Source organism: Ambystoma mexicanum, chromosome 3p (assembly GCF_040938575.1).
Source record: "Ambystoma mexicanum isolate Mex_15411 chromosome 3p, UKY_AmexF1_1, whole genome shotgun sequence".
NCBI lineage: Eukaryota > Metazoa > Chordata > Amphibia > Caudata > Ambystomatidae > Ambystoma > Ambystoma mexicanum.
The window spans coordinates 540,509,888-540,581,976 of record NC_090925.1 but is presented as its reverse complement, the minus strand read 5'-3'; positions in this window follow the sequence as shown (position 1 = coordinate 540,581,976).

The window sequence follows — 72,089 nt, the reverse complement described above, 5'->3', positions numbered from 1 at the left end:
GTTAAGATCTCGCCCAACTCCACCATTGCCTTCCATCTTGTGTACCGCCCTCCAGGTCCATCCACCGACTTCCAAGAGGCCCTTATCCACACGCTATCAGACAACTTCAAAAAAATGTCCAAGTAGTGCTACTGGGTGACATCAATGTTGGCCTAAATGACACCAACGATGCTAACACATCCGCTCTACAAAAGCACTTACCACGCTAGGGTTTATCCAAGCCGTCTCCAAACCAACCCATACTAAAGGACGCACGCTTGATTGGGTTGCTCATCACAACTATCCCATTCTCATCTGTGACATCTCCCCTGTCCCCTGGTTCGACCACTTCTGCATTAACTTAGACATCGCCACCCCCTCTGGGCCCACTAAGCCCACCATCACTCTACCCGCCGCACTCTCTAGAAGCTCACGGAAGCTAACTAAAGAAAATCTTCTACCTCACCTCCTGGTACTGGCCCTCTAGCCCCCGCTCTCTAATGATCCTGTGCTCCTAGCGAGTGCTTTTAATCAGGTCATAACTCTTGCAGTAGACACCATCACTCCTCTCACCCTTAAAAAAGCTAAGAGAGCCAAACAATCAATGCATGGTTTTCTTGCCACCTGGAAAAGAATCCCCAATGAAGCCTCCAAAGCAGCCTTCAAGGCCATTGCCAGAGACAATAAAGCAGCCATTACCCAGGCCAAAGCTGCATCGTTCAACACTAGGATTAACAACGCTAACTCCGGAGACGAAGGAAATCTTTGCAATCTTCAGGGAACTGCAGACTCCCTCAGCCCCACCATCCACCCTCATTAAGGATGAGTCATGGTGCAACAAAATTCAAGCTGCCACGCTCGACAAACTGGACACCTTGCACACCAAAATCTTAACTCACCAAAAAGCTCTATTCTCTCTACTAGCTTCCTGTCCCACGGAACCCCCCGCAGCTACTGCTACTAGGCAAGTACTGACATTTTAATTCTCTGACATGAGCGAAGATGAAGTAATTGCCCTCATTAAGTCGATCAAGCCGTCTAACTGTAAAGGGGATGCCTGCCCGGCACACATCATCAATGGATGTGCCCCAGCACTCGCCCCTTTCCTCACTGCCTTCATTAATTTGTCCTTCAAGTCGGCCCATGTCCCGACTGCACTCAAGGAAGCCTGGTTCCGACCACTCCTAAAAAAAACTTACCTTGACCCACTGGTCCCAGGGAACTACAAACCCATCACCACTGTCTCCTTCCTTGGACAAAGCAGCCTACCTGCAAGTTCAAAAATCTCTTGAGGATAACCACCATCTTGGACTATGCCAGTCTGGCTTCCGGCCACAGCATGGCACCGAAACTGCACTGCTTGACCTAAAAAATCAAATGGATGACGTGAGAGACGCAGGCAAACCTGCGCTCCTCCTTCTCTTAGACCTGTCAGCAGCCTTTGATCTGGCAGATCATAAAACCCTATGCCACCATCTCTCCGCCACAGCCAACTTCTCTCCAAAGGCCTGTGAGTGGATAACCTCTTTCCTTAAGGAAAGAGTGATGAAGGTTTTTTCGGACTCCTCTAGTGCCAAACCCAGTCCAATCAAATGTGGGGTCCCACAGTGTTTCTGCATAGCCCCTACTCTCTATAACCTCTTTACCAGGCCCCTGTTCAGAATCCTGAACGCTGTGGGCATCTCATATACTAACTATGCAGATTATACCCAGGTGCTCATCCTACTGTCGGGTGACTATCCAACTAATATGAACTCCCTCAACTTCATCTACTCCACAATTCAATCCTGGATGGCAGAAAACTGGTTATGTCTCAACAGCGAGAAAACTGAACTTCTGCTAATTGGCTCTCCCTCCACCCTGGGTAAAATGGTCAAGCAGTATTGTTCATTCACCATTGACAACATTTCCATCACAGTGTCTCAAGTAATCAAGACATTGGGCGTGTATCTCAAACCTAGCCTTATCATGGATAAGCAGGTCAATGCCATTGCCTCCTCCGCAGCCTATCACTCTAAACTGATGAATGCAGTTAGGCCCCTCCTCTCCCAACAGAACTGCATTACCATCGCTAGGGCCATCATTGGTTGAAGGTTGGACTACTGCAATGCCCTCTTTGTTGGGACCTCCCAGAAGAATCTGGCTAACCCAACTAGCTCAGAACAATGCCTTAAGTGCTGCAACATGCATCTCACATATGGATCACATTTCTGGGGTCAGGAGGCAGGTACACTGGCTACCTGTTAAGGAAAGGATTCTTTTCAAAACACTTGCCCTCACACATAAATGTCTTCACGGCCTGGCACCCCTGTACTTAACACAAAGGATCATCAAACAGACTTCTTCTAGACCCTCCAGGTTTGCATATGCTAATCGTATTACTGTTACTTCCACACGCAGAGTGCGTGCTGGGGGTTCCAGTTTCCCAACCATGGCCGCAACATTCTGGAACACCCTCCCAGCCCAGATCAGGACCATCGATTCTCATGCAGCGTTCCACAAGGCCATTAAAACTAGGCTGTTTGTCTGAATGGGCCTGTCCCACCACGTTTATGCATTGTATATGTAACCTTCCATTTCGCCACCTACTGTATTATGTAATGTAACTTCTGAGCATGTAACCAACCACATTGTAACCAAGCAAATTGTATTAACATTTGTCCATGGGCCGCACTCCTGTAACCCTCAAGCAACCTCCCTTTCATTTCCTTATAGCGTCTCGATCCCTGTGGGCTGTAGTGCGCTCTACAAATCCAAAAATAAATAAATAAACATAAATCAGTGAGCTGACATTGCAAGGAATAACCCTTATTACAATAGCAAGGATCGACCGATTACAAAAGTCTTGTAATGGATCAATCTGCTGTGGCAAATTTACCATACGAGGTCAGATCCCACCGTAATCTAATCTTAAGGAATCATTTGGAAGGACCACCTTGAAGAATAATCTTGGAGCCATCTTGAAGAGGATTTCAATGAAGACTTGTTGGGGTAAAGATTTCTAAAATTCCCCATCCATTGGGGTTGAAGATAAGGAATTCCAAGGAGCAAGCTCTCTGCTATAGTGGAGCGTTTGAAGTGACCTGCTGGAGGGAAGCCTGACTGATAATGGAATACTGGTACCCAGGACTCTGCCTGCTGAAAAGGCAGCCCTACAATTGTTCCTGGCAACCATCCTGGCTGGGAATGGTGAGGAAAGACTCATCTTTTCCCACGGACACAAGTTAGGAGACCCACAGAAACCCAATAAGCAAAAGAAATTGCCAGTGCACATATCTACCATTCCAAGCCTCTTAAATCTACTGTGAGTGCTCTTAAGGCCTTCTAGCCACTGCAAGACCCAGAGGAGATGCCTTTGACACTCTCTGAACTTTGAGCAGTTTTATGCGTGTACGAGCCACCTGTTCCAAGCTTCTTCAAGCCACAAACTGATTCTGCTTGTGGAACCACACTGAGTTGTTTGATGCAGTCGAGCCAGTCTGCTGCAGAAGCAGCATGTCCTCGTTCCTCACGTAATGACCACATAGCCTCTCTTTCCCAAGCTACATAGTGCCATGAGCTATTACCACTTATTGAACTGTGCCATGTTGCTGGATCCCGTGAAACCAGCTTACCAACTCAAACACAACTCAAAGCACCAGAGAGCACCCAGAATCACAAGTAGATGCTGTTAAGACCATTAACAAAGATAAGAAAGAAAATATAGATGATTGTGCCTCCCTATTCTTGGAAATGTTTGATTTCTCAACAAGACTGTTTACCTGCATAAGGCTGTTCTTCAATAACCAGTGTGCCTTTTTCTCCCAAAATCTTTATTCACTATGTATCTCATTACCAGGGCGGTTATTGGTGTTGTCAACTGTTTGTCCATGATTTTAGTTTAAAGTTTAATTACAATCTTATTTTTACAGAATCTTGATTGGATAATTGCTAAATCTTTTGGTACATAACATACTTTTGTTGATTTGGGTGCTTCTATGCTAGTCGACGGAGGTATACCATCCATGCTTTTCCTGGTTCACCTATTTTTAGTGGCATCACTGATGTTCTAGTAGCAGTTGAACGGTAGAAACCACTGCTCATTTCTGTACTCGAGTAGGGCAGCAGTAATTATGTCACACAGGCAATGGGGGAATGCTGTGTAGAGTTCATCAAGGCACGTGTCTACCACCAAGGAGAGGCAGAGCAGGAGGATTGCTGATGCTACTGCTGCTGTGACACTACTCGTGGAGAGGGTGTGTGAGCTGGCAGAACCCAGGGCTGCATCCAATGAAGCTGTAATTAAAGCAATCCTACCAAGCACCTGTACATCCTTGTGGCATTCGGCCAGCTCTCTATCCACCACTCAGACAGAGGGACCTGTGCTATTGGCAGAAACTGTCGATATGCTGGAACGCGGCAAGCACAGACAAAAACAGGGCCTGACACTGGTCATGGGGCAGTGGTGGTGGGAGCACGTTGGTTCTGGGGTTGAGAGAGGTGGGAGGGCATGCATGTTGGCGATGAGTGTGGCGGGAGGGCAAAGAAGTTGGGCTTAAGGGCGGTGGGAGGGCATTGTTGTGCCTTTGTGTATTAAACACTATAACTTCATAACAAATGATTCCAGTAGTCATATAGTATATGTAATAGATGTGATTTTAATGAAGAGAATTGGTACAGGGAAAGGTACATACATCTGCAATTACAAATGGTTCTCAATTATCTCCTCATAAATGATGTATCCTTCACTTGCATTATCATGTCCACCACAAGGTGGCCTGTGGTCCCAGCATCACCACTATCATCACAGCCTGTGAGTGAATTTTCTCCATCTGTAGGCATAAGGACTTTCCTCTGAATGCATATGTCGCTCAGCATTGCACAGTCTCCCACAATATTACCCACTTTCTTGTGTGTGTACATGAGGGACCCACCTGTCCGGTGGAAGCATCTAAATCGACTCTTCCTTGAGCAAATGAAATGTTCTCTAAATACACACTCTGGTTCGGGTGTGTACCTCATTGTAGGCCACCTCCTGTGGATTCCCAGGGTTCTTGATCAGTGCCATGAGCAACAGTAGCTGTAGCTGCGGGTAACCAGAGTGACCCACAACAGGAACATGTAGTATTAGATCGAAGGAATGTTGGTTGTTAGGGTGCTCATCAATGTAGGTGGTGTGCTTGTGGACTAGGGGGTAATGATGTTGATATGTCTGCTCACGCCCTATAACACCTGAGGTGTCTGTGGCTTAGAATGCGTAACAGCAAAACGGTATGTGTCATCCTACTGCATGTAATATGGTTGCACTACGGTTTCCACGTCACTTCTACACCTGCAACATGTCTTATACTCAATGGCGAATTGCTGTCCCGTGCCAGGTATTCTGTGCTATTTGTGCAGTGCATTGGTGGGGAGTCTTGCAAATGTGCACCTTTCATGTTATCAGAGAGACAGGCAGACTGTTTCATATGGGGTGACTACTGTTTTTCATCCCCGAGTCACCAACTGTGATGTTGAGTTAATTCATTTTATGCCACTGGGGTGTGGGTGGTGGGGGGGCATGGTCTATTTGGGCATAATCTAGTAGGCATTATGGCACATGTAGTTCTATGAAGCATTTTGTACGAATGGGCCTACTAAGGGCAATAGTTTTGCCAACAATCAGGAAGGTGGAATGGTGCAGATCTTGTGATGTCGAGTTGTGTCAGGCATGTGCAACTTTCTGCCTGTTTTGTTGGCATTTGAACAGTATTTCATCTTGTAATATTGTGGATTTCTCCTCTGAGGAAATAGCTATGGAGGAATTTCCGGTTTATGCTAATTCCTCCAATGCTAATTTCTCAAGAAGAATTAGCACTAGAGGAATTAAGGCCTCTTTATTCTTCCCTGTAATTTGATAGCATGGGGAAAGTGGAGGCTACTTCCTTTACCACCACTTTCTTTCATTACCTCTGAACTCGTAATGAGGCCCAGTATTATAGACATAATCACCACCATTGCCATTATCAAAATCAAATTTTGAAAGACAGAACAAATCTAATTAACCCCTCTAACCACTCCTCCCTGACCAATCAGGGGAACAGCCCCTCCTCCAAAGTGACTGCTTGAACCCTACACAGACTAGCACCAAATGATCACAGACAGCTAGAAAACTATGTGTACTTTGCAAGCACCCCAGTGCTTCAATGTTCTCTTTAGCCAGAATTAAAAAGGCTCCTGCTGCTCCCAACTTCTCTCTATCATATCTCCAACAGGGAGAGATGATATCTCAGCACTGGATAGGTCTAGAGTGACAGCAGATTCAAGCAGAAGATCCGGCAAGCCCATTTATATAATTTGCATGATGGCTTGGAGTGGGCATCTGCAAGACCACACAGAGGTGGCTCCCTGTGACACTCATGTCACATAGTTCTTCGCTCTCTGCCGGAACATCCGATGAACTCTGGGCTTGTTGAACTCTCGACTTTGGGAACTCTGGACTCTTGGAACTATGAACCCCAAATGCTGGATCCTAGACATCTCCAGTTGTGCATCTATTCTTTGCTTTCTAATAATACTTTCAATAGTTATGGTATTCTATTAATGGCCCTATGTGCGAGATACTCTTCTCATACCTTATTTTATGTATACTTTGACTTAACAGTTTAATTTCAATTTAATGTTTATTGTCATATGCTTGCATCACATGTTATCTTTTACATGGTATAATTGTATGTGTATTAATTTTTTACAATTGAACTGCTGTATTGTATTTTAATTGCAGGCATACTGAAAAGCAGGGGCAAAGCCAGCCATAAAATGTTGGCGCAGTTGGAAGACTGTATTGAAAGCTGGTAGTGAGTGGCGCCATTGAACCCTTTGCGCTGTTCACTACCCCCTTCGTCTGATCAGAGGAAGCTAAAAACATCTTTTTTAAAATAGCAGGTGTATATATAAAACGCACTTTCAACACCAAAGGGGCATCCTGGTGCTGACAACAGATGCTTATTGTTACCCAACTTAAAAACAATCATTTTATCAACCTTGGAAGGATGAAGGGCTGAATGGAATTGCCAGGATTTGAACCTGTGACCATGAGGTCAAACACAGGTACAAGATGATGCATTAGTCCACTGAGCCACAGACCCAGCTGAAGTGCCTCTGACACTTTCCTTTTTTTCAATTAGATGCCTCTTTCACCACAAATCCTCAGAGGCTATGTCGTTTCACAAAGATGCTAATCGCTGGAGCAGGTAAGCCTTTGCCTTCATCACCGAGGGTTTATTGGTATGGCTTGGACAGGCGTTTGTCCTGTGCCTGTTTTCTCTGCTGCTGCTCACATCATGTAAATGATTGTTTAAAGGTAAATAATTACACCATTCTCCGAGGTGAGAAATGTGCCAGTCTCTTGCTGATGCACCCTTTGCTGTCGGAGCCACGGGCTTGATGTCACAGAAGAGTGATACCTTCTGCCTCAGAGTGGGAGGGCTGGAGCCCTCCTAGCCAAGGGCTGCCGTCACCCTTGCTTAACAGTTCTGCAATAACCGGCAAAAAAACAGATAGTGATGTATGCAACACAGTAGATACAGCAAGCTGAAAGAAAATGCCCCAAACATGCAGTTGGAAAGTGAACGATATATTAATATTCACCTGATGGATATGTGAAAAGAGAACCCCAACTAAGAGGAAATGGTGTTCATGGAACTATCTTCATCACATAACAAAATGTCTTAGAGCAGAGCAAATTATCCGTGAGGATACTGAATTTGAGGAACAAATGAATCCAATGTCCCCAAACTCAGATGTGCCTTAACAGCAATTAGATAATCGTGTGCGCAGTAAACTGCTTTATAAGTAAACAGAAAGTACGGGCAGCGTCTTGCACAAAGGTGGGACTATATGTTCTTCTGGGAATAGTGTAATTGATCAGGGCTTCACATCATGTCCACTTGTGCCAGAAGCTGATCTCAAGGCAAGTGACCTTAGAACTTGCAGCAGTGAAGTGACGATGTAGTAGAGCCAGTGAGAGCATTGAATGGACTTGTGCTAGTCATCAGGGCCTGTGTTAAAATGCTTGATGGTCTCGTGGCCATAGACAGTGTGGGACTTGGGACTTCTCTTTGCAGGAATGTCTTCATGGCATCACACACAATTTGTGCATCCCCACACATGCATCAACAGCTCTCACTGCAGTACACTGCAAAGAATACCCATATCTTCCCCGCTCACTCTCATGTTTGGATGCTTTAGACATGGTGCTTAATGTGGATTGTTGCCCCAAACTCACCAACCATCGCTCGTAAAGTTGTTTCTTCAAAGGCATTGCTGCATGCTCTTGTGCTTAGTGCCAAATCTTGAAGTAAATGGGTTGTAATATGTTTTGGAAATAATGGATCTCTTAGCACACAGCTTTCAAGCAGGTGCTATTGTGTCACACACCAGAACAACATGATATAATATGATATTTGATTTGTATCATGCTCATACCCAAGTGTTTCAGAGAGCAACATACCAGTACAACTGCCTCTGATCACCTCCACAGCTCCCATTAAACAATAAATCACAGAGGTTGTGACAAAACTAAGCGTGTGCCATATCTAGAGTGGTCTCTGCTGTTGTGTATTTGAATGTAATGTTTCTTAAAAGTCCTGGAAAAATCAAGTGGGAACAAAATCTAAAGAGCTCTATGCCTCTGGGTACTCTCCTCAAAGATCCCAACCTAGCCATCCCTCAATACACAGACGATACTCAATTGTACATGAGAATAAATAGCGCACAGAACATCATTCCTCTCTGCGATTACCTGTCCATCATCCAATCTTGATGTCGACTGCCTACCTCAAACTAGACCCATCCAATACTGAATTTGTCCTCATCGGTTCTCCGGCTAAAACACAACTTGTCGAACAACGGCTCAATGATTTCCGCCTAGAAGGATTTGATCTAAAACTCTCGGACTCAGCAAATTCCTTATGCTTCACCACTGACAGCATCCTGTCCTTCTAGAAACACATAGCAAAGAAGGCCCAAATAGCCTGGCTTCCAATCTCTACCCGTCAAAAAATCAAACCCTTCATCCTGCCACAGGACTTCCAGACTGTAGTGCAAACCTTTGTGGTCTCGCTCATAGATGGGGGAAATGCTCACCTGACAGGGCTTCCAGCTGCTCTCTTGGCTCCCCTAAAAGCAGCCCACAAGACTGCAGCACATATTATTATTATTACATGGAAGTTTGACCGAATCACCCGAACCTACGCAACTAGATTGGCTTCCTCTCGAGGCCAGGAACTACTCAAGACTGCATGTATTATCTGCAAAGCAGTCATGAGTAGCACACCAGCGTACCTGGCAGCTAAGCTCCACATATCTGATGGCACCCGCTCCTTGCGCAGGAAATTGACCAACCTGTTTGAATCACAACTCGTTCACAAAGAAAGGACCCACAAACAATCCTTTCTCTTGTCATGCACCCACCCTCTGGAACTCTGTCTCAGTGTCAGCTCAGAATGCACCCACAATTCTCCAATTTCGCAAATCTCTCAAAACATGGCTCTTTCAACAGCACCTGACCAAGGACTAATTCCAATAGATGAACATACCGACACACAGACCTCACAGTACTGTAAAAAAAGATGCCAGCCCAAATGCTGGCTACCAACACTCTGTACAGCACTCTGCTGCTATCTAGCTAGATCTGTGCTTCATATCGAAATTGGCCTGATTCGAGAGAATGATTTGTAGGATCCAAGATGCTGAACACAGATTTCTTGACATATGGGGATATTTTCTTCACCATATATCATCAGGTAATATTGAATAATAAAAATAAACATATTTATCATCTATCTCCATCTAATGTGTAGAATCCACTACATTCAGTATCCAACCTCCTCCCAACTTGCCTAGGAGCAGACTTTGAACTGGAAAAAAATAACAGTCATTTAATGTCGATATGTGATGTGCTTGTTTGTGTGTTTATCATGTTTAGTAAGTTTGAATTATTAATCACTGAGCAAACACAATCTAAATGTAGACATACTAGACTAGGTCTCATTTTAAGTGTAATCAATTTGTTTTAACAAGGCTCTGATTTAATGTTCCAGACATACCTTTGATATCAACCAATTAGACCAAGGAATTTTCAACTAACACAAATTGGCTCTTTTGCTTAAGTAGTCCTGATTTGGCTTTTCATGTGTTAATCTTTTGCTCAGAATATGAAAATATTCTGAAATCTACATTAGTTACAGTCTAGGAAGTGGCCAATTTTATATCATGGTGCCTTGCTTCTTTACATCAGTTATGGGCTGTGTATGTAAAGGATACTCGTGCACCGAACCATTTTTTGCAGAAAGCCTTGTCAATAAGAAAAGTGGTCTTTAAAACTGTTTTAATCTTCTATTCCTGTCGACTATCTATTCATTGATTGTTATTATGATCATTATTTTTATTATTATTTTTTTTTAAATTAATTGCACAGTGCCTTTCTTCAAATTGTGCTATGTGCATTGTTTGTGCTACTATGAACGTTTATGTGTACAAATAGGACAATTTAAGTAATCACATCCTCTCGCACTGTTAATCCTAACTTCAATAAACGCAATTACATTAGAAACATCAGAAGGCATATTGAATCAAAGCCTCAAAGGGTCAAAACACATTTATTAATTCAACGAGTGTGAGCTATACAATACATTTAATAGATTAATAAATAACCAATGTCATCCCATGACATTCAATCAGACTGAAAACTAAACCTGTAATTCAAAAATAAAAATCATCTACACTGATTACATCATAAAAGACATAAGGTGAAGAAAAAATGATTGATCCCATTCACACCTTACCCGAAATCTGAAATGTAACTGATACACAAAAACATAACAGGCACATGCAGTGCACAAAATAGGCACTATTTCAACCCAAACTTATTTCTTCAACCAATAGGCCACCCTCCTGCTTAGGTGGTACCCTCTTTTCCCTACATGTACATGTGTCAGTCCACTACGCCTCTTATTGTTGGACCTTCTTCAGGAGAGTTGTTTTAAAATGCATTCTAGTGATTTTTGAAATACAAGTAGTATCTACATAATGTAATCAAAATCCACCACTTAGTTACTAAACGAATGTTTTAATGTGTTGCAAGTACGACACATAATGAAATGTAAAAACGTACTAAAAAGAATGCCTTGTGCTCTACACTCGTATATTACACTGCTTTCTTTATGATGCCAGAATATCTGAAAAAATGTAAAAATCATTGTGAATAGTCTTAATCAAATAATTCTCTCGTCCATCTAATATATTTATCCAATCATTAGTGCAATCAAATTATCTGGCAGTCGAACAAAAATCAGAAACAACTACCCTAAGAAGGTATTTTCCAGTCATCTTTGGGCTCGAATTGAGCTAAACAAAATACAGGTGTTATATTAGTACACACCTCGTTTGTAGGAAAACTAAACGGTTTGCGACACGAACCGAGGAGAATATTAATCTATTCATTTTTAAAGGATGTGTGTCCTGGATATCGCTAATGTGTTCCAAAAGAGGAGCAGATAAGAGCTCATTGACACTCAAAAAAGCCACACAAAACGGCTTTCGCTTACGTGTGGCACTGGGATGTACGTGATTAGGTCATTGCCTATCACCTGTCATTACATCACTCCTCCTGGCTAACTATGCCATGCAACAACCTCACCAACACTTGATTTCATCTGCACATATGTCACATAAAGATGTCAACACAACAAACCCTTTTAGAATGCTAATTAAAAAGCAGGATCTATCACACACAGAAACGAAGGGTCATCACCTTCAAATAACAAACCCAGCTCGTGCATAATGCAATAAAGATGATCCATTCTATGCCTCAAATCTCCCCAGATTTCCAAGACAGGTACACAAAATCATCGAATTTGTATATTGGAAAATGTAGAGAGATGTTACTCTTTTGCACTAAGAACCCATTTTTCATCCTAAAGTAATCACAGGAAATGGTGATACCTCCCACATCATCTGAAAAGATCAAAAATTATTCATGCACACATGTGCCAATCGATATTTTCATATAAATCAACCATGTGGCTTTGTGTCAGAAAAATTAATCCATGTTCATATTCAGCCAATTTCTTTTTCATTTCAAATTCTGCACTACCCTTGATTCGTCGTAATATCATCCACTGGAAGTCATCAATGTTGTGACCCGCCTCATAGAAGTGTTTCACCATGGGGGCCTTTTCAACCTTGTTTTTTACACAGCATTTATGTTTCATCATTCTTGTTTTGCAGGCTCTTCTCCTTTTCCCTACATATTTTTTATGGCACAGACAGTTTGTGTGGCTCTTCCTTTTCCACATAGTGGTGAACCGTAGAACAAGCTCAAGTGTCTTTTTGGTGTTTTTACACACACCACACTTCCCACAAGGCTAATATCCTATCACAGGTTGCATGCCAGATTGTTCTAGTACAATCTGATCTTTCTTTGATTGTACCCAAATGTCGTTGCTTATGATTGCATTTTTAATGGTGGTACTTTTTTTTATATGCAAATAGAGGAAACTCCAGTTTAACATTGGGTTTTTTAAAACTCTTCTAATTCTTGTTAATGGTCTTCTTGATTGTGTATGATAGATTAGTAAAGGTATTCAAAAACATTAGCTTGTTACTTTAATCTTGATTGGCTTTATTTTTTAACAAGGCTTCCCTCTTGTAATTAAATACTCTTTTGGCAGAACGTTTAAGAATTTTGGATCAGTTTGTGAAGAAGGCCCTTGCCCTCCTCGCTGTATGCTTCCTTAATAATGCAATTCTTTTTGAATCTTGAAAATTTTCCAAAGGGAAGTTTATCCTTTACATGTGTCGCATGAGGGCTCTGGTAGTGCAACAATGCATTCCTGTTGGTAGGTTTGTGGAATAGTTTAACGTGTAGGGCACCATCCCATTCGTATATGGTATGGTCCAAATAATTGATTTGCACATTGCTCCCTGATTGTGCGAATCTCAAATGATGATATTTGGAATTGATCCAATCTGAAAAGGATGATGTAGAATCTCTTGTTCCTTTCCAAATTATAATAATGTTGTTGAGATATCTCAGCCATTTTATAATGTTGTCTCTAAAAGGATTAGATTCTGAAAAAATATTGTCGCTCTCAAACATATCAGCAAATAAATTTGCTAGGCTTGGTATTGTGATCATACCCGTGGCTGTAGCCCATAGCTCTCAACCATTTGTCTCGCAAAGGCGGGTGAAATCACCCGATTATGTTTTTGGCGGGTGAGACGCCCATTGGAATGAATGGGAGTGCAGGAGGCTTGGCGGGTGAGTCAGCCCTTTGCAAGGCGGGTGACACCCGCCAAAAGCGTGTGAGTTGAGACCTATGGTAGCCTCACATTGTTACTATATTTCACCCATAAACTGGAAGTAGTTATGTTTTAGGGCTAGCTCGATACACCATTATTAATGTATTAAATGTATTTTATAGATATATTTTCGTAAGAAATGTTAGCATTCATTTGCATTAATAAATGTGTTTTGACCCATTCAGGTCATTGATTCAAGATATCTTCTCATGTTTCTAATGTAATTTCTGTTATGAATTTGTACATGAAATTCCGGGCTAAAGCAGGACTCACTGACTGGAAACACTATGTGTAGTCTCGGACACCAACCAGAAGACACCGGGCCAGACTGATCATGCAAGCAGCACATTTCACCTCGTAGTAAGGAAACGGAGTATGAAATGGACCTTTGCCCACGGTGTGATAAATGCTTGATCCTGCACTGAGAATAATGGGTATTACTTAAACTCTGTGCAATATCATGTAAATGCTAAATTCGAACAGCCAATCAACTACCATCAAAAAAAGGATAACACAAGTGTCTATGGCCTGCAAACTCTCTTTAGCAAACTTCTAACATATTTATTTTTTTCATAGACATCAAGATACATCACGGAAAAAAAGGAATTTCAGTTTTTTTCTTTTTTCAGATCATTTAGAAGCCGTTTATTATAGACAGAATTTCGCAATATTAGAAAGCATTTTATGAGCTATCTTATGACATCCATTTGCCTGGCTACTGTACTCCAAGTGAACTAGGTTGGTAAAATGATTTTATTTTTCCAAGGGAGCTACAAGCTGAAATACCTTAAATGTGATCCTATGCTGTGATAATATAATACTTTTGCAAATGTGCCCTACCTTAACCTGGTGTAGACAGATGTATGTGTTAGTATCATGCAGACTACTGCCCCAGTTCAAAGCACTAAATACCTTATAATTGGTAGCTTTCTAAAATGTGTGTCCAAAGAGAATGCATGTGCTCTGCCAAGTTAATTCTCAAATGTATTACAATACATGAGCCTCTTTTAGTTATCTCTAAACTTTATAGAGTGTTACACTTCTTGGTCCTCACACCAAAAGATCACATTTTGCCCCCTCTCAAGTCCCTGCCTTTGTTTCCCATTGAAGACAAGGGCAGACTCAAGAATCTCTACACAGCAGTTGTAGCCTGCTTGCCAACGAGACCAAAAGATATCACTAACCATCAAAACCACTATAATCTCAAAAGAAGCCTCAGGACACAACAGGAAACTTGCCAAAACACCAGGAGAGCAAAAGTAAACATGCATTGGCAAGGCCAATAGGTCTGGCTTGTTATGGATGTTGGAATGGATGCATTTGATTGTGTGCATGGAGGATGGTTGAGTTGATGAGCGGACTTGTTTAGATGGATGCTGTATTGTCATTATGTGGATGAATGTGATGGGCTGGATGTTTGTCTGGATTGTGTTGGACATGACTGTGCCATCAGGTTTTGCATGGGTTGACCATGTTCCACAGGCGTGTGCCCGGGACAAGCTGCAAAGTTGGTGTGTGGGGGTGGGCAAGGCATGCAAGGTTGGTCTGGGAGAGTCAAGGGGACAGGTATTTACAAGGCTTATGTGTGTGGGATGATGAGATGATGAGTGTGTGTGGGAGAGCAGGGTTTGTGTGGCAGGAAATGCAACAGTGCACAAGCGAATTTGACAACATTTTAATTATGTCTGTGGCCAGTAATGTATGCCAGCATTGCATCCGTAAAACACTTTCAGGGTGCTGCATCTACAATATATGCCATCATGGCCATTTAAAATCCTTTTGCATGATGCCTGAGCTGACATATATTCCAGTATCAGCACTTTGAATCCGTTCATTGTGGTTGGTTGGTACACACAATGCATGCCAGACATAGATACCATGTCAATACCAATAAACAGGAGTAGTTTATAGTTTACAACATTTTCATAATGCATATGCACAGTAAAATATGCCAGCATTGTCATTTTAAAACACTTCATGATGCTGAAATCACACTATAGATCAGGATTCCCTAACCAGAGTACAATTGTTATATTTGTCAATTAGTTGTGGATCATCCCAGAGTATCTAACAGAATAATAGTACAGAGTTTGTGCGATACATCCACCGAAGTCCCTACCTTTAACCCCAGCAGAGCCTGTCCCATTTACTTTCTGAGCAATGGTTGTTCACTGCCCTGGGCTCTCCCATATGCTCTGTGGTATGAATGCCCACCGGTCCTTCAACTGAAATCTGAGTGGGACTGAAACTTCCCTTTAATGCAAACTGTCTTTGCCTCGAGTCACATGCTCCTTTTTAACCACTGCGCGAGATATCCCATTCTGTCTAGTGAGGTCCCTTCCAGGTGCTCATTGGGACCAGAAAGCCACTCTGCATTGGCCCCATAGCGGGACCAGCAGTGCCATTATCCTTGTCAACATTTCTACTACCACACCTGGCTTTCCCCATGCCATTAATAGATGATGGGATGGGTGAACGTGCATCGGGAGCATCTTTAAATCTGATCTCTTTTAGATAGTTCTTGCTACAGGTCTCAGGCTGTATGTGTTGTAATTACTCTGCATTCCCTCCGACTTTTCAAATCTTTAGTGATGGCCCCCGGATATTGAAATGCTGTTGTATCTTAACATCCCAATTTTAAATATATTCCTTGGCTGTATGTTATTCGTTGCGAAGAAACATGTTGGCTAGTTGCTGAACTGCAGTGGACATTACAATAAAAAATGCATCTATTGGCTCTGTGCTATCCAATGCGAAGACATCTGCTGGCTGATTGATGAACTGCAGTCTTCAATATCGATGTAATCAATCCTTGCAGCTTCTCCTTTTCTGCTTGAGTCAACTGCCACGGATACAACTGTTAGGCGGGTGTAGCCCTTGAAAAATACTGCTTGAATTGAACTTTTTGGATTGGGGATCTGAGTTATTTTATTGTTTAATCAAATACAAATGCGACATATAATTGAAAATCAGCAATGCACAAGCATCAATGACACAAAACGTGCTCCTAAAATCATCAATCAAGTTCCTCTTGCAGAGTAATAGTGAAGACAAGCAGCAGGGAAATAACAAGAGCCCTCTGAAGCACAATTCAGTAAATCCCTCACCACCTTAAACTGCTCCCGTGTGCCTTACAAAATGGCCGCTGTAAAACAGACCTTTGAGCTGGATGCATTGGTTAAACATCACCGAGCATCAGGCTACACCAGGACCCCTCCCTTTATGCATCGTCAATAGCACTCCATGGCATCAAGGAATGCTCGCCCCAGCAAGATTTAAAAAGAGGAGGCACTCAACCCAAGGGCAGCGGATTTGGAAAATGCACGCAACTGCTGAGACAACAGGAACATTTCCTCAAATTCAGAAAAGCACTGAAAACTCTTAAACAAGCAAGTGTTTCTGTAAACGGATGCATCCCCTTGCATCGATGTGTCTGACCCCTAACTTCCTAAACTCGAATCTAAACTCACTCTAACATCTCTGACCTTCTAACGTTAGCCTCCTATTGATTGTCATGTTGTATCGCTTTTCTCTTGCCATTAACCCCTCAGAAATCAGTACACTGCTGTTGTGATTCTATCTATTCGTTCGCCACCTGGATTGTCCTCTTACTTGCTGCCCAACTAAAGCAATACTCACTTTGTGCTGAGTATTTCAAACAACAAATAAACACAAAGCATAACTAGGTCAGTGCAAGTGGACAAGTGTTGCTTGTTGTGACGGATGAATTCTCATCCTGATGAACGTTGGCAGGGAAAAAGCCCCTCTGTGCTATCTCACACAGGCGCCCAATCTAATGAGGGCATTTGAGGATTTCCCACATAGATCTGGAACCAGACCCAGGAACTCAGAACCATAGTCCCTGTACTGGGTTCCTTCACAGAGTGGGGAATCCTCATGGCAGTTCTCATAATCAGTTTCTCGTGATCCCACAAACTGGCTTCATTTTTTATTTCTGCATATTTTGCCCACTTTTTCATAGCCAAGTAAAACTGTGTGCAATCTTTAGGGATCCATTGGCAATAATGGCCCCCAGGTGTGTCATGGAGGCTGCTTTTGCAGCTGCCCTCCATCGTGAAAACATGCATTGAGCCATAATCCTGTATGTTTTATTGCATCCAAGAGGTGAAAGGCATGTTTACCCAGGGGTGCCTGTCCCTGTGCCTCTCACAACACGCATGTGGTGACTCCATGCTATAGCTCTGCCCTCTGCACAGACAGATCAGAATGATTGTGAAACAACATGATCATGCAAGTGTGCTACATGAAGGCTGATTTACCCTCATTTCACGGTTCTCCGAGAATCAAAGCGTATGGCTTTAGCACTGCACAGGTGCAAGTGCTTGAGGGTCCTGTTTGATCTTAATCTGAGGGTGAGTCAGAAGCATTTAGTACTTCCACTGGTGGCACTGCATGCACTCCAACCTATGTATGCTTGGGGTTTATAAAGCACAGACCTAGCTCAGAGGGCAGAGGTTACAATTAGGGTGCCGGGGTAGCAGAGGAGCTGGAATGGGTAGAGGGAGCAGGGTAAGGGGGCCTCCAGAGTGGGAGAAAGGGTTGGCAGGCGCAATCAGGGATTGGCAAGATGTTCTTTGGAGGCTAGAATCTTTAGGAACTTCCTGAAGTGTAAGATGGAGGTTGGTCAGTCGGTTCTATGTTCATTCATCAGCCTTTTTTTTCGTGGCATTTTTTGTGGACAATGTTTTTGCCGAAAAAGTATCTTCTATTTTTTTTTATTGAGCGTTCTCCCAATCCCCCCCCCTATTATTTATATGGTAGGCCATATACACCACCCCACCCTACTCCTTATATGCCCTCACCCACCCCCGCATATTTGTCAAAGATTTTTTCAGCAAAATATGTCGGCAAAAAGTGCCTCGAAAAAAACATGGGCAATGAATAAACATCGTACCGGTCAGTCTTATCTGCGTTGGTAACCTGGCCAGATACAGGATGCATAGCGGGAAAAGGCCTGTTTTAGATGTTTCCCACTTGCAGCTCTATATTTCCAGCCTGGCAGTGTTGCAATAGGAAAAACCCATTGGTGAACATGACACGTGTGGAAACTTGGTGGACTACATCAACTCTACATGCCTCGCTCAGCACACTGAACACTGAAATTCTAAATCCACTGGTAGCACTCCCACGGATCTGATCAACCTCACACAACTTGCGATCAAGTACACAGACACCTACAAACAACCAAGCACTTCTGCCTTGCCCTACATCCAGTACACTGGCTCCCAATAAAACACTGGCACAAGTTCAATGCCCTATGCATCATGCACAGATCAAACCCTTACAAGGGCCAGACTCCCTACAAGATACTGTAACCAAAGACTAACCAAATAGTTACCTCGGGACTACCTCTCCTACTCTAAAAATGAAAGAAACCCATTGGGGCTCATTTTCCACATGGCATGGAAGAAAATCAACACATAAAATGTCTGCATAAACATTTTATGCTTGGATTTTTTCTCCATGCCATATTTTCATTCATTTATATTGTGGGGAGGAGGGACAGAAAGTAAATCACGATTCCACATTGCCCTTCCTCTCCACTATACAAATACACCAGCATTCATTTTCCTGCTTGTGAAAATGCTATGGATTCCTTTGGAATCGGTCTGCTTTTTACACCAGCAAAAGGCAGGCAGATTCCATAGAAATCCATTGTAAATGTTACCTGCCATGCGTACATGTTTGTTTGCTCATTTTGCATGGCAGAGTGCAAAAGGGTGGCATACATGTATGTACACAATACCTTTACTTTGAACTTTTGAACTCTGTCGTGAAAATATTGAAAATTAAACAGAGAGGACCTGTCTACGTCAAAGTGCAAAGTTACTGACCCCCTCAGTGTAATCTACGGGGCAAACTCGAAAATTAGCCCCATTGAGTTAAAGATGATTACCTATCCAAGCTTCAGAACTCAGGAACAACCTGTGCCTCCATTTCCTGGTCATGCAAGACTACTGAGCCTTCAGGAAAACACGAATGCCCTCTGGCAAACAAACCATCAGTGCAGGAATTACACCCATTACAGCAATAGGAAAAACCCACTGGTGAACATAACACGTATGGGAACTTGGTGGACCACATCACCTATATACATCTCGCTCACCACATTGAACACCCTCGTACTAAATCCACCACTTGCACACCCACGGGTCTGACCAACCTCAGTACTCACAAGCAAATGCACAGACATCACAGGTGCCTCAAAACCCCAGAAAACACTCACTTGTCACCTCAGCATCAAACCTGACCAACGAAACAATGCTTGCAGCTAATTATCCCATCCACCAGGTGTATTCACACTTTACACTAACAACATAGAACATTTAAAGACTTGCAGATTGACTGACGCCCACCCACTCTTCCCGTGTGCCTGTCTAACAAGGCTCACATCGACATGCATTGAAAACCTCCACAGCATACGCCGCAAATATCATGTGATTCAAGCAAAGGACTCTTCCCGTCCCCTGGCGCCACTGCACATCGGCAATTCATGGCAGTGACAGACTCTTCAGTATATTTTTTAGTTTTTTATTTTGCATTTATATAGCGCTATGAACCCTCAGGTATATGAGGGCTGCTTCTTTCCCACGGTGTGTGGAGCTCATTTAGGAATTGTACGAGCGGACCGGAAAAAAAAGTCCGACCGTACAAAATGTCTGAAAAAAGCTACCACCAAAGGTTCGAACACCAAAGTCTTGGCAATAGACACCCAACTATTGGTATAGGTCTGTACTTCACAAGTTGGTAGAGTGACTGTGCAGCCAGACGTATCTCACGAGGGGTCAATGTGAGCTGTAGACATGGCACACAGAGGTTCACAAATCCAAGTAGTCAAATAACACTTATACTCAAGGTTTTCTAGTAAACTTTTTTAGAAAGGGCTAACACACACACACACACACACACACACACACACACACACACACACACACACACACACACACACACACACACACACACACACACACACACACACACACACACACACACACACACACACACACACACACACACACACACACACACACACACACACACACACACACACACACACACACACACACACACACACACACACACACACACACACACACACACACACACACACACACACACACACACACACACACACACACACACACACACACACACACACACACACACACACACACACACACACACACACACACACACACACACCCCCCCCCCCCCCCCCCCCCCTCCAATGCAGTGTAGATTAACACAGCAATACAAGTAACTTATGCATCACCTATGAGGGACGGTTAAACACAGAGTCAATGGTTCAGAAGAGTCTGCAGGGATCCAGGACAGCCAATGCCAATTGAACAAAGTCTAGGGGAGCTGAGGCACTTCTTGCAGATAGCACAAAAGTATTGCACAATGTTATATAGAGAGTTGGTAGACAAGCTGCAAGGCTTGTGAAAGCAAAGCTGCAAGCAACTCTTAAGAAAAAGCAGCTACTGTAAGTCTTCAGTGAGACAGAAAAGCTACAGACCAAAAAGGTAAGTACCCCTTTAGTCAAGACAGTACCTTAGGTTGGAAGAAGAGATCCAGCTGGCTTCTGTTCAGGTTGCAGTCCTGCAGTTCATGGGTTCCTGGGCCTCAGTCGTGAAGACAAGAGGGAGGACGTCTGGAGGACTCCTGCACTGCAGTTTGAAGGTCGCAGCGGCAATGGGCTCTTTCCAAATCAGCAGCACTTTGCGGTTTCAGCTACCAGTCAATCACACCACTGTGGTACTCGGACACTAGATGGGCTCCCCTTGCTTCTGGGGTGCATTGCTCTGTTAGGGTGTCTCAGGCTTGGGTCGTACTGTTCAGGATGGTCCTCTGGAGCTTTCTAAAGGTTTGGTCCACTTAAAGACAATGCACTTGTTTCTGGAGATTCTGACCCCTGGCACTCGGTTTCAGTAGCAGCAAGGAAGTAAAGCCAGCAGAGAAAGGGTTTCCAGGCAAGTTCATCTTGAGGTCAATTGGTCTTACCAACCCAAGGGGAGAAGCTGTCCATTCCGGGCTTCTCTAGTTGCTGCGAACATTGGATCTTAAGCGCTGCAGCAGGGCTTCACCGGGCAAGCCAACGGTCCAGGAGGGTGCCGCAAGCTTCTCTTCCAGTTTCTTTCTTTGGTTCCTTCATCCAGTGGTCGACTCTGCCTTCTGTCTGCGAGACCTCACCTTTTATGCAGGTTACTCCCATTCATTCGCAGCTAGCTGTCACTCACACAGCAGGGTAGCGGTCCAAAAAGGACAGCCAGCTGGGCAATCACCTTTGGGTGCATTCAGGTAAGCAAGCAGATTAAGGAAAGGGAGTTTTGGGAACCTCCCTTGCTTCCTGCCCTGCCAGACACGCTGAAGCCAGAGGTGGGTTTCAGCACTGAAGCCTGCCAAAGTCAAAATTAACAAAGTGACCAAACCTAGTTTGGTGTGCAAGGTAAAACCAAAGAAAGACCTCACAAGCAAGAAATGGCGTAAAAAGAATACCAGGGCCATTTTGACAAAATGGGCACCCATGGGTGCAATACTGCAGCTGAGGATTCAGCCTGCGGTAAAAACACACAATTGTAGGAAAATTAAACCACTGCCACCAGCCATTAATTGTAGTGAGGGTACCATAAAAAATGTTACATGAGAAAGTAGGAAATGGGAATACTAAGTAACCCCACAGTACTTCCACATGAGATGGGGTGTAGTGGACCTGAATAGGAAGAACAGGTAAGTAAAGTCACTTTACTACTCTTGGGAACAGTAGTTTACCAAAGAGAAGGTACGTAAACCTTATGAGAAATACAAAAGACTTCTCTGTGATGCTGCACTGAGGGTGCTGTGTGTCACCACACCAAAGGTAGATGCCTAAGGAGTTTGTCATACTCCAAAAATAAAAAGAAACACTGAGTCCAAATCAGATAAAAATGCATGAGAGACTGAGAAAAGGGTCTCACTCGCTCTAGGATAAAAATAAAAGGTCCGAAAGTCCAGCAAAAGAGCTGGGGGTCTCTAAGGGTGAAGGGAGTGAGCACAGAAATGAGAATTCTCCCTAAAAGTTTATCACCTGAGTTCCACTTTAGGCAGCTAGAAAACACGGTGCGCCAAGGCAGGCAGCATTTTAGTATGTGCTGTTGGCCTAGATACCATAACATTACGATTGGATGCGACAAGAAATAAAGAGCGATGCAGATGGCATTAGAAGAGCACCCCTTTATAAGGCACTGCGTTTCATAGTTCTTGCAACCTGTCTTGGAAGCAGAATGTAAGCGACCCACCCAGAAGAATGAGGAGGAACGAAAACAACCAGTGAACATTCATATTCAAGGATGCACGAATATCTAAAAAGATCAAAAGCCCAAATAATCTTCCTATTGCTCTCTATATCTTCTGGAAATGCACGTCTCCTTCTCTGTAACAGTAGGGGAAATCACAACACTCTATTGCACAAGCAGACGCTTCCCAGGGTCATTTGCGAGACAAGGACATGTCTGGCTATCTCGGATAAAGTGCTGTGTAGTACACAGGGCGAAATGCCTTCTGTGCTTGTAACCCACATTAATAAACGATGTTCCTCAGCCACGTGTTGACATATCCCTGATATAATAAAAAGAACATGAGATTGCAGCAATGACCTTGCGCGAGCCTAGCCCAGCCTTAAGATAAGGAATCTATTCATTCATGTTGCCAAGTAGAGCAGAACGTTTTTGGCCATCACAGCATTGCTTTACAAGCCTGGTTCATTGGAAATCCCCCAGGGTAGAAGGGGACAGCAGGTTAATGCATCACGCCCCTACACTGTGCATCGTGATAGCACACGGCAATGATTCAACCAACACCAGACCCCAATCAGAAATGTTCACTGAACGCAACGCAGAACCAGCAGAACCCATTCATTTCAAATCGGTGAATGTGCAAGATTTCGTTTTAAACATTTGAATGTTTACCACACAGTGCAGGCTTTACAATTAAGCATTAGCACGTTTGGGGGCGGGATTGGGATTACTAGACCCTGATAGTAGTATTACACCCTGTAATTAATTATTTATAAGCATTTCATACCTAGAGGTTTCTAAGCATGGACCATGGATCGAACCTGTGTTGCTTCGCTTCGTCTTGCTTCTAAGGCTAGCGCATTGCCCCTGAGCTATTTGTGTTTGTATTTGTTTATTATTTATATCGTGCACCGAACCCTGAGGTAACTGGGCGTTGGGCGTTGGAAAAATTTAGGAGTTACATACATGGAAAAACATAAGAGTTACATACATGGAGAAAAGCAAAAGCTTAATAACAGTTAGCTATCCTCCCTAGATGCCCCCAAAACCCGATTTAACAGCCTGGAAAGAAGCAGTGATGATTAAGGAGGTTTGCTGTGCACCTAATGGGCGAGAATTACACCCCTAAGTGGGTTCTGAGGCTTACGGAACTGACAGAAGGGAAACAGCCAGAACCTTATACTCCAAAAAACATTTTCGATGAGTGTGTGGCATCGCCTCAGAGTGGCGGGGGAATCGGTGTCAGTGTGCATGCAAGGACCCAGATGCGAGCTTCCAGAGGATGCACCCACACCCATGGGGGGACAGAGGTGCAGCCAGCATTGTGGTCTGCCCCTCTGGCTCCCAGTCAGCTCCACTACTCCCAGAGTGAGACCGGAAGGGGAGGAATGAGGACAGGTTAACAACCGGCATGCTGGGTTTATAATTCCCAGCCACCACGTGCAAAGTCTCTTTTTGGGCTTGGCAGCAGCGACGACCACAGGTCGCCAGAAGAACAAAGTGTGCACAAATATAGGCGGTTGGACTAGCTATACAAGAAATTACATCACAGGGCGGTTCACAACTTTTCTACTGCGCAGGTTCAACTAAAAGCACAGATGAGGCAAGAAAAATCAGGGGTAAAATTGAATGGAAGAGATAAGGATAGCAGGTTTAACTGGAAAGTACCATAGGGCAGCATACATCGCAAAAGATATTGGGCCTCATTACACGGATGGCGGTAAGGATTTACCGGTACCGGTAAAATACCGGTACCGCTAAATCCTTACCGCCTTACTACGAGGTCCCTTTGCGGGTTGGGGGATTTAACGCCTGCTTTTTGCAGGAGTTAAAAACCAACCCGCAAAGGGACCCAGGGAGCTAATTACGGTACCGCAATTTGCGGTACCGTAATTAGCGCCTTCCCCATTCCCATTATGCCCTATGGGGCAAAAATGGGAATGGGGAAGGGCAATGGTGGAAGGGGGAATTACCGCCCCGCCAACCTTGGAATGGGGCGGTAATTCCCCTTTCCGCCAAGGCGGTGCCGGTATTTTACCGGCATGAACCATGGCGTTAATAGCGCCATGGTTCTCCGCCATCCGTGTAATGAGGCCCAATTGTTTCTCAGGGGTCAAAATTCACAGGAGTTATGAACTATTAAGCTCCATCTTGCATTCAGGAGAGACTGGCCTCATCAGGAGATAGGCGGTATCCCGGAGCTAATTGCTCCGGGATACCGCCCAACGCTATTAGCGTTACCACAACTCAGTCGGCGCAATTTGCGCTGGATCCTGAGTTGCGGTGTGGCTGTAAATCCCCATTCCCATTGGGTCCACTGGAGCAATTAGCACTGTGCTAATAGTGCTGAAAAATGGGCAGAAAGGCGGGATTTTTACCATCAACAAAAAGCTGGAGGTAAAACTGGCACTTTCTGCCCAACTCGAGATTAGGCGGAGAGGTAAATGCAGCAGAAATAGTGTTACCGCCGCATTTTCCTACTTCGTGATGAGACCTTGCTAGCAACGCCACCAAGAATGAGAGTTGAGCCTGGGAAAATGGTGCCATAATATTAATAAAGAATAAATGGTTTATCTGAGTGAGGGTACAACATCCTTTCATCACGGGATGTTTTTTGAGGGGTCTTTGTACCGCGAATTTGTTTTCGAAAAAATATCCTGCGACGAAATGACATGGAACCCTGAGTGAGATATGTTTCCACTGCTTGTTTCACTGACAGTGGACCTAGCGGTGACTCACAGCACAATTGTGGATGGATCAGCATTCATCTTTCAACGGGTGGTTCACTACTTTGCTACTGCAGCGGAGCAGGGAGTAGTAGCAAAGAATAGTTGAAGTGCTCGAGGCGGTGAAAGGTTGCAGGATGAAGACTCCAGCCCACAGGAGGCAATACCAGTCAATCAAAAATATGTGATAGGTTCAAGATGGGCCTCACCATTGCCTTTTCGGAGCCAAGGGGGTCAGCTAGCTGCTGGCAAAGTACAACAAGTTCTCAGGAAGACCAGCATTGTGTCACGGCTAAGGAGAAGTCGACAATAATAAAGTAAGGTAGTGCTAGAAATATAAAGGCACAGAAAGGTATGGAAGAACAAACATGGCCAAATAACCTGTTCTATGGGAAGGTGCCCACTCGGGAGGGTCTACAACCACTTTTTCGCTCACTGTCCTTATCACAGAGGAGAAATATTCATTTGCATATCAGTCTTTGTACCACCCACAAGGGTAGTCCGGCACTGAAATGCTAGGCAATTCTCCTCTGAACAAGAGTACCAACAGCAACCCCAGACATGTATTTCGGCCTAGTCAGCCTCATCGGTGAGGTGATAGATTGGATGTTTCAGAAATAGGAGAGGGGATAGTAACACCACAGAGCTGTTGCAGCACCAAAGTGACATCTAGGTGAGTGCGAAGGGCCACATACATAGGACAGGTGTCCCTCTTTTCCCCCATTTTTACAATGTTCTACGGATGAAGATATTAGCATTACTACTTCTGAAATGGGTCCCAGAATGAAAGTGGCCCTCAGACAGCTTTGTATGTTCAAACTAAGGTGCTGAGAGACTAGTAAAAAATATAAAGAAAAAGAGGGTGTAGTTGAGGCAAACCCAGCATGAAACTATCTTCCAGATAGCCAACACAAAAGGTGCTTTTGTGGGAAACCCCAGCCTCCTATACCCTAGGAATACACTGGGAGGCCTCAGTAGCTATAGTTATGAAAGAGCTTACAGTTGCAGAGTATGCAAGGGATGAGTGCCAGTGAAGTGCCCGGAGAGACTTGTCTAGAATATAATACAGCGCTCGCCACTTTCAACCTGGCAGAGCTGCGGTGCACACGATTCCTGGGGAGTCTTTTTTGGGGTCTGTTGTGACTTTTTTTTTACTGGGTTTGAGTGCCCCCTTGGCCCTTGTGTTCCCTCTTCCCCCTTGCTGAGTTCCCCTTGGTTCCCCTCCCTTCATCCTGCCTCTCAACCCTCACACCCACCCCTGATTGGCTACCAGTGATTTCCTGGGCTCCAGAGGCCCGCGGGACACACCGCTCGCCACTTTCCACCTGGCAGAGCTGCTGTGCACACGATTCCAGGTGAGTCTTTTTTAGGGCCTGTTGTGACCTGTTTACTGTGTTTTAGTGCCCCCTTGGTCCTCGTGTTCCCTCTTCCCCCTTGCTCTGTTGCCCTTGGTCCCCCTCCCTTCCTCCCGCCTCCCAATACTCCCACCCACCCCTGATTGGCCACTCCATTGGACTTACTGACCTTCCCAGGGCAGCCCCTGCCCGGCAGCCCCCGTGGCTATGGGCCCATGGCAAAGGGCAGCTCCCTTTTAGGCGGCTCCCGGTTGTGTCTGCAGGTGTCCACAGGGGATGCCAGTCACCCTCCCTCAGGATTCCCTGCTTACCCCCCCTCCACCTGCAGGTGCGTTTTTCACACTGTAGTTTATAATTTACACTGTATCAGTATTTAAAATTGCATTGTGAAACCTAGGCCTTTCTCCCTCTATTCACGATTCTCAAACTTAGGTGTGTTTTTCACACTGTAGTTTATAATTTGCACTGGATCAGTATTTGAAATTGCATTGTGAAACATAGGCCTTTCTCCCTTTATTCAGGATTCTCAAACTTAGGTGTGTTTTTCACACTGTAGTTTATAATTTGCACTGTATCAGTATTTAAAATTGCATTGTGATCCCTAGGCCTTTCTCCCTCTATTCAGGATTCTCAAACTTAGGTGTGTTTTTCACACTGTAGTTTATAATTTGCACTGTATCAGTATTTAAAATTGCATTGTGATACCAAAGCCTTTTTCCCTCTATTCAGGATTCTCAAACTTAGGTGTGTTTTTCACATTGTAGTTTATAATGTGCACTGTATCAGTATTTAAAATTGCATTGTGAAACCTAGGCCTTTCTCCCTCTATTCAGGATTCTCAAATTTAGGGTGTTTTTCTTCTGTCTTAAAACGTGCATTTGGATAGTTCTTAATCCTGAGTGTCGTCGTATTGTCCTATTGCTCAACCATCTTTCTTCTCGCTGTCTCATCTGCTTGCACCCTGCCCGGTGTCCTTCCCTAGTGTTCCCCCCTCCCCTCTCCCTTCCACCTCTTTCCTCTCCCCTCCTACTCTATGGTGCTCTCTGTCTCTCCTATCTTTTCTAACTGCTTTTCCTTTGACTAACCTTCCCTCCTCACTAAATCTGGTAGGAAGAAGTTTGAAAAGGACATCCTGGTCTCCAGCCCAGGCCTCCCTATCACTGACACCTATACCAGTGCTTCCTCTAAGGAAACGCTCACCGACATCTTCTTTGTCTTTCCCTCGCCAGACCTATGGACCCTACATATGGTCTTTTTGCTCTCTCCTTTCTCTTCTTCTCCCATTAATGGCGGCACCCGATGGGATGCCCTCCTGGCCTTCTTCCATTCCTCTAAGGTCATCATTAATGTTTATTGGAATGGGACCGTCCTGGTCCTAGGCCCTCAGGCCAACCTTCACCTCTTTGATAGACGCTTCTCGCGCCTCATCAATTTCCTTTCTTCTCCTGCTGTCCCCTCTCCCCCTTCCACGGCCTCCTCGCCTCCCCATGCTGCCTCCTAGGCTACCTCGCCCTCTCATTCCCTATTGGCCCCCCTTCGGCCTCCTTCCCCACCTCCGCAGGGCGTACCTCTTATCTGTACCCCTGCCCGGAAGTACTTAAAGGATGGCAAATGTCTCCACATCGCCAGTCTTAACTCTCGTTCAGCTGTCAAACACTTCTCCGACATCTGCCGCCTTCTAGAAGAACTTGACCTCAATGTCCTCGGTCTCACCGAGACATGGTTCACGGCCGGCTATGTCACAAGCTTTGACATGCTCCTCCCTGAGGGTTACAAGATCCTCTCCGTGCCCAGGTCCATACGCTCCGGAGGGGGTGTAGCCCTGATCTTCCCTGAGTGGATTCCTGCCTCTGTCATTCCTACGCAGGCCCACTCCTCTTTTGAATACCTTATCTGCAGGTGCTCTCTCTCTCATAGCCATTCCCTTACTGTGGCTACTATCTATCGGCCTCTTGGTCAGATTTCCTCCTTCCTCTCTGAGTGGGCGGACCTCTCCTCCTCACTCCTGGCCTCAACCACTCATCTTCTCCTTCTTGGAGACTTCAACATCCACCTGGATGCCTCCTGTCCTCCCTCTGGACTCTTTTGCGACCTCTGCGACTCTCTCTCACTCACTATTCTCCCCTCTGGCCCAACTCACTCTGCAGGGCACACTCTGGATGTTCTGATCTCCTCAGACCTTCCCCTTTCTTTCACTCTCACCACTCCTCTCTCCTGGAGTGATCACGTTCTCCTTTCCTCCCATCTCACACTCTCTACCCCACACGGCAAGCCACTTCCATCACTGCCAACCACCTTCTCGGTCATCTGACCCATGACGCGCATATCAGTTGAGGCTTTCGCCACCACTTTCTCACCCCCTGCTCCCTTTGGCTGACTCTCACCCTGACACAGCCCTCTACACACTCCACACTGCTGTATCTGGTACTCTTGATATCTTTGCCCCTGTCATGAGACTCCGCCTGAAGCCCAAAGCCAAGTGCAACTCCTGGTATGACTCAGACCTCGTCAACCTTAAACGGAAGTGCAGGGTGGCCGAGAGGAAATGGTGTGCTTCTTGTACAACCTCTGACAAACTGGCCTGCCGCCTGCTCCAAAGGCAATACCGGCTCTCTGTCCTCACCAAGAAGAGAGCTCATATCCAAGCCCGCGTCTCGGCGGCATCTAACAACTCGACTGAACTCTTTAAAATCTGCAAGGAACTGGCCAATCCTGCCACAGTCTATATCTCTCCTGTCCCTTCCTAGGCCTTCTGCATGGCACTGGCTTCTCCCTTCATCTCTAAAACTCAGAACATCCTCTCCTCACTCTCCTCCTCTCCCCTCCCTCCCTCTACTCCGTGATCTTCCTCGGGCCCTCCTTTAGCCACCTCTCCTCCCTACTTCTCTGCCTTTCCCCTGTTCTCCGCTGACAAGGTTTTTAGACAAGTCAGATCTATGAAAGTCCTGTCAAAACAGGTTTACCCCTGTTCCTCCAAAACCATCAAGGACCACATTGACACTCTGGTCCCCCGCCCTGGCTGACTTCTGCAACCACTCCTCTGCCACTGGAGTCTTCCCATACCCCCTGAAGCCCTCCCTTGTGCACCCTCTTCCTAAGAAACCCTCTGCCGATCCCTCCTGCCCGGCTAACTATCGTCCAATCTCCATCACTCCCTTCCTGGGTAAGCTCCTGGAGAAACGGGCCATCTCCCAGCTTAATCTCCACACTGAATATGTTGGTTATCTTCATGACCATCAGTCTGGCTTCAGAGCTGCCAGAAGCATGGAAACTGCTCTCAAGAACATCAGTGAAGACTTGCTCTCCAACCTTGACTCTAATACCCCCTGTGTCCTCATCTTACTTGATCTCTCTTCTGCCTTTGACACTGTCAACCATGCCATTCTGCTAAATTGTCTCCATGATAACCTGGGCATCACCGGTCAGGCTCTGGCGTGGCTGACTTCCTTCCTCTATGACCGACTCTCTGAGGTCCAACTTGGGTCCTTCTTCTTTGCTATCTTTTTCTCTGCCTGTGGTATCCCCAAGGGGTCAAACCTCTCTCCCTGGCTGTTCAACCAATACCTGGCACTCCTTGCCCACCGCATTGCCGCTTTCTGCCCCAACTTTCAGTGCTATGCGGATGACACTCAACTAATTTTCAGGCTACTTTCGGCCACCTCTTCTCCATCCCTCATCTCTGACTGTCTGTCTGCTATCCAGGAGTGGTGTGCCGTCAATGACCTCTGCCTTAATGCCAGTACGAATGAGATTCTCCTCATCGGCTCACCCACTTCCTCCTTTCCTGTAGCTCTCTGGCTGGCCTCTTTTGGCTCTCTTCCTGCTCCCACCTGCAAGGCTAAAACCTCAGGGTCATCTTCGACTCCACACTCTCGTTCTCTCGTCACATCTCTGACGTCTCTAAGAAGTCACACTCCCAGCTGCACCTCCTCAGAGTTATTCTTCCTTTCCTCTCCTTCCCCCAGAAGCTCACTGTCCCGGGAGCTCTGGTTCTCTCTACGTTGGACTATTGCAACAGCATCTTTCTAAATCTGCCTGCTTCTACTCTCCGCCCTCTGCAACTCATCCAGAACAGGACTGCGAGACTTGTCCTTGGCCTCAAGCCCAGGCATCGTATCTCTCCAGGACTGAAATCTCTGCACTGGTTCCCAGTGGCTGCGAGGATTAAGTTCAAAACCCTCTGCTTCGTCCAAAAGGCCTTCTGGGGCCTAGGGCCTCAATACCTTCAACTCTCTCTTCCTAAATATCTTCCTTCTCGTGCTCTTCACTCATCCGCCTCCAACTCCCTCAAGGTCAGTCGATTCTCCAAGCAACGAGTTGGTGGTAGATCTCTCTCATCGGCTGGGGCCTCCCTCTGGAACAGCCTCTCTGCCTCCCTGAAACTTGAGGAGAATCATCTTTGGTTCCGGAAGCACCTAAAAAACTTCCTCTTTGCTTCTGTTTACCTTCCCCCTATCCCCTGCTGAATTCCTGGCAGATACTGAGACAGCACTGGTTACCTGGCCACCCTTCTGTTCTCAGACCCAAGCCCTGCCTGTTGCACGCCTGCACTGCCTCCCTGGCAACCCATGCACCTGGGGACTGTTTTCTGTATCCCTACAGTCCCCCCCCACCAGCACCTATGTCTGCACTCACCCTGCACTTGCCACCAGATAGCCATTTTTATTCATCTTGTTATTTTATTATCTCATGTACTGCACCTTCCCCTACCCCTCCCCCTTGCACTTTTTTCCCTTTCCCCCTTCCCTTGCACTTGCGCGATCTGAATGACACCTGGCCTAGTAAGATTGCTGTCTGTTTTCCCTCTGTTCCCCCTCCCTGCCTCATCGCCCCTTGAAACACATGTGTATAGGCGCGTTATAAATGCCATATCATATCATATCATACATAGGGAAATGGCAGGGTGTCAGAAGGAGGTGGTACGTGAGGGGCACCCATGGCAAAGGATAGAGAAACAGAGAAGGAGGAAAAAAATACCATATTGACCAGGAAATTACAGAGGGAAGGACTTTTTGGTTAGGTTAGGTTTGCTGGATTCTGAAGTCCTGCTGAGAATAATTTTGCTTGCAGTGGGCCTTCTAGGTTCAAAGTTCTGTAGTCTATGGGTCCCTGGTTCTGGTCTCTGTCTGGATGGGATGTCGGCCGCCAAAATGCTCCACAGAAATGGAAAATGAATGTCTCTACCTGTCCCAGCAGTCTCTTTTTATGTGTTTTGGAAGTGGGTGTGTGCGTGGCATAACTGAGCCTGCCCCTCTCTACTTGTCATTGCCCCAATTTTCTCCCCTCTCCCATGATTGGGGAGCTGGGTTGGGTGTCATCTTTATGGCTTACAGAAAGACACTCCCCTTGTCAATGTGCACACAAATCTATTTCTGATCCAAATACATATTCCCCAGATACACAATTAGTTGAAATTACATGTATATATTATATATTCCTTATGGTCCATGCTTGTCTGCCTCTGATCTTCCTGGGGGCTTGCATTAAAAAATGACAACATTTTGCGCTTTTTGGTCGGTTTACCAATATCGGACATTTACCAAAAATTACACAAATGTGCGCAAGGAGTATGGACATTAATTGATGAAGTGTCAGATTTCTAACATGCCGACATTTGGAGTAAGACCCTATTTTCCGCTAGCAACCCCCCAGAATACACCACAGGGTCCTAACACCTCTTAAAACATGCACAGAAAAATCACAAGAATAATGATATTACTTATATAATTCTGACAAGTCCGTACTATGAATTATCCATCTTTTTTCTGGCCCAGAAGGGTGTGGTTTAGGTTCCAAAGCACGTGGGGGAATCTTCTGTCTGTCCCCGCCGCCAGCTTAGGTGGCTCCCAGAGGCACTTCTCCTCCCACTTCTCCCAAGAGGAAGCTATTTTATGACCCCCCCCAATATAACATTTGCCTGAGCCCAGGACACTGCATTGTTCTGTGTCTCTGCCCTCTGCAGGTGCCCCTCCCCTAATCTAATCAGAGAGGTGTCATCTCCTTTTGGTGGAGAAGCAGGAGGCAGCCAGGCCTGGGAATGCAGTTTGATCAAGTTTCAACTCCTGTCGGGGGTTGTTGTCAGGCAGAATTCAGCTAAATGTCACTTTAGTTCCCAGTTTAAATCAAACTTACAATTTTTACATATACATTAAATAATTACTTCCTTCAAGTCATTTCAGAATATAGTTTTACATTGTGTCCACCTCTTAGCAAGTCTTTCCTTGGCCTGGTTTGGGTTCATCTGTTCAGTTTTACACAAAAGTCTGGTGGTTTTAAAACGCCGGCTTTCTGATAGTGGTGAGTACCGGTATTGCATCCATTTTTGAGTTGTCTTGAATTTGACAGGAGATTTTTGCTATTGTTTTGATAGGCATCCTTACATTTGAGTGGTTATGTGGAACCCCCCCACAAGAAGGTTGAATCTTTAGAGTGGTCTTGTGCCCATGATTTCAGCAAATTTTTGACATCAGTAAAATGGATTTTTTGAACAAAGGTCTCCGGTATTAGCTATCTTGCAATGTTTGGAATGGACATTTGGAGATTGCACTCAAAGAAACAGAGTTGATTTAAAAGTGCTTTTGCTCTGACAGGTGCTGCTATTTTCCCTTTGGCACCACCTTTCACCCCTGGCGCTTTTGGTATGCGCACAACTGCGCGGTTCTCCTGGACTCTGGGATGGAATGATGGGCGGCGACAGCTCATCCCCACATCTACCCAGTCTATTGATTCAGCATGGGTCAAAACCCTTCACATAGGCGAGACTTGGGTGTGTGCCTTATTGAATTCCCTTACACCATGAATAATGGGGCAAAAATGTTGCAATGCCCAAACAGTTGTCATAAGTGCCTTTTCAAATTCATTAAACTTAGTTTCAACTTGTGACAATGTTTTGCTGACATATGCAATAGTCTTGTTATAAGATTGATGCTTCTGATATCAAGCCACTGGCATGCATAAATCTGTAAGTGCTAATGCTATAAAAAAATCTTGATTCTTGTTTGGAGAAGCGAAACATGGGGATCTTGCCAAATGTTGTTATTGTCCCCATTTCCAGGGCCACCTTGTCTCGGCAGCTTAGTCAATGGTTGTGTGATTTCTGCATAATCTTCAATACATTTTGTATGGTAACTTGTCATCCTGAATGAACTATTAAAACCTTTCAGATTGATGAGATCTGTCAAGCTTTGAATAGCTTCTACCTTTTTCTGTTGTGGGTTCAATCCCTGTTCTGTGATTTCAAGTTGCATGACATAGTTCTGCACCACTGTGCCTTATGTAATGATATTTTTATCCCAGCCTTTTGTAACTGACTGAGTACATGTCTTATTTCATTGAAATGGCCTTTTATGTCATCATTCTTAATCAGGATATCATCCACTTTTCATACAGTTCCTCTCTCGACTACATATGGAATTGCCTTATTCAGAAAGATTCCAAACTCTCTCCCGCTATTGATATAGCCAAAGGGAATTTGTTACCATACATATTGTTTTCCTTGGAAAGTGAACGAGAATAGGTTGTGTATATCCCTTGCTAATGATATGCACCAATACCCAGCTGTCAAATCCAACGTGGTAAAATATTTTGATCCCTGTATGGGTGCAAGGCCTAGGTCAATGAACGGAAGGGGCCACTTTTACACAGGTACCCACTTATTACGCTCTCTCAAAATCTGCACATAATCGTCACTGACAATTTGAGGTACTGTTAATAGGTCTAATTATCCCTCTTGACTCTATATTTTGAATGATTTCAGGCAATGATTCCAAACATTCTAAAGGTAGCCTATATTGTTGCACAAAAACAGGTTCCTTGCCATAACCTTCCAGCAATGTCACGACATGCAGATCGGTTTGCCCACAATTATTTGCATCCCTGGGAAATACATCCTTGAATTCTAAAAATATTTTCCTTAATCGGCCCGGCCCCTCTCTGAGTCATTTGTACATGTATCTGCAGCCTGAATTTGGTCCTCTATCATTGTAGAACATTCCATCTCAATTTGCTGTTTTTCTTCCGGCTCATTGTCATTCAACTGAGAATCCCAGGATGACAAATCACATCTTTTGGTTCATAAGGATTTACTGACTGTACCCCTTTGGGATTATTTTATGCGGGCAGGATCTCCATATCCACCTTCCATGCCCCACCCCCACTGTTTCCTAAAAATCAATACAAAATGTACCCTAACGCACCCCCCCAAAAGAATTGCCACAGACAATGCAGCAAAATGTCCATTTCATGTGGTGAAACGTCTGTAACCAAGTCGGCGAAACCTGTTGAATAAACAAAATCTTTGCATGAGCTGGTTGAATACAATAGCTGAGGCGAGCATTCCTTTTTTCTTTAAAATGTATTAGCCCATTTTAAGTGAAGGGTCAACATTTTGGGGGTGTGCTGGGAATATAAAATAGTTTGCAGGGTTATGCTGATTACTTTTAGCACGGAATTAGTGTCAGGGTGATTTCCAGTACAGAGGAGTAAGTTGTGCTGGGGTGGCTTGAATGAGCAATTTGGTGAAATAGGTGACACATGCAAGCTCTTGAATGTCTTGTTAAATGCCTAAAAATAGCTTGAACCCAAACCCAGATTAGTGCTAATCTAGCTAGAATGGAGCATATGGCTCCTGATTCTAGAGGAGCTAGATCAATGTGCCAAACCAGCCTTTGAATTCAAAGGTACTTCAGAAGAAGCACTAGCCAACATTATGAACACATGTGTAGAAATTCTCCCCTCTAAAATAATTCTTAATAATAGAGAACTGTTTCTCCCCTTTCTCATTCGCCTTATCGATGCTAGTTTTACGGATGTTTGTGTAAGAAAGTATCTGTGACACCCTTGCTGAAAATAAACTGGTCTGGACCAAAAAGATGACTCCAACTTCAGACCCATTTATAATGCCCCTTTTTTACTAGATATTTCAGGAATTTTTGGAAACATCTGGTGCCTTACATTCAAGACAGCCAGGCTTTAGAGCTTGTTATGGCACCAATATTAAATATGAAATCTGAAATGCTTTAAATCATGGACAAGGGCAAGGCAAGGCTGCAGGTGCTGTTAGATCTATCAGCAGCCCCCGACCTTGTTGACCATGATAAATTGCTGTGCAGGTTGATGAATGCAGGTAGCCACTCGGCCAAGGCCTTGGCCTGGATCAAGTCATTTTTGACAGGGCGTTTTTCCAGGATAGTATGGGGCACTGCGTGTTCACTTGAAGAACCTCTGAAATGTGGCATTCCCCATGGTGCCTGCTTGTCCCCCTCCCTCTTCAATGCATATTGCTGCCCACTCTGCGACCTCCTGAACAGGCTGCATGTGCATTTTACCAAGTATGCAGATGACACCCAGCTTGTCTTTGAGTTGACGGCAAGTGTACTGAGGATGTGGAGCATATTAACAAAATGTATGCCACTATACAGCAGTGGATGGCTAACAATAGGTTGTGCCTCAATGCTACTGAAACCGAGATTATGCTGTTCGCTTCACCACAGCGAGATCCAAAGTGGATACTCAATGCATCATTTTCTCTATTGAGAACCATCTTATTAAGACTGTGGGTGAGGTCAACACACTGAGCGTCACCTTTGAATCTTCCTTGAGCTCAGATGAAAGCATTGAAAGTGTTGCTAATAAGGCCCAATATGCACTCCGGCTTCTAAGGCTGGTGAAACCTTATGTTTCAGAGGCCAATTGTGCCACTCTTGTTCTTGCTTTAATCATACCAAGGATAGACTACTGTAACTCCTTGATGTTGTGGGCCAGAAAAAATAGCCTTAGGCACCTCCAAGCCTTACAAAACGATGCAGTTTGCATCGTCAAAAACATACCCAGACACAAACCTATTTCTTCCCACAGATGGAGCCTCCATTGGCTTCCTGTAGAAGCTCAGGTTCATTTTAAGGCCTTGACAATAGTACAGAAATGCCTATATGGCCAAGCCCCAGGCTACCTAAAGATTGTGTCAAGGTTCCTTGCTCGGCTAGATTCACCAGATCTAGTCATGGGGTCTGTGTATCTGTCCCCAGGAGTAAGCATGCTAGAGGCACGGGTAGATCTTTTTCCGCCCAAGCTGCGACTCCATGGAACAAACTTCCCAAACGTTTGTGTGCCGAATACAACCTACCGAAATTCAGGAAAGGATTGAAAACGATTGTTTTTGAGTAAACTCGCCACCTCTATCTGCCCCATCCCACCCACTGTTTCCCTGTCTCTTCTTTCTCTCTTTGTTTTTCTAAACCCTGATGCCTGCAGGCTGTGGCACATTACAAATGGGCAAATAAAATAAATAAATAAAATGTACCTGCACACTTTGAGCGAAGGAAACCATTTACTCAGGTGTATGGCTTCAAATCATGCATGCTCAAGTAACACTTGGTTAAGTGGGATAGCTGGCACGTGCAATCTCTTGAAGTTTTTGTAAATGTATTAGCACACATGGACGGAAGGGCAAATGTCTTTAGGGAATGCTGGTCGATTAAACACGCTAACCCATGACTTGGTTGGGCACAATAACTGCCGCGAACTTTTGAATTTCATTTAAATGTATAACCACACTTTGAGGAAAAAGAAAACATCTTTTGGGAATACTTGCTGATTGGATGAGTGCAATAGGTGACTCAATCCTCTTCCTGCCTCCGCATTCTCATCATCATCATCACCATCATTCCAGTCATGACTAGTCCCAGTCCCATCATGAACACCAGTGGCAACCTAGTCCCATTACCATCAACCCCAGTAGCAGCAGCCTCTGCTGCAGGAGGAGGAAGACTGTCAATTTCCTTGATCACGCCAAATATACTGTACAACTGTGACACCCCCTCTTTAGATTCTTGGTAGAAAGGCAATAGATTGACGTCCAGCAGCCCCCTGGCATTAAGATTGGTGTACCCGCTGATGGACAAAATATCATCTTCTGTTTCCCACCCTGTCATTGTCTTCAAATAAAATAACAACAAAAGGTTTCCCTGGCAACAAATATATGAAATGTGTGTCACAGAGCAAACCGGTTCACAGAACATCATCGCCTCATAAACTAAGAAACAACATAATGTTTCTCTCGAAAATAACAGCGATTTCACACAACCCTGCACACGGTCACGAAGACAAACAGCGGCCTATTCTCCCTCCAAAAAACTACAGCTCGTGTGGACCAGCCCCACCTCTCATTCCTGCAGTTAAACTGAACCCACAATGGAAAGAGGAAGCTGTATATGTTCCTTTATAGAAGTCCAATTAACTTCCTGCCGAGGAATTTGCCTGAATACTCGGGCGGGTACCCAAATTACACAAGAACATCACAACCTCACCTGAATAATCACCCCAGTGCCAGAATCCTCATGCGAGTGGCTTTCAAGGATGCACCCGAATTCAGTGTTTTAGCTAGTAAGGATTCACATGGGGGTTTTGAGGAGACTCTCCCTGTCCTATCTATAACCAGCGTTGTTTAGGTGCTCATTTAGTAAAGATATTCACAAAGTGACATGCAGTATCTTAATGTCATATCACCTTGATTTGGCTTAAGTCTTCACCATGACCAATATATTTCTGTATGTTCCATTGTGAAATGTTTAATTTTGGTTATCTAATGTTTTGATTATTGTTCCTTGAGTTGATAGTTTCTTACTTGGAGAACCTACCAAACTTTAATTATAAGTATGCAGTTTTGGGCTCCATTCCAGTGGCATAAATGATATAGCATGAGAAGTCAGTCTCTGCAAAAGACAAAGGGAGACATTCCTTTAGTTAAAGTCATTGAAGGGGGCCATAGTCCTGACTTAGTGCTAAGGGGACACACGCATTTCATGAAGAAGCTAACATGCAATACATTTTAGCCAGTACTAGACAGTGTGGTAACAAGTAGTGAGTAGCACAGTACGCCATTATTGTTATTGTCTAGAAAGGGAGAAAGACACACAGCAGTATAGTACAGTTAGTCACAACCCCCTCAGAGGCAGGTGGAGTGACGCCAAGGTATGGCGAAATGACATACCAAATTCTAGTGCAGTGTATTTCTAATGTCCATTTGATTAAATGCAATTCTGCACCAGCTTGCGGATTCCACAGGTGGCAGCCATACCCATGGAATCTCCATGTGCTTCAGACTTTCTTTTTAGTGGTGCTAGAACACAGAGGGGATGGATAGAGTGACTGGGAGGCGCCATGTTGGAAGTAAAAGTGCCGTCTCACATGGCCATATAATATATGGCTTTACATGGGCGACATATTGGGAGTAGTACGATTTGAGCTACCCAATGTATCAAGTCGGCCATTTGAAAGCAGTAGAAATTGATACAAAATCAAGTACAGTCATTCCAGGCACCATAAACGGTTGCTTATATTTGTATCGATGAAAACATATTTCATAGTATCCCAAAATCAATATTTGTAGATCTATTAATGAAACATGTGGCCTCAGTTGGTGTCTGTGACCATATTATGCATTTTGTGTTCATTATTGGCTGTCTCCTAGAAGCGTCTGCTAATCTACACCAACCACAGTCCGAGTTACGCAAAATTACGTCACTCAAATCTATTTCAACTAACAAGGCCAAAAATGTGCTCATCTAAAAAGAGATTTAGCTCCGTCAAAACGTTTGCTTCCCAATCCTAGATGGAGTCCGGTGTCAATCATCTGCTCTGTGACGCGGAAAGGAGTTTTGATTGTCCAATTGCATCATGGGTTCACACCTCGTTTCTTTTTCCTTGAGTCCTACTCATGAAACTGGCTGTGCAGTGGAATGATCAATGTCGGTAGGAGGGGTGCTAAAAGTGGGCATTTTGCTGGAGAGGTGTGGAGGTTTAGTGGGAGTGCACATGGAGCTTCCGTCTCACCGCACTGGTAACCAGGAACTGCAATGTGCCTTGTAGGGGTATAGGGAAGCGGTGTAATGCTGTGGGGCTTTCCTCTGCTCTTTCATCCCGCATCTATGCTACTCCCCTCTGTGATTCTTTCATACCTGTCACCCCTGGTGCATTGGAATGCTCATTCACATCCACTGTACAAAGCTCATTCCATGCTTACTCCAAACATGCATATACTTTAACAAAGGAAGTCCTACTGCCTTTGCCGAAGCTTGTCTAAGAGGAATCTATGTGATCACTGCGCCTCCCGTAACTGTGCCGACGAAAATGTCAATGCCATGGCGCAGTCATCAAATAGATCACTTTACCCACGTCCCCCACACCGCACACCCTTACGCCGGCACACTTCTGTCCCCCTATCCCTGCGGTGTCCACTTGCGTGGGTCGGAGCTGACGCAACAGGGTGCTTTTTTTTGGCAGTTAAATACGCTGCAAGTTTCTCACTGCAAAGTAATACAGATTCTTTCCGCAGTTGAGGATTGTTGAAAACAACAAAGAAACCCTACACGGCCAAGAAAGCCTGTATAAATGTGTGGTGAACGAAACAGCACACACCACATCAGGTACAAGTTAAATGAACGGTCCTTCCCGACATAAAATAAAACTAAGAGTGACATCGTTGGTTGTTGAAATATACAAGAAAAAATGTTTAGGAAAAATATAACTTTTCTCAAATAAAGTTAGATAGCATATCATCTAATTTCACCCCCTGAGCCGCCTCTAAGTTCGACCAGAGTACTGATGTCTGATGGTTTTAGCAGCCTCCCAAATGGACAAGAAACTGGCTCCAGTACCTGCTGTAAATCCGCTGGAAGGTTTGTAGCTGTTTCCCTGAAATCTCGTCCTTGTGCTCAGGGCAGCATGCGTTTAGGGAGGCACTGAACACAGAAGTCAGTCCAGATGCTTTACTCGAACAGAAATCCTGTAGACATAACATGTACAATGTTACACTTTATGCAGGCCTCAACCTGAATCAGAAAAGTCGAAACTAACACAGCTGGGAACTTACCACACCATCACTCCTAACAATTAGACAGACAGGGGATAAAAAGAGAAAGAATGAGCCTACTCTGTAGGACAACCGAATACATAGATCAAGAGTTATAAGGACTAAGAGACATATAACCCACTAACCCAAAAGCTCAAATTCTGCATACATAACTCACACAAAAATCCACACAACCACCTTCTTGCACTGCAAACCGCACGCACTTCACCACAGTCGCACCAACAGCACACAAGGACTCACGTCGATCCGATATTCACACCCAAGCTCAGCGCACGCTGATAACCGAACTGAAGCTGCCAACAGGACATCACATTTCTAACTTTCCTACTCCCTCTTCACCGGACTAACCCCCCCTACCTTTATGTATGCAGATCCGCCTGAGCGCCTTGCGGAACAATTCCGTTGGTGATGGTGCGCAGTACAAATACCTTTAACATTAACTTTAACTTTATTGTGTATCTGTCGATATAGACTCAAAGGCCAATTTTTCAAGTTTTGCAGTATTTTGTTTGGAAATATCATAAAACTGCAACATCGTTACTGCATGCATAAACTTTACGGACTGCAAGTCATGCGGACTGAACAGTTATTTTAGAGTTCCATTGAAAGTTGAGGGGCTATATTTTTTTACTGCAGGCAGTAATTTATGCATAGAGTAATTACCACATGTGTTAATGCTTTTGTGTGCGGTAATCACTGGTATCACTTTCGTTCTATTTTTATATCAATACTTACTTGAGATATGGCAAGACCATAGATCAATGGACTAGCCCACTGCAAAGATACGTCTGTAAAATGAAGCAGCCAGGAGATATAAAATGTATGGACACAAATATGTGTATTTTCTAGCATATAAGCTGAAGCAATATGGAAGTTCACAGCTAACAATCCTGTAGAATTCTAATGCTGATTGATATCTTCACGGCGCTGCTATGCTGATATCAGAGTAATGGCTTCATTGATCTCGTAAGCGAATGGAGGGAATACTAGTGCTGTTACCATCGGACAATGAAAATTCACATTGGCTAATCTTTGCAATGAAGTTCCACACCATTTTTGGAATTGTTCTGCACATTTGAACATTTTGGGTTTTTTGCAAGCTCATAATCACTGTAAGGTGCTGAAGCAGCTAAAGGCAAAAATGCTCAATGTCCCCAATTTAAAGAGTGTTGTCTTTGTCAAATTCTGGATTTTTATCCAACAGTGTGTCAGATTCCAGGCTTTGTAGTAGTTTCCAACATCGAGAGGGTCTGTTGGCTAAACATCTAATTCTGGCCAAAAGTTAACCCCATGAAGTGGTGGAGTGGTCAAATGGACTATGTTATGTTATGTTAAAGGTTCTTATGCCACACACTGTCGCCACTTGCGTGGTTCCTTGCCGCTCTGGCGGATCGGCACAGCAAGAGGGTGGGGGGGTAAGTTATCAGGACTCAGCAGGGAAAAAGAGCAAGAGTGCTGTGATGTGCTGTTGGCAGCTTTAGTTCTGTTGACACTGTTCGCTGAGCGTAGGAGTTTTTTTAGTTGGTAGCAGTCATGTGTTGTTGTGCAAGGTTATGTGTGGTTTGTTTCGTTGTTGTGTAGTGAAGTGCGTGCGGTTTGGTGTGCTGTAGAGGTATGTGTTTAGTTTGTCGTTTGAGAGGTGGATGCAGAAGGAGTGTTTTGAAGGGGGTGAGTTCCCTCTGTATTTTCTCTTTCCATGCCCGGTGCCCATATGTGGCTCAGAGGGGACGGTCACGTCGTTATGTCTTGCATGTCAGTGCCCTCCCTCCAAATATCCCATATTGTGCCCAAGATTGGGGGCTGCCGTATCCTTCGCATCAATTTATCTTTTGGGACCCAGAGCCATTCCGCCAGTGTGACAGGAGCAAAACTGTGATTGTCAAGGTTCACTCACTGTAAATGTGTTTGGTTCCTTAAGTGTGGGATTAATACCCTCAACTGGCCTGCTACATAATATTTTTCGATGTCGGGTAGGCCCACTCCTCCCTTTTCTTTGGGCAGTGTCAATATTTCATATGAGGTCCTCAGTTTTTTCCCTTCCCACGGGAACCTCAGTATAGCTTTTTTAACTTCCCTGAAGAATGGTTTCGGTATCTTAATTGGGAGCATCTGAAAGAGGTCTGAAAAACGTGGAAGACATACCATCTTAACTGCGTTTATACTTCCAATCCATCAAACCGTGAGTTTCTTCCACTTACTTAAGTCCGACTGGAACTTCCCAAGGAGGTGGGGAAGTTGGCCTCGTATAGGTTTTCTAACTGTCGCACCATATTTATCCCCAGATATTTTACAGTGGCATCCCCTATAGTGAGACCCAGGGTGGCGTAACCCTCTCTATCCCTCTGCATGGGTTCTCCTAGGGGGAACAGAACTGATTTGTTCTTATTAATTTTAAAACCAGAGAGTTGTCCGTAGTGTTCGATCAGCTGTATCGCTCTGAGGATTGATGTCAGCGGGTTCGTGATGTGCAGAAGCATGTCATCTGCATATAGGGGAATCTTGTATTCTTTTCCCCCTACCGACATCCCTTCTATCTGCGGGTCAGCCCTGATTTCTATTGCAAGTTGTTCAAGGGATGGGGCAAATAATATGGCTGAGAGTGGGCATCCCTGCCTAGTTCCTCTACCCAGGGTGAACCAGCTCGAGTAGTCGGAGTTGACCGACACCGAGGCCTTAGGCGAAGTGTAGACCACCTTTACCCCTTTCCTGAATCTCTCACCTAGCCGTACCTTGGCCAGTACTGCTTCTAGGAATGCCCACTCGACCCGGTCGAATGCCTTTTCAGCGTCAACATACATGAGAGCCTGGTCACCCACCATAGCTATAGATTGATGTATCAGGTGCAGGGTTTATCACATGGTATTGGATCCCTGCCTCCCCAAGATGAATCCCACCTGATCTGAGTGTATGAGGCGAGGCATATATTTCTCCAGGCGAGCCGCTAATATTTTGTATACATTTTTGCATCCACATTAAGAAGCGATATTGGGCGGTATGAACCACAACATTTGGGATCCCTTCCTTCCTTAGGTATAACAGAGATCAATGCCTCCGAGAAGGAGTCCGGTGCTACACCCGACTCTAATATTTCATTGAACAACTTGACTAAGAAGGGGAGGAGGGGGGTCAGAAAAGTCTTGTAAAAGCCTGCAGTATATCCCTCATTCTCTGGAGCCTTCCCCAATGATAACCTCCGGACTGCACTTTCGATCTCTTCAGCTGTGATTGGGGCGTCAACTGCGTCCGCCTCTGTCCCAGTCAAGCCTGACATGTGTATTCCAGCCAGATAGGTGTCTATTTCTGTCATATCAAGGCTCATTTCGGATCTATCTAAGTGATGATAAAACCATGCGGAAGCTTCTGGGATCTCCCCTCCCTGTAGGATTTGGGAGTCTCCCTCCCCCTCGCGAATAGCTGTGACCCACCTTCTTCCCTCTGCCCTCGCAGTCTGGCTGCTAATAACTCATCAGCCTTATCGCCTTTCTCATAGTATGTTTGTTTAAGTAGTCAAAGTTTCCTCACCACTTGTGCCTCCTCAAGGAGGCAGAGCTCTTCGCATTTCTGTCTAGCGAGAGCAAGCTTCTCCGTCCTTTCAACAGTGGCTTTTCTAGCCTCCCAATCTAAGCGTGTTATTTCTCCCCTCAATTTATTCTCAATCAGGGTTCTCTCCCATTTTTTATTGGCACCCTCTCTTATCAAAACTCCCCGCAAGGTTGCTTTCGCCGCCACCCACACCACCTTTGTTGAGACCTCCCCCGTGTCATTTACTTTAAAATATTCCTCTATTTCCGTTTCCCCTCTTTGGTAAGGCCCCTGATTCCACCCCGGCTGAGACCATGTCATGGTCAGACCAAGTGATGGGCTCGATTCCAGAGTGGGCCGTGACATCCACCAAGCCCTCCAAAATATATATGTAATCAATTCTTGTGTATGTGCTGTGGGGTGCAGATAAAAAGGTGAAGACCAGGGTGTCGGGATTCTGTGTCCTCCATATGTCCTTCAGTCTATATGTTTTCATCATTTACGCTATCGCCATCCTACCGGCATCGGCCGGTTTGGGCAGGTCAGGGATCGCTGTTTGCCTGTCTATATTGGTATCAGCCCAGAGGTTGAAATCCCCTCCAATTATCACATATCCGGCGGATTCTAGCATAATTTTTGATATCGTGTGTTGCAGGAAGTGGGCTTGTCTTACATTTGAGGCATATAACACGGCTAGCGTGACCTTCAGGCCCCTCATAGTGCCCACCAGCATCAATGCTCGGCCTTCTATGTCCGACCACACCTTAGAAACCCTGAGTTCCATCCTCTTGCTAACCAATATGCCTACCCCGGCTTTCTTTAAAGGCCCAGATCCCCAAAATTCCCAACCCTCTCTTGGCTGTATCACACTACGTTCCTCCCCTCGAGCATACTTGGTGTCCTGTAAAAAAAGTACGTCAATCCCAGATCTTCGAAATTCCCTGTGGACCATAGACCTTTTAGTAGGGTAATTAAGCCCTTTTACATTAAGTGAGCATATTCTGTCAAGAGCACCCCCAGACACACTAGGGGCCATTGCCATTACCTATTCACAATTCACCTTGTCTCTCCAATGGACCTCATCAAACTGGTTTCATTTTCATACTCAAAAAGACCACTCAACCCATTCTTGTGCAACACTATATGTCTACCCACCCACCTCCCCCATCCCCCCTTGCCTCCCTGAAGTGCTAACAGCGTCCGAACCAGTTTGGATAACATCTCCCAGCCGGGGTCGGACCACCAGTGGGAGCTGAACTTGCTACGGTCCCTTCATCTAAGCATCTTTTAAGCGATGAGCCCCCTCCCCCCCCCCACCTCCTCATCTTGAATCTACTCATCATCATATACCGAAGCCGTCCCAGTGTCATTCGAGAAGGTGCCTGGGTACTTTACGGCTGACAAAGTTAGATCAGATGTCCGCCTTCTCTCTAGCTAACCACCTACTCTCCAAAATAAATGTACAGCATTTTTTATGGGTCTGTCATGGAGTTATCCCTCCGGTTCTGGGGATGCATTCATCCTCCTGAACTTCCTAGAGCCCGGGATTTACTGTCTCCTCAGCCCTTTGATGCGCCATTGCTGATTCTCTTCTCTTGCGTCTCCCCGGCTCGTGCCTTCTTCCTGGTCACCTAGCAGGTCGGCTAATTTCTTTTTCTGTTTTCAACTTGACTGTACTGCTGTCCCATTCAAAAGTGAGTGAGAAGGGGTACCCCCACCTATATCAAACTCCTTTTTATTTCAGCCATTTGGTGAGGGGGATGCACTTTCTCCTCATGGCCATTGTGAGGGAGGACAGATCCTGATAAATCGATATTCTAGCTGTCATGAGTGGGCATTGTATACAACACGTGGCTTTTTCGAGAACCCTGGTTCTGTCAGCAAAGTTGTGGAGTCTTGCCAGTACCGTTCTTGGACCTCCAGAGGTACCTCCAGCTCTGTGTATGCGATCCAGTTTAGGTTCATCCATCGATTCATCCCCGAACAACAGTTTTATGAGCGTATGTAGGGTCCTCTTCAGGTCCTGTTCAGTTTCCCCCTCTCTCTCTGGAATACCAAAGATGCAGACATTGTTGCGCCTTTCTCTGTTTTCCAAATCATCCATTCTCATGCGTGATTCCTCTTCCCTTGCTTCAATTTCCACAATTCTGTGGTCCATCTGGGTTTCTAACATGCCGAGAGAGGTCTGGTTGTGTTCCACCCGTTCAATCATCTCCTCATGTCTATTCTTTGTGTGATCTTGTCCACTTTCGCCCCAATATCGGCTCTCTTGTTCTTTATTTCACTTAAGAGATCTGCTATGTCAGCTTTAGTAGCGCCCGCCTGTGCCCCCGAGGCTACCATTTTGAGATCAAGGGAGGGGTCACTCTGAGGGCGGGGGGATTTGTACGGTGCAAGTCTCTCTTTGATGTTCATATATATGAGGACCGGGATTTCGTGAGGAGATGTTTTCGGTATTACGTGGGTGTTGCTGTTGTTCTGTACTAGATCATTGGGGGTCCCAGACCTCTGCAAGTGGAAAGAGTGGGGCACTTGCCCCTAAGGAGTGGGGGTCCACCTCTGTGGTATTTTGCTGGGGTCAACCCCCCTCGGATGCCTTGCGGTGCAGATACAGGGTCTCCACCGGGCGAGTAGAAGGGCCCAATGTTCACCCCTTCCCTTAATGCAGGTAATCTTTCATTGGGTTCTGTGACTAGGTCCTGTGCATTTCTAGGGGCTTCTCATTCAGGCCTGAAGTGCCCCTGTACGCGGCGCTGGGGGATTTGTTGTTGAGGAGGGCACATGCCCTACTGCATAGGGGCACAACCCTCATATGCCACTGTCTGCTGCAGTCTCTGTCTTTGGCAAAACTGCACTGATTGTCCTTATCCCTTTCAGGCCTCAACTCCGAGTCAGTGAACAACGGTGATGGTATGGTCCCCTGCAGACTGTGCTTTCATGCGCTATGATGTTTACAGGAAGATACTCGCATAGTTCTACTTGTGAGGAAACTGCAATCCGTGTTAACATGCCAGGAGAATGAGGTTAGATGGCTTCAGGCTGGTTCCAGGATGAAGGGACCAAACATGAGCCTTAATTACCTTTTAAGTTGAACCTCTAGGCTGGGAGAATGTGGTGCCCTGTCCGAGTTTCCCACATGGGCGGGTCCAGAAGAGGCAGCAGGGAAGTTATGGCGCAGTGTGGGAGTTCTCCTATCCATGCCCACTCTCGTTATCCAGAGTGTGGTCTAGGAAGTTTTTCCAGGAGTATTGGAGGCACCTAATCCAATTCTTCTGTTGCAGCACCGTGATCCTATTACCCAGCATGAGCCATCGCCACGACATCCACTTAGGGTGGATGCAGCCCTCCATGCTCTATCCGCTTCTCCCCTCCACAGGCGCAGGAAAGCGGGGGGCTTGTGTGCGCTCCTGAAAGTGGGGTCGGCGGGGGCATCAAGTAGGCGCACCTCGTTCGAATGTCGGGCAGGCTACCCTGCACGGTGTCTGCCTCCCCCAGATGGTGCGCGCAAGTTCAGTTTTGCAGCGCTACGTATCCCCAAGCGCCGGAGCAATCTGAAGTTCCCTTCTATTCTGCCGGCAGCCCCATCCGCCAACACGGGGTATCAGAACCTTTGGGGGGCAGTTCTTAGGCGGCGGGTGGATTCGGATCCACCAGGCATTAGGGATTAAGAGAAGTAGGCCGGGGTCACTTACTGCGTGTTCTGATGATGTAGACCGGGCTGCCTGCCGGTCGTGCTGGCAACGTTGCATCTGTGGTCCGGTATGCTTCGTGGGATAGCACTTCATCCGACGTATCAGGGTTGCCAGAGGGGCCATGGCTCGGGTTCGTCGGAGCCGTCCGAGCCGCACGGGGGTGCTGGACTCGGAAGATGCCGTCTCCCAAAATCTTCGTATTGTTGGGCTGTACGGCAGTGTTCTGCTGTCCGCTCTTTCTAGGGTGCTTCAGCACTGGGCCCAGCTGATGTCGATGGGAAGCTTGGACCGCTCAGTGCAGACCGAGCGGCGCGAGGTCGGAGGCCATCACGGGGTTCAGCTCCGGGGTCTTCTTCGGGACTATGCAGCACCTCCTGCCTTTGTCCTCGTGTGCCCTGGGGTCGTCCCTCTCCCCCTAGAGACTGTGATGATTAGATGGCGAACCCGGGCCCCCGGCGCACCACAGAAAAGTTCCGCCGTTTAAAGGCCGGCTCCACCAGTTATGTGTACAGACGCAACATGTGTAGGTCACAGTTTCGCTTTCGTGCAGCACCAGCTTTTGGCACCCTTCGACTCACACGATGATTTTGGCCAGAGTTCTAGCCCGTTTTTCTCCAGGTTTTTCACAGCAGGGGGGGGCTTCTTACCTCACCAGGCCATTCTTCATACATGGGGGGTCCAAAAGCGGGGGCTCTATTGCAGAATCTAAATCGTATCATCTCCCTTCTTTCTCCTGATCCTGCTTCTCTTTCTTCTTTTCCTGCTTCAGACTTTACTGACTACTTCTCGCTTCTCTGTTTCTCTATTTCTTCCTCATCCTCCTCACCTCCCATAGTCCCTTTGTTCTTGCTTCCCTCTTTGAGGTCTACCGACGTCCCCTCTCTGGTACTGATAGAGCTTTCTTTCTCATCCCACCCGTTGCTCCTGTTTATCCTCTCACCCCGCTATTGTCTATCCCACTCTGGGAATCTCGTTGCTCTTTTCATTTCTTCTCTTCTTACTTCTACGTTCCCGTATTGTGTTAAACATGCTTCCATTCTTCAGATTCTTAAAACGACCACTCTTGGTCATTCCCTCCCATCTAATGTTCCCTATCTCACTTCTTCCTTTTCTTTCTTAATTACTCAAACGTGTTGTTTAGCATAAGGTTTCTAGCTTTGTGAATCAAAACTCATTCCTTCCTCCTTTCCAATCTGACTTTCGTGTGTGCCACTCAGCTGAAGCTCTGAAGCTGCCCTTCACGCTGTTTCTGACTCTCCCATCTTCTCATTATTCCGAAGCAATCTTCTCTTTTAGTTCTTTTTGACTTCTCCTCCTTGTCTCTCTTTTTCAACTTGGCTTTCGTGACTCTGTCCAATCGTATCTTTTCCGGCTGCTGGGCCGATTGCCTCTCTCTCTCTCTCTCTCTCTCTCTCTCTCTCTCTCTTTCTCTCTCTCTCTCCTTCTCTCTCTCTCACTCTCTCTTTCTTTCTCTCTCTCTCTCTCTGTCTCTCCCCCCTTCTGAAGGTTCTGTTTTAGGCCCTATAATTTTCTTTCTCTACACTATCCCTCTTGCTTCTAGTATTTCGTCTTCTGTCTTATCTTGCTATCTTTACACCAATGAGTCCCAGATTCTTCTGTCCTCTTATTCTTTCTCTGACACTATTCCTTCTGCTCTTTCGGCCTGTTTCCTTTCTATCTAAATCGTGTTCGACTGCTCATCTTCCTGCCTATGAACTAGCTCCTCTTCGCTCAATCTATCATTACTCAATGTGTGTTCTGTGTATTCTTTCCCTGCGTGACTCTATCACTTCGGCTTTACATTCCCTGTGGTGACTTCCCTTTGAAGCCCATCTACTCTTCAGTGTTCTTTGTATTGTTTTCAAATGCCTTCATGGCTTAGCCCCTCCTCGTATTTCTTCTCTCGTCTCATCCTATTCTCCTTTATACACTCTTCGGTCTCAGTCCTTATTTCTCGTAGCTGTTCCTCCACCTTGTGCCTCTTCTCATTTTCATTCCTTTTCTTTACTCACACCTAAGCACTGGAATGATCCCACTCTTTCCCGGTGGTCTCTGTACTCATTCTCTCTTTATAAATCTCATCTTAAGGACCATTTTCTTTCTGCTGGTTCTGATAACTGGCTTCTGTCATCCATAAATGTATTGTACCATGTTTTATTTCTCGTAAAGTGATCAGGTGTATGTGCTATATAAATACAATAAAAATACAAAAATACAAATATAGCTTCTTTATCCCTACATCCATGTTGGATATTTTCATGTAGTGGAGAAACAGCTACCATGTGAAGCCTGAAGAGATGCTATCATACCTTGATGGGCAGGCAAACTTTGAACTGGTGCAAGTAAAAAGTTGCATGGTATTAGACCTAGCGCAAAGATTGCCCTATTTTTAAAAACACTTGGACATAGTCAAAAACCTTTCCACCATGACAAGTTCATTTTGGCATGGCATAAGCACCAGAGCAAAAATTGCCCCAGTGCAATAAAGATATATTTTCAATACATTTTTGCAGCAGGACAAAGTTTGCCCAAGTGCTAATCCGTATTAGCACTTGGGCAAACTTTGTTGTGGTGCAAAAATGCATTGAAAACGTATCTTTTGAGCAGAAGGGAAATCTTTGCCCTTGTCTGTATAGCATGCTAAACCGCACTTGTCACAGTGTTAAAAGTTTCTAATATGTCCAAGTGTTTTAAGAAACAGAGCAAACTTTGCTCCTGTGCTAATACCGTGCAAACTTTGCCCTCGCATCGGTGCAAAGTTTCTGTAATCTGGCCCCAGCCCGTTACCTGACCTGCAATGCCTGCAAGTCTCAGGGATCATTGCTCAAGCAATAGAGGCTGGAACGCTAAATGTTACTTTGTGGAAGCGTTCTTGTTCACTATCACTGCAGATCATGACCTCTTCGACCATACTCAGTTCCGCAGGCATGCACTTGGGTAGATGTCAATGCCTCCGCAGGCATTCTAACACCCACATAAAGCCCCGGACACAAAATATATGGTCACTTTTCTCAAATATTTTCTTAGGAAATATGTATGCCACCACAGAGAGCCAGAACGAAAAAAATAAACGGTCACATTTTTTTTCAAACATGTTCTTGGAGAGTGACCTCCCCTCGCCCCCCTCCCTCCCACACTACGCATCTCCAGTTGGTAAATGCCACTGCCTGACCTCCCTTGCCTCAACGTAAGTAATATAATAGGGGGCTGGTTTGATAAATCAGTCCAGGGCAGCTTCTGACCCCCACAGTGCAGAGCAGCCCTGAACTCGTGGCATTCTATGTACTTGTGTTGTGTTTTGTATCAGGCCACAATCAAACAGAATGCTTCAGAGTGGTGTAGCTAACGGCGGCGGGAGGCTGGGTGGTGACAGTCAGGCGGGCGAGGGGTGGCCCTCATGAGTTCCAGTAAATATGAGGGAGTGCTGGATGAGACGTCAAAGGAGTTCATTGCTTCAGCATGAAACATATGCGTGCCATCAGCATCTAAGATCCCGCTGAGTACAGGCCTCCTATTCAGAAAGGGATGCCGGCCATAGCGTCACATGAGACCTCCTAGGCTTTAGCCAAAGAATGTGCAAGCACATGCCTGATGCTGCCCAAGTCAGCAGTCTGAGGGAATTTGACCCCAAAGACCTCTTGCCTTCTTGAGTCGGTCTCCACTAATTACGCTGAAAGCGGCCTCTATCCGATCCTGCCCGGATCTGATTACACAATTCCACAGGCATTCCCAGAAATTCAGCCAGCTGAAATGATATGTGAGGTCTGAAACTAAAAGAAGATGATTTATTATTAAAAGGGCTTTATTGTAACGATGCAAATAAAAAAAAACGTGCTTTGTTTGCTTCTTCATTTGACATTTGTATCGCGCACATAACGCAGAGGCAAATATGTAATGTTATTGGTGAAAGGGGGTTATGGTTTTCTTTTCTCTAATTGTGATCTGTGAAGTAAACTCAGGAGCGGGGGCTGCAGGTCACTTTACATTCGGCCAACACAAGTAACTCCCATTCCAAAAAATCGCTTTCCGCATGTAAATGTTAGGTAATATGTTTCTTAAAGAATAAAAAGGGTAGCGATTCCCGTGACGGCCACTTCGTTGATGACTTCACACCACAGTGTATTTGTTCATGTGTGGCACACGGTCAGAATCCGGCACTCCTCCCCCTTTGGCTTTCCATTGCTACTGCGCCCTCTTCCCAGACACGCTTGGCCGCACGCCACCTCGCCCCGTCTGTGAATGCAATGTGTGCTGCTCTGCTCCTCGTGAAACCAACACCTTTGTTTTGTGACCGCATTTGGCACTTCTTGTCTAGCTCCACCTTTCCCAGCTGAGAAACGTCCACTGAGTTTCTGCTCCCCGAGTCACATCCGATCAGCGCCCTCTGCCAGGGGCCCACCTGGACAGATGTTTGAAGTTTAGTTTATTTGTAAAGCGCACCAGGACCGTGGGCAACCGGGCGCATAATCTCAGGTAAGGGTTACAACAAAAGTATACAAGAATACAAAATTTACAAGTTATACACAAGTACACATTTGCAAGTTATACACAAGTATAAATCAAAGGTTATATACAAATACAGCATTTACAAGTTATGATCGAAACAGTGTGGCATATGTACACAAGTCGGATATGTTGCAGGGAGAGAGCTAGGCTAGCGTGATGAAACCTCACGCTTACTGGGTGAACAGCCAAGCTTTGGCGTTGTTCTTGAACGTTAGGAACGAAGGTTCAATTCTTAAGTGGGTTGGCAGAGTGTTCCACAGTTTGGAAGCTAGGACAGGGAAGCTCACACCACCCGCTCTTTGGAGTTTAAATCTGGGTAGGGAGAGGCTGTGAGTTTGGGCTGATCTGGTGGGACGGGAAGAGCAATGAACTGTGAGGCGCGAAGAGAGGTAAGGAGGGGCATTGTTGTTCAGGCATTTGTGAGTCAAAGCTAACGTTTTCAGGGCAATTCTTTGTTTTACCGGGAGGCAGCGTAAGTTAGATCTGATTTTGGAGATATGGGACCGTCTAGAGATATTGAGAGCTGCCCTTATGGCATTATTTTGAATGGTTTGAAGTTTATTGAGGTTAGACTGACTGGTCCCTAGGTAGAGGGCACTGCAGTAATCTATTTTGGACATGATGAGTGTTCTAGCCAAAGTAGTGCAGTTCGGAGGGATCAGGAAAGGTCTGCATGTGTTGGTCCCTGAATTATTAACCTCGAAGTATCAGGTTAACCCAGTTGGGTTTCTTCTTACCTATTCTTCTTTGTTGCTGCTGGCTCGCCCATTCACAGACAGTTCCATTGCCAAGACTGATGGACCGGCCATACACCCAACACAGAAGATAGAAACCAGAGTAGGAAGATTGACGGGTGAGGGCAGGCCACCTGCAGGCAATTAAAATAAACAAGCATTGGCTATGCCAATAGTTTTGCCATTTACCGCTGATCATTTATAGGCAGCGCTGGTCAACGCGCCGGGTCTGAGATCCGTCATCAGATGTCTGGCCGGATCTCGGGACCGGCCTGCATCAGCCATGACCAGGCTTTTACCGAGCCCCTAGCTTCGCCAGGGAAGCTGGGGGCTCGGTGACCTAATCTGCACTGTCCTCCTTTCCCCAGCCGTCACTCGCACCTTTCCTGGTTCTATTTGCTCAGCCCGTTTTCTTTCTTCGGTCCTGAAAGGGATGACACGGGAATCAATGGGCCATGAATATCAGTAGGGCGGGGGGGGTGGGGGGATCAGAGGGGAGTAGGTGGGCCATCACTGTTGAAAGCAGGCTTTCTTCATGCTGGGCACACTATTGTGTTCCAAATGTGAATTGTATGCTTTCATAGAAAACAAAGTCATTTCCAAACTCAAAAATGCTGCTTAAACTTGCATTCACTCGTTCACTAGTTTTCTATGAAGTGTTATTTTATTTGTCAGTCTACCACACCAATACTCTGTAATTTGTGTGCCCCTTACTTTGTGTTTTATCACAGGTTATATTTATAAAAGTGTTATATGCTTGTCAAACTGGTTAATCACAAATAAATGTTGTGCTGACATTTATTAGGAAATCAAACTGTGGGTTCATGGGTGCCAACTTTTGATTTTCACTACAGGGGCAGAAATACCGCCCACCTCCGCCCTAAATATAAGCAACCCAAACTCAGTCCAAGCCATCTGCCCACACATCCCCTGCCCAAACATATTTTATAATTTTATAGCACTTGTTTTTTTTTATTGTAAGGAATTACAAAACGTCACACAATAAACACGATTTTAATATATAACATGTCAGCAACGGTCTGTCAACCTGCTGAGCTACCCTGGTAGCCTTCTACTATAGAGCGGGTCTATGGATCCCTTAATGTACTAAAAATGACTGCATTACCAACCTTACTTTGGGAACATCACTGCCAAAGAAGTGATTTAAAGTGGAATTGATGTACAGTGTGGAGTTTGGAAAGAAGCAGCATGAAAGAAATTGAATAATTTAAAAAATAGTATGTTGAACATTTCCTTTGTGCAATTGCTTGCCCCACCTCCTCGGCACTCCGCCCCCTTGGAACTCCACCCCCACTCTGCCCTTGTGGTATCCCCTTAACATTTTTTCAATTTCCACCACTGTTTATAGGCACCAGGTTTCAAGGAGGAGAGTGCACAGTTTCAAAGGAGGATGTGATAAGGAGTGCAGGTGTGCAACAGAATAAGAAGGGTAATAGAGGATGCAATCGAAAGAGGGTGCCACTGATGATATGATTTATGATATGATATTTATAACGCGCTTAATACCCAGAGTTTTCTAAGCGCAGACCCGGGGATCAAACCAGTGGTGCTATTGTTTCCAAGGCAAGCACATTGCCCCTGGGCTATTCTCCAGAGCCAAGCAAGATATGGATGAGAAAGAGTGAGAGTGATAGGGTATGAAATAAAGTGAGAGTTTAAGAGGAAGGATGGAAGGGCAAATGGACAGTGGGAAATGTGGCTGATGGAATAGAGAGGGTAGGGTTGGTGGAGCCAGGGAGATGGGAGTAGGGTGAGTGGTGGGGGTAAAGATAGAAGGAGAATGTTGAGTAAAGAAAGAGGGGGTAGGATGGGAGGCAGTAGATAGAGGGGATAGGGTCGGTGGGAATACATAGAGATGTAGGGTGGATGGATGGTGGTAGAGAGAGAGGGGGGGTAGAGTGGGTGGGGTTAAAGAGAGGAAGTGGGACTCGTTGGGGTAGATGGCGTATGGTGGGTAGGGGTAGAGAGAGTGGGGGTAGAAAGATTGGGGGTAGGGTGGGTGCCTGGGGTAGAGTGGGTGGGCAACATAGAGTGGGTGGGGGTAGAGATTGGGATAGAGAAAGTGGGGTTGGGGTGGGTGAGGGTAAAGCAAGTGTGGCTAGAGAGAGTGGGGTTAGGGTGGGGAAGAGAGGGCAGGGGTAGGGTGGGTGGGCGTAATGAAAGTAGGGTCAGGGTGGATGTGGGTAGACATTGGGGGTAGGGATAGAGTGGGTAGGGGTAGAGAGGGCTGAGTAAAGAGTGTTGGGGTCAAGAGGTTGAAGGTAGAGCGGGTGGGGGTAAAGAGGGTGTGTGTAGAGAGGGTGGGTTGGTTAGAGAGGGTGGGGCAGAGAGGGTGAGTGTAGGGTGGTTGGGTGGGGACAGACAGGGGTAGGATGGGTGCATGGGGGCAGAGAGGGTGAGGGTAGGGTGGATGGGTATATAGACGTTGAGGGTAGGGTAGGTTGTGTTGGGTGTCTTGACCCACGTTCAAGTTATTATGCTACAACATTTGGTGCTGTGGGCTTAGAAAATACAAGATGGCGGAAAAACCCACATTTGCGCCAAAATCCAGGAAAACCACGCAGTTTGTGCACACACCAAAACGGTCGCCTGACCTGCCACCCACCAGTGTGAGCGTGAGGGGCCAGAAGCGCCATGAGCGAAATCAGTGCTAAGGAATATGGTGCTGTTCAAAATCTGTTGTTATTAATGTCAAAAATGGCTGCAATACTGATGCTCACCACTACCAGAAAGCCGGCGATTTAAAACCACCAGACACTTGTGTAAAACTGAACAAATGAACCCAAACCAGGCCAAAGAAAGACTTGCTATGAGGTGGATACAATGTAAAACTATATTCTTAAATGACGGGAAGGAAGTAATTGTCTAATGTATGTATTGAAAATAGCTGGGGATGTCAGCAGCTTAAGTGAATTTGGGTTTAAAGCCATTAAAATCGAAATGTTTAGAATAAATGAGTGACCTACTTTTGAGTGTCACATAGGTTGCAATTGTTTAAATGTCATAGTTTTGAACTTAGAATCAGTGTTCTAGCTGCATGTGTAAAAATTGCAAGTTTGGTTTGAATGTAGAAAACTGGGAACCAAAGTGATATTTAACTGAAGCCTGGCTTAAAGAGATTGAATTCTGCCTGACAACTACCCCCGACAGGAGTTGAAACATGATCAGCAGCTGTGTTCCCAGGCCTGGCTGCATTCTGCTGCCCCTGCCAAAAGGAGATGACACCTCTCTGATTGAATTAGAGTAGTGGCACCTGGGGACTGCAGGAAACTGAACAATGAGCCTTCCTTGGCCCAGGCAAATGTTTAATTAGGGTGGTCGTAAATGGCTTCCCCTTGGAAGGAAATGGGAGGGGCACTGCATCAGTGAGCAAGCTGAGCTGGGAGAAGTGGACAAACTAGAAATTCCACCATGTGCTTTGGAAAACCACACCCCTTTGGGGCCAGAGCATAATTTTAAAAAGATGGATAATTCATAGTGCGGACTTGTAAAAATTATATAAATAATATCATCATTCTTGTGATTTTTCTGTGCACATTTTAAGAGGTGTCAGGACTCTGTGGTATGTTCTGGGGAGTAGTGGCAGAAAATAAGGTTGTTACTCCAAATGTATGCATGTTACAAATCTGACACTTTATCATCTGAAACCCATATCCCTTGTGCACATTTGTGTAAAATCTGGAAATGTTTAGAGGTCGTTATCTGTTTGAAAAGGGCAGAATTCTGTCAAAAGTGGACACGACATCTTACAAAGACAGGGATCGGATGGTTTGGTGCTACAGAAAATATGTTAACTGGACATATAATATTAGAAAAATTGTACATGGTAAATGTGTATTTGGATCAAATATAGATTTGTGTGCAATTTGACAAGGGGAGGACCCTCTGACCCATAAACCTACCTCATCACTCTGACACACAACTCAGTTCCCCAATCAAGGGAGAGAGGAAGAATTGGCCAATGATAAGTTGAGAGGGTTGGGAATGCAGAATGAGCCGACCCACCCACTTTCAAAACACATAAAAGGATACTGTGCAGGACAGGTAGAGATTCATTCACTTTCTACTTTCTTGCGGGAAGCTTTGCCGGGAGACTCCAGACATCAAATCCATCAATCTCCAGAGACCAGAACTTTGAATCCAGACTCCTGAACTTGTAGCAGAGAGGCCTGAATCCACAAGCTGAATCCTTTTTCAGCAGGCCTCAAAATGATTTGCAAATTATTCAAACAGCCGAGCTGAGCTGTCGGATTCTGGCCTAGGACCCTGTGCCAGAAACACCCAGAAAGCAGAGCTGTATCCAGAACCGCAGACCGGACCCAGACCAGATCACTGTGAGCAGAACCAGAGATCCAGACCAGAGATCCAGAACCAGAGAACCAGTACCAGAAACCGCCCAGAAGTCCAGTCCATCCTGTTGACCAGATCTGTGACGAGGCCCATTCCTTCCAAAATTAGGAGTGAGTACCCAGCTAGAACTCTGCAGAACCCATCTCTTAGCTTAAATTAATCTGATTCAAAACATTTGAACCTGTCCCGAACTGCATCATAGAATCGTGTGTCCCCTCTCCGATTTTCAACCTGTAAAAGTGTCATTTTGCCATTTTGAATCATTATTTCATTTCTGAAAATCTACCTTCACGAAATCGTCCGTATCTCTTAAACCGTCCGACTTGCTACTCCTTATAGTTCCTCCGTAATTGCGCTCAACGCGCGCGACTAAATTGCTGCGATTTGACATTTTGTTTCATTTCAGCCACGTGTAAAAATATTTGTCTTTTGCTTCCATTACGGAATTCCTTTTTCAACCTGATAACCATCCCTGAATCATTGATAGGGCTGGCCTGAACTGATTTAAAGTATCTCGTACTCACCCTGAACCTCTAGAGTGAATTAAAAGCATTTTTAGCATATTTTTCACTTCATTGCCACCACATTAAAGTATTTTGGGCCTGTGTTTAAAAATCATCCCTGGTGCTCTCAGCTTGCTTGGGGGGGAATTGGAACTTTGTATTGCATTTCTGTTGGTATTCTTGAAGAATGTGTGCTCTCCTTCCATTTCCTTATATTGCATAAAGGGGGGGAGTGAATTGTCAAAAGAAAAAGCGATCACATTATCTCTTGTTGAAATCCTATCAAATTATTTCTGTGTTGCATTCTGTCCCACCTTGCATTTCCTTGAACCATATGAAGCATTCTCTGCTACCTTAGTCCTCTGTTCTTATTCATAAGTAACCAAGAACTGTGCTACTGTAGGATTACCTATTGCTGATTACTGCTCATATTCACAAGTGTGCTATCAATTATCAATTTATTTATAAAAGTGTGATATATATCTATTGTTTAATTTTTCAAATAAACCTTTTTAATTTGCAAAACAAACCTACGTCTTGGCTCAGTGAGGTCAGGGGGATTCTAAGAGAGGGGTGTTATACAAGGGTTCATCATCCAGATTATAACTTGTCATACAAATATATAAATAAGGGCTTCCCTTGAGCAATCCCAGACAAGGCACTGACTTAGTGGGAATGCTTGATTGGAGTCATTAACAGTGGCTGGGGTAGAGAGGTTGAGGGTAGAGATTGGGGGTAGGGTGGGTGAGTGGGGTTAGGGTTGGTGGTAGAGAATGTGGGGGTAGGCTGGAGGGTAGAGAGAATGGGGTAGGGTGGGTTGGTGGGGGAAGAGAGGGTTGAGGTATAGAGAGTGAGGGTAGGGTGGGAGTAGGGACGGTGGGTGGGTTGGTGATCCAGTGAGTGGGGGAAAGCAGGGTGGGGGTGGTAGAATCAGTGGGGGTAGGGTGGGTGGGAGTAGAAGGATTTGGGGTAGGGTAGGTTGGTGGGGGTACGGTGGGTGGGGGCAGAAAGGGTGAGGTGGAGAGCGTCGAGGTAGGGTGGGTGGGGGTAGAGAGAATGGGGTAGGGTAGGGCAGGTTGGTGGGGTAGAGAGAGTGGGGATAGGGTGTGTTGATGGGCTAAAGAGAGTGGGTTTAGGCTGAGTGGGGTTGGAGAGTGGGAATAGGGTGGGTGGGTGGTGGGTGGTAGAGAGGGTGTGAGGAGAGTGAGTGGGGGTAGGGTAGGTGGGAGGGGGTGGAGAGAGTGGGGGTAGCAATGTTGGGTGTAGGGAGGGTGGGCATAGGGTCAGAGGGGGTAGGCTGGATGGGGTAGAGGATTAGGGCAGGCGGTTGGGGGTAGCTAGAGCAATGGTAGGCTAGGTGGGGACAGACAGAGCTGTGGTAGGGTGTCTGTGTGGGGTTAGAAAGAGTGGGGAAGAGGGTGAGTGGGTGCATGTAGAGACAGTGGGGCCAGGGTGGTGGGTTTAAGAGAGCAGGGGTAGGGTGGGTGAGGGTAGAGAAAGCGGTGGTAGCATGGGTTGGTGGGCATAGAGAGAATGGAAGTTTAGAAAGGGGGGTAGGGTTGGTATAGAGAGAGTGGAAGTAGGGTTGGGGTAGAGAGAGTGGTGTTAGGGTGGGAGGGAGTCCAGAGGGCAGGGGGAGACCGGGTGCGGGTGGTAGAAAATGTGAGGTAGGGTGAGTGTAGTAGAAAGAGGAGGAGTAGGGTAGGTTTGTGGGGGGAAGATGGGTGGGGGTAGAGAGGGTGGGGTAGAGGGGCTGGGGGTAGAGAGGGTGGGCGTAATGTGGGCGACGGTGGAGAGGGTGTGGGTAGAGGGACTGGTGGTAGGGTAAGTAGGTGGGGTAGAAAGAGTGGAGGTAGGGTATACAGTTTGGTTTAGAGAGAGTGGGGGTAGGGTGAGTTGGGTTAGAGGGAGTGCAGATAGGGTGACTGGGTTCAGGTAGACAGGGTGTGGGTAGAGAGAGTGGGTGGGGGCAGGGTCCATGGGGTAAAGTGAGCTGGTTCAGGATGGGTGGTTGGGGGTAGAGAGCAGGGGTAGGGTGGGTGGGGGTAGACCAGTGGTCTTCAACCTTTTTAGGCGTGGGCCCCCCCAAGCAAAATGTGGGCAGACCGGGCCCCCCCAAAAATGCCAAATGAACAGTAAGTCCAAATGGCTATGAACTAACACCCGCCGTCAACGTACCCTACTCCGAGTATAGTCTCTGGGCTCCCCCACCTGCTCCCATCACAGTCTCTGGGCTCCTTCATCCCACTTCTACCCAGTTCCTGGGCTCTCCCCACCACAGACCCTGGGCTCTCCCCACCCTGGTCCCCCCACTATCCCATGGCTCCTGCCCATCCTGCTCCAACCACAGTCTGTGGCCTCCCTCACCCTGCTCCCAGCACAGTCCCAGGGCCTGTGGCGGCTGGTGAATTTTTTAAGTGGGGGTCATAAATATTTCCCGCAGATATGCCATAGCGACCAAGTGCAGCTAGAGAGCCCAAACCAATCCCCCAGGAATGTTTTTAAAATAATAGGTTAAAATGTTGCATTTTAGAACATTCCTTAAATAAAATTGTGTAAAAAGCCAAACAGTTTGCAATTGGCACTGGGGGGCCGGGTGGCAGGCATGATAGGTTTTACTGGACATCTATAAAAGATGTCCAGTAAAAAGATATCATCCCTGTCCCCCACAGTGCCTAACACAATCAACGTGATTATGTGTGTATGCAAGGCGCTGAGGGGCCCAGAGGGATGGCATGGTATTTTTGACTGGACATCTATGATAGATGTCTAGTAATAAAATACCATCCCTCTCTCCTGGGCTCTACAGCCCCTCAGAAGGAGAGCTGATTTTTACAGGTGTTTAGGGGGATCGTGCAACAAAGGCATTTTTAAAATGCCTTTGTTGTACAACTCTTCCCCCCCCCCCCACTCGCCAAAATCAGCTCCAAGGACCAACCCAAACACACAGGCATTCACACAGCATTCACACAGCAAGCACTTTATCATTCACACGAGCACCCATCATTGTACACTCCTCATAATAGAAGCATAGATGCATCCGTACACATATTTTTAATTTTTTTTTTATTGTATTTGGTTCAAAGTAAGCATTTAATTAGAACCTTTACAATACTCAATCAACAAAACAATTAAACAATCACAGAAGTGGAAAGAATAAACAAGGATTAATAAGAATTAATAACATTTACACATGATAACCTCAATAAAAAATCCATTCTCCCCACTTCTTAAGGTCGCTGTGGGGGGGGGGGCTTATCCCCATCTCCTCAGCCCGAAATTATGTCTTTAAAACTGTGGGGTGTGGACTTACCTATCCCTTTTGCCATTCCCACATCAGGGATGCTCTCATACTCTATTTTCCCCTGTAATGATTTGGCCATACAACCCCACACAACTTGCCAAGCCAATGTACGCTTCCCTTTGGTTCTAATTTAGCAAGTTCAGTTTTTCCAGTATTTCTACCACCATTGCAGTTAGCTGTACTTCTTGGCCTGCAATCATTCTTTTCTAAAGATGTTCCGATACGAGTCCCTCCTCCCTGTCGGTGAATCTTCTTAGCTTGGCTAGCCTCAAAGCCCAAGTACCTTCGCAATCCATTAGAATATGATGGAGTGACTGTGATCTTGGGTTTGTGCAGATTTTACATAATTTGATTGCATGCTCCTCCTGTTTTCTTATAGCCAAAACTTCACCGGTGGGGAGAACATTCAATCTCACCTGCAAAAAGTTAGATCTTATTCTTGGGTCAGGGTACTTTGTTATGTAGCGGGGGAGGTACGCTACATTTGTTTCTGCCGTCAAAAACGTGTTACGTGGCGTGGACCTTCTCACCATAGATATGGTTTCAATCCAGTCCTGGCATTCTAGATCGCGTTTTACCTTGAGGGGGTGGATGATGGGGGTCTCAAGATCAACAGCTGTTCTATCCAGAATATTTTTTACCCTTGTCTCCAGCCCTCGCAAAATACTTGATTTTGATTTTTTTAAGTGAGCTCTGATATCTTCATACAGCGATCCGGTCTTGGGGATTATTATCTCTCTGTAGAGTGAGACTAATTTCCACTCAGCTCGACACTTTAGTGCGATAAGGCCCATTTCGAACCGTAGGTTCAAGCCCGGCGTAATCAGGGGAAGATTAAGGGAATCCTTCCAGATTCTACCTTTTACTTTGGCCCAGTTTAAGTTCCAAAGTGAAGTTTTGGCCTCTAGGCCATACAGAATAACCAGTAATATTTTGGCAACGTAATATTTTATCATTGGCAGAATGGTAAATTTGCAATACTTGGCTTTGATCTTTTTCATTGGGGAATCAGATCATAAGCCTTGGCGAGAATGTCAGGCTCTTGATTTCTCGGGCTAGCGTAGATCTTATAGCCAAGATATATTATCTCATCTACTCGCGGTATTATCTGCCTGTTCAGGGACCAGTTTTCAAAGCTGATTTTCTTTCTCGGGTGTTTGAACACGAGTATCTTTGATTTTAACAGGTTTATTACTAACCCGTTTTTCTCTGCATAGTCACCCAATTTGGTCAGCAATCTTTGGAGACCTATATCAGTTCTGTCCAGCAGAACTATGTCGTCCACATAGACCAGCCAGAAGATCTTATTTCCATTAAAGATTGGGCTGGCCAATGCAGACGGTTCTAGCTCTTGCCCCATGTCTGACAGGAAGAGGTTAAAGAATAAAGGTGCTCCCAAACACCCCTGCCTTACTCCTCTCTCTACTTTCACTGCGTTTGACAAATGTCTCTTATCATCCAATCTTACCCTTACTGTTGTGTCCCTATGCACCTCTATCAGCATAGCCAACAGAGGATCTGGAACTCCCTTTAGTCTGAGTTTTGCCCACAGCTTACATCTACTGATCTGATCGAAGGCCTTAGAAAGATCAATCCAAGCCCCTTAGAACGGCAGTTCCCCTTTCCCGGCAGTAGGCTCACTCACCAGGGTCAAGATTAACCCATTTAATGCCATGGAAAGCCCCCGTCTGAACCCTTTTTGGAAGCGGGGGAGGGCCCCCACATTATCCGCCCATTGTGTAAGCTCCTTAACTACCAGTCTCATAAAGATCTTGCTTTCAATATCTAATAGGGCAATTGGACGGTAATTAGTGGGGTCTGTCCTATCACCCCCCTTAAAAAGTGTTATGATCAGTGCTATTTTCAAGACGGGGGAAATGTTTCGTAGACAGAATCTCCCCTAATAGGTTCCTCAGAAACCTTGCCCAGAACTCTGGTTCGTTCTTAAGAACCTGATACATCAAACCACTAGGGCCGGCAGCCTTGGACAATGAAGAGCCCCTAATTATCTCGACGATTTCATCCTCCTCCAAAACTAGGGACCATTCAGTGTCCAACTGCTCTATCTCCCCTTCCTTGCTAGGCTTCTTAAAGATTTTTGAAAGATGTTCAACCCATTTGTTTTCTGTAACCAAATTACACAAGGAGCTATTTGATTGACAATTTAGTTGGCCATACGCATATTTATATAAAAAATAAATGAACATAAACATACATTATGCCCAGAAGTTTCCTCCCCAGCGCTCTAGCTCCTGCATCATGAACAGGAATCAGGAAGCAAGAGTTTGCGTGCAGGGGCCTGTGTGTAGGTGTTGGAATGCCCCTCTCCAGGCTGGTCTGTCCGTATTTGTGCGAGGAGGCGCAGGAGTTCCCCCTTACTCATACCAACATACAGTTCCCCAGCCAGCATTTCCAAAGAGCTATGCAAGGCTTGTGAAGCAAAACACCCCCAGCCTTGCATGGCTCAGTGAGCATGTGCAGGTGGGGAACTGAACAGTGTTTCCCTTTGACAGTTCAGCAAGCCCAGGAGCACCCCCTCAGCTGGAAAAAGCAGCTGAAGGAGTGATCAGTGTTTCACTGGGCTGGCTCCTCTGCTCCTCCATAATGGGTAAGGGGGCCTCTGGTTCAACGCCCCCTCGGCCTTTATGGATGAGCCGCCAGGCTCAGACTGGCCTCTAGGGCTCTAGGGCAATGCTCAAACCAAAAATGCAAAATGCTAGTGTGGGCCAGTTTTTTTAATCTAAATGGGCCACTTTTTCTGCCAATTTGGGCCAGTTTGATGAGTTACTTCACTATGCAGCTAGTAGCTTTGACCATGTTGCTGAATAAATATTCCTTAAATATTACAATTTTCTTACATTTTAACAAACACACCCCCTTGGGTACTATTCAAACAGTCTGTCACTTAAGGAATGAATTGCCATTTGTAACTGTGGGCCACTTTTTAATTGGTGCCCAAGACAGTTTTATGTTCCAGTCCGACCCTGTGAGCTGCCACTGCCCATTTCCTCCATTTAAAATTTCAGTTTGGGGACTCGCGCCTTCCCCCGGGAATGCAGCTGTGCCCCCATTGGCTATTGTGGGTGGGTGGGTTGGGTATATTGAGTCAAGTTATGGTGGTTTGTGGTAGAGAGTATGGGGTACAGAGAGTGCGGATAGGCTGGGTGTGTGGGGGTAGAGAGATTTGGGTAGTGTGGGCAGGTTTAGAGAGAGTGGGGTTTGGCTTGGTTGGTGGGGGTAGGGTAGGTGGGTGGGGGTACAGAGAGTAGGGGTTGGCTAGGTGGGTAGGGGTAGAGAGGGTGGGGGTAGGGTGGATGGGGTAGAGAGAGCAAGGTTAGGGTGGGTGGGTAGAGAGAGAGTGATAGGGTGGGTGGGTATCAGTATAGAGAGCAGGGGTAGGGTTGATTGTATAGAGATCGGGGGTAGTTTGATGGGTGGAGGTAGAGAGAGTGGTGTTAGGGAGAGTGGGCGGGGGTAGGCAGAGAGCGGGTATTAGGTGGTAGAGATAGTGTGTGTAGGATGGTTGGGTGGGGTAGATAGTGTGGGTGTATGGTGGGTGGGGTAGGGAGCATGGATGGTGGGTTGGTGGGGGTATAGAGCATGGGGTTGAGAGAGTGGGGGTAGGGTGGTGAGTGGGGTAGAGAGAGCAGATGGTGGGTTGGTGGGGATAGAGAGCATGGGGTGAGAGAATGGGGGTAGGGTGGTGGGTGGGGGTAGAGCGAGCAGGGTTAGGGTGGGTTGGTGGGGCGGTATAGCAGGGTTGGGTGGTTGGGACGGGGGAGTTGTAGAGAAAGTTTGGGTAACGTGGGTTTTTGGGGCTAGAGAGAGTGGGGGTATGGCGGGTGGGGTTATAGAGAGCAGGGGAAGGGTTGGTGGTGGGGGTAGAGACAGCAAGGGTAGGGGTAGACAGAGCAGAGGTAGTGTGGTTTGGTGGAGGTATAAAGAGTGGGTGTAGGTGGGGGTAGGGTTGTGGGCTACATTGACCCACTCAACAGAATTCTTCTCCATAACCAAGCTGCGCTTCTGCAGTCATCAGCAGAATGGCTGCGCTGGCTCCTTGGGAGCACCGTTGCATCAAAACTGTGCCTTGCAGCGACAAAAGGATGGCTGCACCATCTTGCTGAACACAAAATGGGCGAGTTGGAACCGGGAGCACACAGAGAAAGGTGCCAATGTGTTCTGGGGTGCACCCAAGACAAGCGAATCAAAGCAGCACTGCTCTGCTCCTTGCAAACACACAGTTTGAAAGGGAAATAAGTACATTTAAAATGATGGCGCTGTGATGCTTTTTCCTTTGATTCCTCATCACACTATTTTATTAAGGAGACTCTGCCATGCCCATTCACATTCACATTGTGCTCTAGCAGACAAGAGCAGTATCCCTAAATGACATGCTGTTGTTCAATTCTGAAGGAATCAAAAGAAGCTTTACTTCAGCCACACAGGAAACGCTTTACTTTTGGGATACACAATATCAAAGATCAATGCATCAAAGAGGCTCTGGCTTTGGGCCCATGTCAATTTCAGTGCATCTGTGTTCAAACAAATTGCTGCATACAAGGAACGAACTATGGCTACAAAACAATGTGGAAATGCAGAGGGAAGAGACAAACCGAATTTGCAAGGAAAATGGCAGCTGGCTTCACACATGTAAAAATGGGCTTTTGCAAACCAGAAAAGTAATGCCTGTTTTAAAAGTACCATGTTGAACAAAAACGTGTCTGTCTCTAGCAATGTAAAGGGGTTTGTTGCTGTGAAACATAGGGGATGTTTTATCCAACAGGTGAGTTTTGATCCAGGACAAAATAAAATAAAATAAAAGGAATTAAACTGCATTAGCTGGATTTTGTAAGCTCCAGAATAGGTTTCTCCGTGCTGGCTAAGCTAAGGCTTCCCCCAAAAGGAACCACCATAAATGTACAGGACACTTGGCTGATAATAACTAGGTTGGAAAACGTTGACTGACCAAGACAAAGAAAGTTCAAATACTCATCAGACTTTCTGCTGGGCAGAGGCCTCTCACAATAAAAATTCTGGGACACGAGGATGTGAAAAAGAAAATCACACCTCCCTGCGACTTCTACAAGAAACTTCAAAGAAAAACTCAATGACAAACCCTGGACTTAGGGGGTAGCCTGGAATGGCATGACCATATTTGGAGGACAATGCTGACCATTTAGTTTAAATAGCTATTTTATTAAGAAACTTTTCAGACTTTTATCTTTGTAACCAGACTTTGCAGGTATGTAAAAAAATTAACAGCTTTAATGTAATTTTGTGGGTTTTAATTTAAGACATTGTAGCTTTCACTGCCATATTGGGAATAGAAATGGCAGAGAATTGGGTATTCCACAGAAAGTATACCTGATGCCACTGCAAATTTCAATTCTGACATGCCTAATGATAATCCGCACACATGTATAAAGTTATAGAATTTTAGGCTGAATATTTCACCCATAAAATGACCAAAAATTATAAGAAGGGCGAAACAATGTCTTACAGACTGCTGAGTTGGACTGACATATACTGCATAAAATATGTAACCTGTTCATGTAATTTGTTAAAATGTTACCACTGTACAAATGCGCAATTTCTGACAAAACTGGATTTTAGCTAAAATAACTGTGGGAGGGTCTGGACATTGTAAAACTCAATTCATAAATCTGACAGCATGCCCTTGAAACCCAACCAGCTGAGAGCAAGGCATCAACCATTACCCCTGACCAATCTAGTTGTTTAGAGGCATGCTCAGCTAAGCCTGCCCCACCGTATAGTTCTATGATGTCACCTTGCTTTATATAAAGGGTGGCTGACAAGGCTCTAAAAGTACTCTTCCTGAATTTCCTGCACCTGCGTTCCTGATTTTCCACATTCATCTTGCCAGATTCCAGATCCCCCTGCAAAGGCCAAAGCATAGCTGATCCCAGATTCCATTGAAAGGCCAAAGCATAGCTGATTCCAGATTCCACTGCAAGGCCAAAGCATTGCTGACCATCCCAACAAGGCCTCAATCCAGAGATCCCAGATCTAAAAATCCCAATAACCAAAGGGAAAGCTGTGATGTTCTTTTGGGAAGCATCCTGAAACAAGACCTGCTTTTTGCCCACCAACTGCTCTCCTGCTTACCCGCTCCATCCCGCTGAGGCATTGCGGTGCTGTGTCCAGCTAAATTTTGCCAGGAGAGTCTGCCGTCCAGTGACCCGAGCCCTGGAGTCCAGAACCCGGTTGACTGTGCCTAATCTCAAATTTAATAGCGGACTGTGAGTATCCACATCCCATCACACATAGTCTACCCCATCTTGATTTTTGTCTTTGTTCCACTATGTAAGCAATCGTATCCATATCCTGATTACTTGTCCAACTGTCAGAATTCTCTGTGCATCTTGTCCTTGATTTGCAAGCGTTAGCGCCACTTTCCTCTTCATTTCTGTCTTGCATAGATCATAAGTTATTAGTGATATTTTGATTAAATAAATTAATTTTCCCTAAAGAAAAGGGGCACACTGCGTGAAGGGTTACAACTGCAGTGTAACTTTTATATTCACGGGTGGCGGTCCTCTTTTCTTAGCCATTAAACCTAGATTAAGTAAAATTTGCCTTTTATTTTAAAACTGATTTTCTCTTTTTAACTGCTCTATTTTCCTGAAAAGGAACCTCATTCTACCTTCCAAATCTCTCTCAATTCACTACCTATAGCTCTTTTTTCACCTCTATATTGTCCCTGTGCTGTGCAACTATTACCCTGCCCAAAAACCGCATTCCAATTCAGTGTTTTTCACCAGTTTTTTGCAAAAACCGTTCGATACAGCAGGGGAAGGGCCAATCACCCCCTGTGCCTGGGATTAGAAGTTGCAGATGTCCTTGACCAAATGCCCCAGTGGAGCAAACAGGTGTTTCTTATGGGGTCAATGACCTTCACACTTAGCTGGCTCTGAGTTCTGACAGCATCAATAATTGCGTAAATAAATACGGTCCTTCAAAAAAGCATTTAATTGCAACTATTCGCACCTACAGACAATCACAATTTACATGAAAACAGCCCATTCGGTCATGCTGCTTTTTATCCCTGAATTCCCATCACAGGATAAGAATCAATCATCTCCATTCTGTGCTTTCCGTTTTGTAGTGAAGAAAGCAAACAGAGGGCCACCTCAAGCATATCCTATGCGCCATAATGGGATGGCAACAGAGAGTACACAGACAGGGCTTTAATGATAAAGCAGTCGAAAAAATGTTGGATGGCAAAATTTAAGCAGGATAAAGATTAAATTGTCTTACCTCATGCTGGAGCCACTGATCAGCACTCAAAAGGACCCTTCACAGCATCCCTGCCCCCACAGGATGGCATAATCCTGCTTTCAACCCAACTTCACAGCTATGCATAAAACAAGGGCAGCTCACTTGCCTCGTAAACCAGAGGCTTGCCTGTCTGCCTCAGCCTCGACTGCCAACAGATCACTCCGCTCTAACTTTAAACATAGTCCAGCAGGGGTTCATCTGACAAAAAGCATTGGTGCATACAAATGAAAATCTAATGGGCATCTAGTTGAGTGCAGTCATTTTGCTCCTACTTCGGTAGCACACCCAGCTCCCCGGCAACAGCAGCAGGCCTACAGATGCAAGCGAGAGGGTCAAGGCCCATCTGGTGCTTCAGCCATTTTACAGCCAACGGCATACACTGTTCCCAAGCTCCCCTTTCTCCTTTTTTTTAACATTTACAGTACCAATGGTTTAGCGATGAGGTGGCTTACGCCACCAAAGCGGAAAAACCGAAAATGACTCTTCCCCCATGCCCAGGCAGCGCTGTACATTTAGGCTGCATTTCCATGGTGACAGAAAAAGGTGTTTGTCAAAAAGGGCCAACACTTGAAGTTCTCCCTTTGATCCAGGACCAGTGCAAGGATTTTTCCTTCCCCAAACAAAGTGCTATTTTAGCATTTTCCTTTTCAATTTGGCAATATTTCATGTATTCAGGGCCAAAATAGTGTCACATGATTCTCTTCTGCTAGCAGCACCCCAAGGAGCTCCTTGTAATTTTCTTATTGTAGCACTAGCCCCATTGTGATGAAATACACGAGTAGGGAAAAGCAACACTCACAGGAACTCAAAGCGGGGCCATCCCCTACTTTGGCCTCCTACCCCAGACCTATAGGCAATATGCACTTACAAAATAACCACACAGACACTTATAGTTTTGGAACAAACAGATCACATTTTATTGGAGTCAGCATACAAAATAGGGGGCGCTCCCTGCCTCCTTTAGCGTAATGGCCTACAGCACCTTTTAGGTGGCCCTTTCCAATTTTCAGGCTTTCACCAGTCTTTTATTGTCCAAAGGTGACCCTTGACACTTCCGGTTGTTAAATAGCAGGCGTCCGCTTCTGGTTGCCAACTGTCAGGCATTAGCTCCCATGCCCTTGCAGCAGCAAATAAACCCAGCAACACTGCATTCAGTTGACGAGGAATCTCAACTGCCGTAAGAGGGTCAGTCCCGGTTGAACCCCGCACCTCGCTGGTGCGCGGCCAGCAGGACTGCTTGCAGCCAGAACCACAACAAAGACTCCGCCCAGCAAGGACCAACCGTACCTCAGCCTTTGACAGAAAAAGAATATTAGCAACAGAAACACACAACCTATGAACTGAAAATATTGGTAGCACATCGTAATCAACACATCAGCATTTTACATGAAGAAATTAACCACTCTCGTAGTCGAAGACACCTCCTTGTTAAAACCATATCTCTAACCCCTCCTATTGTACTCTACTCCATCCCCTGACTTTAGCTACTAAAAGGGGTGGGTGTTTGTCCCGGAATTAAAACAGGACGAGTCTCTGCAGCCCGGACCTTTAAGTGTCCCCCTGAGCCTAAATCCAGTTCTGGCCAGCCCAGGGGAACGCCCCTTCTGCCTCCTTCAGGAGAGGCGAGGCGATGAGCACCCCATGGGGGGAGGAGCCAGAGGGGGTGACCCCTCTATGCTGGCTGTCCCATTAGTACCCCCTCTGGGGTCTGGTCACTTAGCAGGGCCATCCCCTACTTTGTCCCCCTGTCCCAGACCGATAGGCAATATGCATTTACAAAGTGACCATAGAGACACTTATATTTCTGGAACAAACAGATCACATTTTATTGGAGTCAGCAAACTAAATGGGGGGGTGGTCCCAGCTTCCTTTAGCATAATGGCCTACAGCACCTGTTAGGTGGCCCTTTCCAATTTAAAGGATTTCACCAGTATTTTAATGTCCTCGGTTGACCCTTGTCACTTCCGGTTGTTAAATAGCAGACGTCCGCCCTGCCTGGAGAAACTGAACCTGGGACCACTGCATTCAGTTGATGAGAATTCTCAACTGTACGTAAGGAAGTCAGTGCCCATCGAACCCTGCACCTGGCTTGTGCACAGCCAGCGGGTACCACTCATAGCAGGAACTGCAGTGAAAACTCCTCCCCGGCTAGGACTCCACCATAACTCTGCCATGCGTTGGGGGTGACCTCCCTGATGCCCCCAGTGCCCCCAACTACTTAAGACCTTATCCTCATGCATCTTTACTCACCATGGCTTTTAACGCACATCATGTTCTTAGAGCTGTAAACATATCCAGGAGGAAAACCTTTTGCCATATGTTATCCCAAATTCCATCTCTGCGAAACTCTGGTATCCAACTCCCAGGCCAGTCACTCCCATAACTTTATATTCATCCCTTCTGTCTGTGTTCTTGTGAGAAGGTCCCTCCTTCAGTATCCAACTGCCAGGTCAGTCACTCCCATAACAATACCCCCACCAATTTCCAGCCAGTATACTCACCACAGCTCCTTAGGCACATCCTGCCCTTTTCAGTGCTGCCACACAATTTCAGTTTTTGCGGGCATCTGCCCCACGATCATGATCCCTGCCTTTGGTACAGCTGTCCTCATGACCTGCCTGTATGCGCAAGGCAGCGATGATGTCATTGCATGGCCAGAATATACAGCCAGACCACATCAGTGCTCCACCGCCGTGTGTCACAACACATACCTGTCATAACAATGGTCACCCACCTGCCATAAAAACAGTCACTACATCTAATAGTCACCGAACTGTCTATTCAAGCACCACTTGTTACCCACGAACCAGCTCTGAGCCATTTCTTCCAGGTGGCCCTTTGCAATTCCTGTTCATCAACCGCCTGGGACACCTGCCTCTACCAGCTTTACCTACTTCCTAATGGCCCTTTTCATTCTTGGGAAGAAACTCCCATACCTTTTATGAAACATACCCCTGGGCCACTTAGCAGTCACTGACGAATCCAACTGGCCCCTATTATTGACAGTGCCTGTCCATTTTCCCATACTCACTTCCGGGTGGCGCTTGGCCTTTCCCGGAAATTCCAGGTGGCCTTTCGTCATTACTGTTCATCATCCGAGTGGCCCTTTGCCAGTCTATGTTAACACACTCCTCCCACCTTGTATGGAGAGCTGCCCAAGGCCACTGTGCCATTGAGGACTCAGTCCAGCTGCCCCTATTGTTAGAGTGCCGGTCGTACACCCCCAGCCCATCTCACCCTAGGATGTCGGTCATGCAGCTATGCTGGTAGGTACGTAGACCTAACTCCTGGCATGAGCACACGCTCCCAGAGGTCCCGGAGAGTCTGGTCCACGCCACCAGCTGCAGCCATTCCTTCTTGGACTGTTCCCTTGTCTCCCGAGCCTACTGATAAGCCTTCCAAACTTCTCTTTCCAATACGCATGTCTTACATGACAGCAAATACACACTTATTTGCGGTACGCATGGTCTACCTGGACCATGTGGCGATCCTAATGCAACCGACAACCTGCCATTACAGCCTATCTTGCTCTGGCCAGCTCCCCTACTAACTGACAGCACCACAGTTCCAGCTTATTTTTGATGTGTGCTTTGAGCAGAGATGCTAGAA